The 72,089-nt window shown below is 44.7% G+C and overlaps 1 protein-coding gene across 1 annotated transcript; it reads left to right on the top strand.

Moving 5' to 3' along the window:
- Nucleotides 1-20,306: 20,306 nt before the first annotated feature.
- On the top strand, nt 20,307-59,713 carry LOC142311194 (uncharacterized). The gene is made up of 7 exons (XM_075349387.1): nt 20,307-20,389; nt 22,106-22,216; nt 22,299-22,737; nt 38,180-38,293; nt 51,593-51,766; nt 51,855-51,957; nt 57,831-59,713. The coding sequence occupies exons 2-7, from the start codon at nt 22,182-22,184 to the stop codon at nt 58,997-58,999; spliced, it is 2,034 nt and encodes a 677-aa protein (XP_075205502.1). The 5' UTR covers nt 20,307-20,389; nt 22,106-22,181; the 3' UTR covers nt 59,000-59,713.
- Nucleotides 59,714-72,089: the final 12,376 nt, after the last annotated feature.

The raw sequence follows: 72,089 nt of genomic DNA, 5'->3' as shown, positions 1-72,089 counted from the left end.
AAAAAAGCATTTATTACCTCCGTTTTTCATATACAAATTAGGACCCTGGCTAGTCAGCCCTCTTTTCATGTGATCACACCCCTGTAGGCGTGCTAACATGATTTTCATGAGCCGGCATCACCTCAACTCTTAGAAATCTTGTGCATGCGCGTGGCTCATTTTGGCTGTGTCAGTGTGCCTCAGAAGCCTGATATACGCTTCCAAGCTTTAGTGAGGCGCATTGCGTATGACTGAAAGTCCAGAAGACTTCTGTTCTTTGGTTCTTCTGTGTACGTTAGTTGTCTTTTGAACTTCTGATCATGCGCAGTGCACCTCTCTGAAACCGGGACGCATACACCAGGCTTCTGAGGCACACTAAAACTGCCAAAATGAGTTGTGTGCATGTGAAGGAAGGCATGGACACCGGGTTCCTTACTCCTTCGCCAAGGAGCCCCCGTGTGTATGACTTCGGGTGGGGGCTGCAACAGTTACTGATTTCTTCAGGCTGGTGTCCATTGACCCGCTGCAGGTCCCCGTCATAGCAGTAACACACGCAACACCTGAGTTCTCTTGGCTAACCAAACCTGTACAGTTTATTATTCACACCGCTATCACAGACATGGCCTCACTTCTTACAGTTCTGCTGTTTTTGTTATTGTGTGGTATTGTTCTGTCAACATATCCATGGTGTCTTGGAACTCATCCTCAAATTGCCTGGCCAGTGTTTCCGATCCCCCTCTTACTTACACCGTTGTCTACTTCTGGGCCCGGATGGCTGTCATACGACTTACCTGAGCCCGCTGGGGTGAGCCATAGGCTCTGGACCTCTCAAGGTTTCTTCAAGATTCCCTGACTGCCCCTGACTCCATAGCCACGTCTTCTCTAACTCAAACCCTATTCAGAACTGGCACCTACCCGCTAGATGGCACCGGCCACTACACGGTCCCGGCTCTGCTACATCGGCCTGCAGATCGCTAGCAGCAGTACATGTTATCATATACATTTTAATACTCAACAACACCTACAATATGCTTAGTATAAAACACATCTTTTACAGTCATGAAAATGGCATATACAGTATGGGGACTTGACCACCTTCTACAGATGCACGACATTTCCAGGGGCTGGCAGTGACGCAAGCTCGTGGAAATCATGTTATCATGCCCACAGGGGCGCAATAATATGGAAAGAGGACAGACTAGTCTGGGGAACTAACGCCTCATCGACTAGAGACAGGCCTAATTAGCACAGGGACAAGTCCTTTTTGTAAAAATTGATTTTAGTGAATAGCATTATATAGGGCTGGTTAAGTAGGGAATTTGGACATACAGGTACCAATGTTGATGGGACATACTAAAAAGAACGATGAAAAGGAATAAATAAAAAGAATGAGGATAATAACTTATTAGGTGTATATTATGTAGATGTATAAAAGGTTTCTTGGCAAATTAGACATGGAATGAACATTATATATGAGCATTATAGGTGTGGAATGATCATGAAATATATGTATATAATAGGAGAATGAACGCATATGCCATATAACCAGGTGTATATTATGTTACCTGAGCATTATAGGAGTGGAATGATCATGAACTATCTGTAGATAATAGGAGAATGAACACATAAGGCATATAACCAGGTGTATATTATGTTACCTGAGCATTATAGGTGTGGAATGATCATGAAATATCTGTAGATAATAGGAGAATGAACACACATCCCTTATAACCAGGTGTATATTATGTTACCTGAGCATTATAGGTGTGGAATGATCACGCAATTTCTGTAGATAATAGGAAAATGAACGCATATGCCATATAACCAGGTGTATATTATGTTACCTGAGCATTATAGGTGTGGAATGATCATGAACTATCTGTAGATAATAGGAAAATGAATGCATATGCCATATAACCAGGTGTATATTATGTTACCTGAGCATTATAGGTGTGGAATGATCAGGAAATATCTGTAGATAATAGGAAAATGAACGCATATGCCATATAACCAGGTGTATATTATGTTACCTGAGCATTATAGGTGTGGAATGATCAGGAAATATCTGTAGATAATAGGAAAATGAACACATATGCCATATAACCAGGTGTATATTATGTTACCTGAGCATTATAGGTGTGGAATGATCATGAAATGCGTTCATGTGACCGATCAGCTGATCGGGTAGTCCCGCCATGTCCTTAAGCTCGGAATAGATGTAGTGCATTGCGGGACACACAAACGCATTTCATGATCATTCCACACCTATAGTGCTCAGGTAACATAATATACACCTGGTTATATGGCATATGCGTTCATTTTCCTATTATCTACAGAAATTGCGTGATCATTCCACACCTATAATGCTCAGGTAACATAATATACACCTGGTTATATGGCATATGCGTTCATTTTCCTATTATCTACAGAAATTTCATGATCATTCCACACCTATAATGCTCAGGTAACATAATATACACCTGGTTATATGGCATATGCGTTCATTCTCCTATTATCTACAAATATTTCATGATCATTCCACACCTATAATGCTCAGGTAACATAATATACACCTGGTTATAAGGGATGTGTGTTCATTCTCCTATTATCTACAGATATTTCATGATCATTCCACTCCTATAATGCTCAGGTAACGTAATATACACCTGGTTATATGCCATAAGCATTCATTTTCCTATTATCTACATATATTTCATGATCATTCCACACCTATAATGCTCAGGTAACATAATATACACCTGGTTATATGCCATAAGCATTCATTTTCCTATTATCTACATATATTTCATGATCATTCCACACCTATAATGCTCAGGTAACATAATATACACCTGGTTATATGGCATATGCGTTCATTCTCCTATTATCTACATATATTTCATGATCATTCCACACCTATAATGCTCAGGTAACATAATATACACCTGGTTATATGCCATAAGCATTCATTTTCCTATTATCTACATATATTTCATGATCATTCCACACCTATAATGCTCAGGTAACATAATATACACCTGGTTATATGGCATATGCATTCATTCTCCTATTATCTACATATATTTCATGATCATTCCACACCTATAATGCTCAGGTAACATAATATACACCTGGTTATATGGCATATGCATTCATTCTCCTATTATCTACATATATTTCATGATCATTCCACACCTATAATGCTCAGGTAACATAATATACACCTGGTTATATGGCATATGCGTTCATTTTCCTGTAATCTACAGATATTTCATGATCATTCCACACCTATAATGCTCAGGTAACATAATATACACCTGGTTATATACCATATGTATTCATTCTCCTATTATCTACAGATATTTCCTGATCATTCCACACCTATAATGCTCAGGTAACATAATATACACCTGGTTATATGGAATATGCGTTCATTTTCCTATAATCTACAGATATTTCATGATCATTCCACACCTATAATGCCCAGGTAACATAATATACACCTGGTTATATGCCATATGCATTCATTCTCCTATTATCTACAGATATTTCATGATCATTCCACACCTATAATGCTCAGGTAACATAATATACACCTGGTTATATGCCATATGCATTCATTCTCCTATTATCTACAGATATTTCATGATCATTCCACACCTATAATGCTCAGGTAACATAATATACACCTGGTTATATGCCATATGCATTCATTCTCCTATTATCTACAGATATTTCATGATCATTCCACACCTATAATGCTCAGGTAACATAATATACACCTGGTTATATGGCATATGCATTCATTTTCCTATTATCTACATATATTTCCTGATCATTGCACACCTATAATGCCCAGGTAACATAATATACACCTGGTTATATGGAATATGGGTTCATTCTCCTATTATCTACAGATATTTCCTGATCATTCCACACCTATAATGCTCAGGTAACATAATATACACCTGGTTATATGCCATATGCATTTATTCTCCTATTATCTACAGATATTTCCTGATCATTCCATTCCTATAATACTCAGGTAACATAATATACACCTGGTTATATGGCATATGCGTTCATTTTCCTGTAATCTACAGATATTTCATGATCATTCCACTCCTATAATGCTCAGGTAACATAATATACACCTGGTTATATGCCATATGCGCTCATTTTCCTATTATCTACAGATATTTCATGATCATTCCACACCTATAATGCTCAGGTAACATAATATACACCTGGTTATATGGAATATGCGTTCATTTTCCTGTAATCTACATATATTTCATGATCATTCCACACCTATAATGCTCAGGTAACATAATATACACCTGGTTATATGGAATATGCGTTCATTCTCCTATTATCTACATATATTTCATGATCATTCCACACCTATAATGCTCAGGTAACATAATATACACCTGGTTATATGCCATATGCGCTCATTTTCCTATTATCTACAGATATTTCATGATCATTCCACACCTATAATGCTCAGGTAACATAATATACACCTGGTTATATGCCATATGCGTTCATTCTCCTATTATCTACAGATATTTCATGATCATTCCACACCTATAATGCTCAGGTAACATAATATACACCTGGTTATATGCCATATGCATTCATTCTCCTATTATCTACAGATATTTCATGATCATTCCACACCTATAATGCTCAGGTAACATAATATACACCTGGTTATATGCCATATGCATTCATTCTCCTATTATCTACAGATATTTCATGATCATTCCACACCTATAATGCTCAGGTAACATAATATACACCTGGTTATATGGCATATGCATTCATTTTCCTATTATCTACATATATTTCCTGATCATTGCACACCTATAATGCCCAGGTAACATAATATACACCTGGTTATATGGAATATGGGTTCATTCTCCTATTATCTACAGATATTTCCTGATCATTCCACACCTATAATGCTCAGGTAACATAATATACACCTGGTTATATGCCATATACATTTATTCTCCTATTATCTACAGATATTTCCTGATCATTCCACTCCTATAATACTCAGGTAACATAATATACACCTGGTTATATGGCATATGCGTTCATTTTCCTGTAATCTACAGATATTTCATGATCATTCCACTCCTATAATGCTCAGGTAACATAATATACACCTGGTTATATGCCATATGCGCTCATTTTCCTATTATCTACAGATATTTCATGATCATTCCACACCTATAATGCCCAGGTAACATAATATACACCTGGTTATATGCCATATGCGCTCATTTTCCTATAATCTACAGATATTTCATGATCATTCCACACCTATAATGCCCAGGTAACATAATATACACCTGGTTATATGGAATATGGGTTCATTTTCCTATAATCTACAGATATTTCATGATCATTCCACACCTATAATGCTCAGGTAACGTAATATACACCTGGTTATATGCCATATGCGTTCATTTTCCTATTATCTACAGATATTTCATGATCATTCCACACCTATAATGCTCAGGTAACGTAATATACACCTGGTTATATGGCATATGCATTCATTCTATTATTATCTACAGATATTTCATGATCATTCCACACCTATAATGCTCAGGTAACATAATATACACCTGGTTATATGGCATATGCGTTCATTTTCCTGTAATCTACAGATATTTCATGATCATTCCACACCTATAATGCTCAGGTAACATAATATACACCTGGTTATATGGCATATGCATTCATTCTCCTATTATCTACATATATTTCATGATCATTCCACACCTATAATGCCCAGGTAACATAATATACACCTAGTTATATGGCATATGCATTTATTCTCCTATTATCTACAGATATTTCATGATCATTCCACACCTATAATGCTCAGGTAACGTAATATACACCTGGTTATATGGCATATGCGTTCATTCTCCTATTATCTACAGATATTTCCTGATCATTCCACACCTATAATGCTCAGGTAACATAATATACACCTGGTTATATGGCATATGCATTCATTCTCCTATTATCTACAGATATTTCATGATCATTCCACACCTATAATGCTCAGGTAACGTAATATACACCTGGTTATATGGCATATGCATTCATTCTATTATTATCTACAGATATTTCATGATCATTCCACACCTATAATGCTCAGGTAACATAATATACACCTGGTTATATGCCATATGCATTCATTCTCCTATTATCTACAGATATTTCATGATCATTCCACACCTATAATGCTCAGGTAACGTAATATACACCTGGTTATATGGCATATGCATTCATTCTATTATTATCTACAGATATTTCATGATCATTCCACACCTATAATGCTCAGGTAACATAATATACACCTGGTTATATGGCATATGCGTTCATTCTCCTATTATCTACAGATATTTCATGATCATTCCACACCTATAATGCTCAGGTAACATAATATACACCTGGTTATATGGAATATGCGTTCATTCTCCTATTATCTACAGATATTTCATGATCATTCCACACCTATAATGCTCAGGTAACGTAATATACACCTGGTTATATGGCATATGCATTCATTCTATTATTATCTACAGATATTTCATGATCATTCCACACCTATAATGCTCAGGTAACATAATATACACCTGGTTATATGGCATATGCGTTCATTCTCCTATTATCTACAGATATTTCATGATCATTCCACACCTATAATGCTCAGGTAACGTAATATACACCTGGTTATATGGCATATGCATTCATTCTATTATTATCTACAGATATTTCATGATCATTCCACACCTATAATGCTCAGGTAACATAATATACACCTGGTTATATGGAATATGCGTTCATTCTCCTATTATCTACAGATATTTCATGATCATTCCACACCTATAATGCTCAGGTAACATAATATACACCTGGTTATATGGAATATGCGTTCATTCTCCTATTATCTACAGATATTTCATGATCATTCCACACCTATAATGCTCAGGTAACATAATATACACCTGGTTATATGGAATATGCGCTCATTTTCCTATTATCTACAGATAGTTCATGATCATTCCACTCCTATAATGCTCAGGTAACATAATATACACCTGGTTATATGGAATATGCGCTCATTTTCCTATTATCTACAGATAGTTCATGATCATTCCACTCCTATAATGCTCAGGTAACGTAATATACACCTGGTTATATGGAATATGCGTTCATTCTCCTATTATCTACAGATATTTCATGATCATTCCACACCTATAATGCTCAGGTAACATAATATACACCTGGTTATATGCCATATGCATTCATTCTCCTATTATCTACAGATATTTCATGATCATTCCACACCTATAATGCTCAGGTAACGTAATATACACCTGGTTATATGGCATATGCATTCATTCTATTATTATCTACAGATATTTCATGATCATTCCACACCTATAATGCTCAGGTAACATAATATACACCTGGTTATATGGCATATGCGTTCATTCTCCTATTATCTACAGATATTTCATGATCATTCCACACCTATAATGCTCAGGTAACATAATATACACCTGGTTATATGGAATATGCGCTCATTTTCCTATTATCTACAGATAGTTCATGATCATTCCACTCCTATAATGCTCAGGTAACGTAATATACACCTGGTTATATGGAATATGCGTTCATTCTCCTATTATCTACAGATATTTCATGATCATTCCACACCTATAATGCTCAGGTAACATAATATACACCTGGTTATATGGCATATTCATTCTCCTATTATCTACATATATTTCATGATCATTGCACACCTATAATGCTCAGGTAACATAATATACACCTGGTTATATGGCATATTCATTCATTCTCCTATTATCTACATATATTTCATGATCATTGCACACCTATAATGCTCAGGTAACATAATATACACCTGGTTATATGGCATATTCATTCATTCTCCTATTATCTACAGATATTTCATGATCATTCCACACCTATAATGCTCAGGTAACATAATATACACCTGGTTATATGGCATATGCGTTCATTCTCCTATTATCTACAGATATTTCATGATCATTCCACACCTATAATGCTCAGGTAACATAATATACACCTGGTTATATGCCATATGCATTCATTCTCCTATTATCTACAGATATTTCATGATCATTGCACACCTATAATGCTCAGGTAACATAATATACACCTGGTTATATGGCATATTCATTCATTCTCCTATTATCTACAGATATTTCATGATCATTCCACACCTATAATGCTCAGGTAACATAATATACACCTGGTTATATGGCATATGCGTTCATTCTCCTATTATCTACAGATATTTCATGATCATTCCACACCTATAATGCTCAGGTAACATAATATACACCTGGTTATATGCCATATGCATTCATTCTCCTATTATCTACAGATATTTCATGATCATTCCACACCTATAATGCTCAGGTAACATAATATACACCTGGTTATATGCCATATGCATTCATTCTCCTATTATCTACAGATATTTCATGATCATTCCACACCTATAATGCTCAGGTAACATAATATACACCTGGTTATATGGCATATGCATTCATTTTCCTATTATCTACATATATTTCCTGATCATTGCACACCTATAATGCCCAGGTAACATAATATACACCTGGTTATATGGAATATGGGTTCATTCTCCTATTATCTACAGATATTTCCTGATCATTCCACACCTATAATGCTCAGGTAACATAATATACACCTGGTTATATGCCATATGCATTTATTCTCCTATTATCTACAGATATTTCCTGATCATTCCACTCCTATAATACTCAGGTAACATAATATACACCTGGTTATATGGCATATGCGTTCATTTTCCTGTAATCTACAGATATTTCATGATCATTCCACTCCTATAATGCTCAGGTAACATAATATACACCTGGTTATATGCCATATGCGCTCATTTTCCTATTATCTACAGATATTTCATGATCATTCCACACCTATAATGCTCAGGTAACATAATATACACCTGGTTATATGGAATATGCGTTCATTTTCCTGTAATCTACATATATTTCATGATCATTCCACACCTATAATGCTCAGGTAACATAATATACACCTGGTTATATGGAATATGCGTTCATTCTCCTATTATCTACATATATTTCATGATCATTCCACACCTATAATGCTCAGGTAACATAATATACACCTGGTTATATGCCATATGCGCTCATTTTCCTATTATCTACAGATATTTCATGATCATTCCACACCTATAATGCTCAGGTAACATAATATACACCTGGTTATATGCCATATGCATTTATTCTCCTATTATCTACAGATATTTCCTGATCATTCCACTCCTATAATACTCAGGTAACATAATATACACCTGGTTATATGGCATATGCGTTCATTTTCCTGTAATCTACAGATATTTCATGATCATTCCACTCCTATAATGCTCAGGTAACATAATATACACCTGGTTATATGCCATATGCGCTCATTTTCCTATTATCTACAGATATTTCATGATCATTCCACACCTATAATGCTCAGGTAACATAATATACACCTGGTTATATGGAATATGCGTTCATTTTCCTGTAATCTACATATATTTCATGATCATTCCACACCTATAATGCTCAGGTAACATAATATACACCTGGTTATATGGAATATGCGTTCATTCTCCTATTATCTACATATATTTCATGATCATTCCACACCTATAATGCTCAGGTAACATAATATACACCTGGTTATATGCCATATGCGCTCATTTTCCTATTATCTACAGATATTTCATGATCATTCCACACCTATAATGCTCAGGTAACATAATATACACCTGGTTATATGCCATATGCGTTCATTCTCCTATTATCTACAGATATTTCATGATCATTCCACACCTATAATGCTCAGGTAACATAATATACACCTGGTTATATGCCATATGCATTCATTCTCCTATTATCTACAGATATTTCATGATCATTCCACACCTATAATGCTCAGGTAACATAATATACACCTGGTTATATGCCATATGCATTCATTCTCCTATTATCTACAGATATTTCATGATCATTCCACACCTATAATGCTCAGGTAACATAATATACACCTGGTTATATGGCATATGCATTCATTTTCCTATTATCTACATATATTTCCTGATCATTGCACACCTATAATGCCCAGGTAACATAATATACACCTGGTTATATGGAATATGGGTTCATTCTCCTATTATCTACAGATATTTCCTGATCATTCCACACCTATAATGCTCAGGTAACATAATATACACCTGGTTATATGCCATATGCATTTATTCTCCTATTATCTACAGATATTTCCTGATCATTCCACTCCTATAATACTCAGGTAACATAATATACACCTGGTTATATGGCATATGCGTTCATTTTCCTGTAATCTACAGATATTTCATGATCATTCCACTCCTATAATGCTCAGGTAACATAATATACACCTGGTTATATGGAATATGCGTTCATTCTCCTATTATCTACATATATTTCATGATCATTCCACACCTATAATGCTCAGGTAACATAATATACACCTGGTTATATGCCATATGCGCTCATTTTCCTATTATCTACAGATATTTCATGATCATTCCACACCTATAATGCTCAGGTAACATAATATACACCTGGTTATATGCCATATGCATTCATTCTCCTATTATCTACAGATATTTCATGATCATTCCACACCTATAATGCTCAGGTAACATAATATACACCTGGTTATATGCCATATGCATTCATTCTCCTATTATCTACAGATATTTCATGATCATTCCACACCTATAATGCTCAGGTAACATAATATACACCTGGTTATATGGCATATGCATTCATTTTCCTATTATCTACATATATTTCCTGATCATTGCACACCTATAATGCCCAGGTAACATAATATACACCTGGTTATATGGAATATGGGTTCATTCTCCTATTATCTACAGATATTTCCTGATCATTCCACACCTATAATGCTCAGGTAACATAATATACACCTGGTTATATGCCATATGCATTTATTCTCCTATTATCTACAGATATTTCCTGATCATTCCACTCCTATAATACTCAGGTAACATAATATACACCTGGTTATATGGCATATGCGTTCATTTTCCTGTAATCTACAGATATTTCATGATCATTCCACTCCTATAATGCTCAGGTAACATAATATACACCTGGTTATATGGAATATGCGTTCATTCTCCTATTATCTACATATATTTCATGATCATTCCACACCTATAATGCTCAGGTAACATAATATACACCTGGTTATATGCCATATGCGCTCATTTTCCTATTATCTACAGATATTTCATGATCATTCCACACCTATAATGCTCAGGTAACATAATATACACCTGGTTATATGCCATATGCATTCATTCTCCTATTATCTACAGATATTTCATGATCATTCCACACCTATAATGCTCAGGTAACATAATATACACCTGGTTATATGCCATATGCATTCATTCTCCTATTATCTACAGATATTTCATGATCATTCCACACCTATAATGCTCAGGTAACATAATATACACCTGGTTATATGGCATATGCATTCATTTTCCTATTATCTACATATATTTCCTGATCATTGCACACCTATAATGCCCAGGTAACATAATATACACCTGGTTATATGGAATATGGGTTCATTCTCCTATTATCTACAGATATTTCCTGATCATTCCACACCTATAATGCTCAGGTAACATAATATACACCTGGTTATATGCCATATGCATTTATTCTCCTATTATCTACAGATATTTCCTGATCATTCCACTCCTATAATACTCAGGTAACATAATATACACCTGGTTATATGGCATATGCGTTCATTTTCCTGTAATCTACAGATATTTCATGATCATTCCACTCCTATAATGCTCAGGTAACATAATATACACCTGGTTATATGCCATATGCGCTCATTTTCCTATTATCTACAGATATTTCATGATCATTCCACACCTATAATGCTCAGGTAACATAATATACACCTGGTTATATGCCATATGCATTCATTCTCCTATTATCTACAGATATTTCCTGATCATTCCACTCCTATAATACTCAGGTAACATAATATACACCTGGTTATATGGAATATGCGTTCATTCTCCTATTATCTACAGATATTTCATGATCATTCCACTCCTATAATGCTCAGGTAACATAATATACACCTGGTTATATGGCATATTCATTCTCCTATTATCTACAGATATTTCATGATCATTCCACACCTATAATGCTCAGGTAACATAATATACACCTGGTTATATGCCATATGCATTCATTCTCCTATTATCTACAGATATTTCATGATCATTCCACACCTATAATGCTCAGGTAACATAATATACACCTGGTTATATGCCATATGCATTCATTCTCCTATTATCTACAGATATTTCATGATCATTCCACACCTATAATGCTCAGGTAACATAATATACACCTGGTTATATGGCATATGCATTCATTTTCCTATTATCTACATATATTTCCTGATCATTCCACACCTATAATGCTCAGGTAACATAATATACACCTGGTTATATGCCATATGCATTTATTCTCCTATTATCTACAGATATTTCCTGATCATTCCACTCCTATAATACTCAGGTAACATAATATACACCTGGTTATATGGCATATGCGTTCATTTTCCTGTAATCTACAGATATTTCATGATCATTCCACTCCTATAATGCTCAGGTAACATAATATACACCTGGTTATATGGAATATGCGTTCATTCTCCTATTATCTACATATATTTCATGATCATTCCACACCTATAATGCTCAGGTAACATAATATACACCTGGTTATATGCCATATGCGCTCATTTTCCTATTATCTACAGATATTTCATGATCATTCCACACCTATAATGCTCAGGTAACATAATATACACCTGGTTATATGCCATATGCATTCATTCTCCTATTATCTACAGATATTTCATGATCATTCCACACCTATAATGCTCAGGTAACATAATATACACCTGGTTATATGCCATATGCATTCATTCTCCTATTATCTACAGATATTTCATGATCATTCCACACCTATAATGCTCAGGTAACATAATATACACCTGGTTATATGGCATATGCATTCATTTTCCTATTATCTACATATATTTCCTGATCATTGCACACCTATAATGCCCAGGTAACATAATATACACCTGGTTATATGGAATATGGGTTCATTCTCCTATTATCTACAGATATTTCCTGATCATTCCACACCTATAATGCTCAGGTAACATAATATACACCTGGTTATATGCCATATGCATTTATTCTCCTATTATCTACAGATATTTCCTGATCATTCCACTCCTATAATACTCAGGTAACATAATATACACCTGGTTATATGGCATATGCGTTCATTTTCCTGTAATCTACAGATATTTCATGATCATTCCACTCCTATAATGCTCAGGTAACATAATATACACCTGGTTATATGCCATATGCGCTCATTTTCCTATTATCTACAGATATTTCATGATCATTCCACACCTATAATGCTCAGGTAACATAATATACACCTGGTTATATGCCATATGCATTCATTCTCCTATTATCTACAGATATTTCCTGATCATTCCACTCCTATAATACTCAGGTAACATAATATACACCTGGTTATATGGAATATGCGTTCATTCTCCTATTATCTACAGATATTTCATGATCATTCCACTCCTATAATGCTCAGGTAACATAATATACACCTGGTTATATGGCATATTCATTCTCCTATTATCTACAGATATTTCATGATCATTCCACACCTATAATGCTCAGGTAACATAATATACACCTGGTTATATGCCATATGCATTCATTCTCCTATTATCTACAGATATTTCATGATCATTCCACACCTATAATGCTCAGGTAACATAATATACACCTGGTTATATGCCATATGCATTCATTCTCCTATTATCTACAGATATTTCATGATCATTCCACACCTATAATGCTCAGGTAACATAATATACACCTGGTTATATGGCATATGCATTCATTTTCCTATTATCTACATATATTTCCTGATCATTCCACACCTATAATGCTCAGGTAACATAATATACACCTGGTTATATGCCATATGCATTTATTCTCCTATTATCTACAGATATTTCCTGATCATTCCACTCCTATAATACTCAGGTAACATAATATACACCTGGTTATATGGCATATGCGTTCATTTTCCTGTAATCTACAGATATTTCATGATCATTCCACTCCTATAATGCTCAGGTAACATAATATACACCTGGTTATATGGAATATGCGTTCATTCTCCTATTATCTACATATATTTCATGATCATTCCACACCTATAATGCTCAGGTAACATAATATACACCTGGTTATATGCCATATGCGCTCATTTTCCTATTATCTACAGATATTTCATGATCATTCCACACCTATAATGCTCAGGTAACATAATATACACCTGGTTATATGCCATATGCATTCATTCTCCTATTATCTACAGATATTTCATGATCATTCCACACCTATAATGCTCAGGTAACATAATATACACCTGGTTATATGCCATATGCATTCATTCTCCTATTATCTACAGATATTTCATGATCATTCCACACCTATAATGCTCAGGTAACATAATATACACCTGGTTATATGGCATATGCATTCATTTTCCTATTATCTACATATATTTCCTGATCATTGCACACCTATAATGCCCAGGTAACATAATATACACCTGGTTATATGGAATATGGGTTCATTCTCCTATTATCTACAGATATTTCCTGATCATTCCACACCTATAATGCTCAGGTAACATAATATACACCTGGTTATATGCCATATGCATTTATTCTCCTATTATCTACAGATATTTCCTGATCATTCCACTCCTATAATACTCAGGTAACATAATATACACCTGGTTATATGGCATATGCGTTCATTTTCCTGTAATCTACAGATATTTCATGATCATTCCACTCCTATAATGCTCAGGTAACATAATATACACCTGGTTATATGGAATATGCGTTCATTCTCCTATTATCTACATATATTTCATGATCATTCCACACCTATAATGCTCAGGTAACATAATATACACCTGGTTATATGCCATATGCGCTCATTTTCCTATTATCTACAGATATTTCATGATCATTCCACACCTATAATGCTCAGGTAACATAATATACACCTGGTTATATGCCATATGCATTCATTCTCCTATTATCTACAGATATTTCATGATCATTCCACACCTATAATGCTCAGGTAACATAATATACACCTGGTTATATGCCATATGCATTCATTCTCCTATTATCTACAGATATTTCATGATCATTCCACACCTATAATGCTCAGGTAACATAATATACACCTGGTTATATGGCATATGCATTCATTTTCCTATTATCTACATATATTTCCTGATCATTGCACACCTATAATGCCCAGGTAACATAATATACACCTGGTTATATGGAATATGGGTTCATTCTCCTATTATCTACAGATATTTCCTGATCATTCCACACCTATAATGCTCAGGTAACATAATATACACCTGGTTATATGCCATATGCATTTATTCTCCTATTATCTACAGATATTTCCTGATCATTCCACTCCTATAATACTCAGGTAACATAATATACACCTGGTTATATGGCATATGCGTTCATTTTCCTGTAATCTACAGATATTTCATGATCATTCCACTCCTATAATGCTCAGGTAACATAATATACACCTGGTTATATGCCATATGCGCTCATTTTCCTATTATCTACAGATATTTCATGATCATTCCACACCTATAATGCTCAGGTAACATAATATACACCTGGTTATATGCCATATGCATTCATTCTCCTATTATCTACAGATATTTCCTGATCATTCCACTCCTATAATACTCAGGTAACATAATATACACCTGGTTATATGGAATATGCGTTCATTCTCCTATTATCTACAGATATTTCATGATCATTCCACTCCTATAATGCTCAGGTAACATAATATACACCTGGTTATATGGCATATTCATTCTCCTATTATCTACAGATATTTCATGATCATTCCACACCTATAATGCTCAGGTAACATAATATACACCTGGTTATATGCCATATGCATTCATTCTCCTATTATCTACAGATATTTCATGATCATTCCACACCTATAATGCTCAGGTAACATAATATACACCTGGTTATATGCCATATGCATTCATTCTCCTATTATCTACAGATATTTCATGATCATTCCACACCTATAATGCTCAGGTAACATAATATACACCTGGTTATATGGCATATGCATTCATTTTCCTATTATCTACATATATTTCCTGATCATTGCACACCTATAATGCCCAGGTAACATAATATACACCTGGTTATATGGAATATGGGTTCATTCTCCTATTATCTACAGATATTTCCTGATCATTCCACACCTATAATGCTCAGGTAACATAATATACACCTGGTTATATGCCATATGCATTTATTCTCCTATTATCTACAGATATTTCCTGATCATTCCACTCCTATAATACTCAGGTAACATAATATACACCTGGTTATATGGCATATGCGTTCATTTTCCTGTAATCTACAGATATTTCATGATCATTCCACTCCTATAATGCTCAGGTAACATAATATACACCTGGTTATATGCCATATGCGCTCATTTTCCTATTATCTACAGATATTTCATGATCATTCCACACCTATAATGCTCAGGTAACATAATATACACCTGGTTATATGCCATATGCATTCATTCTCCTATTATCTACAGATATTTCCTGATCATTCCACTCCTATAATACTCAGGTAACATAATATACACCTGGTTATATGCCATATGCGTTCATTTTCCTGTAATCTACAGATATTTCATGATCATTCCACTCCTATAATGCTCAGGTAACATAATATACACCTGGTTATATGCCATATGCGCTCATTTTCCTATTATCTACAGATATTTCATGATCATTCCACACCTATAATGCTCAGGTAACATAATATACACCTGGTTATATGCCATATGCATTCATTCTCCTATTATCTACAGATATTTCCTGATCATTCCACTCCTATAATACTCAGGTAACATAATATACACCTGGTTATATGCCATATGCGTTCATTTTCCTGTAATCTACAGATATTTCATGATCATTCCACACCTATAATGCTCAGGTAACATAATATACACCTGGTTATATGGAATATGTGTTCATTCTCCTATTATCTACAGATATTTCATGATCATTCCACACCTATAATGCTCAGGTAACATAATATACACCTGGTTATATGGCATATGCGTTCATTTTCCTATTATATACAGATATTTCATGATCATTCTACACCTATAATGCTCAGGTAACATAATATACACCTGGTTATATGGCATATGCGCTCATTTTCCTATTATCTACAGATATTTCATGATCATTCCACTCCTATAATGCTCAGGTAACATAATATACACCTGGTTATATGGCATATGCGCTCATTTTCCTATTATCTACATATATTTCATGATCATTCCACTCCTATAATGCTCAGGTAACATAATATACACCTGGTTATATGGCATATGCGTTCATTTTCCTGTAATCTACAGATATTTCATGATCATTCCACACCTATAATGCTCAGGTAAGATAATATACACCTGGTTATATGGAATATGCGCTCATTTTCCTGTAATCTACAGATATTTCATGATCATTCCACACCTTTAATGCTCAGGTAACATAATATACACCTGGTTATATGGAATATGTGTTCATTCTCCTATTATCTACAGATATTTCATGATCATTCCACACCTATAATGCTCAGGTAACATAATATACACCTGGTTATATGGCATATGCGTTCATTTTCCTATTATATACAGATATTTCATGATCATTCTACACCTATAATGCTCAGGTAACATAATATACACCTGGTTATATGGCATATGCGCTCATTTTCCTATTATCTACAGATATTTCATGATCATTCCACTCCTATAATGCTCAGGTAACATAATATACACCTGGTTATATGGCATATGCGCTCATTTTCCTATTATCTACATATATTTCATGATCATTCCACTCCTATAATGCTCAGGTAACATAATATACACCTGGTTATATGGCATATGCGTTCATTTTCCTGTAATCTACAGATATTTCATGATCATTCCACACCTATAATGCTCAGGTAACATAATATACACCTGGTTATATGGAATATGTGTTCATTCTCCTATTATCTACAGATATTTCCTGATCATTCCACTCCTATAATACTCAGGTAACATAATATACACCTGGTTATATGCCATATGCGTTCATTTTCCTGTAATCTACAGATATTTCATGATCATTCCACACCTATAATGCTCAGGTAACATAATATACACCTGGTTATATGGAATATGTGTTCATTCTCCTATTATCTACAGATATTTCATGATCATTCCACACCTATAATGCTCAGGTAACATAATATACACCTGGTTATATGGCATATGCGTTCATTTTCCTATTATATACAGATATTTCATGATCATTCTACACCTATAATGCTCAGGTAACATAATATACACCTGGTTATATGGCATATGCGCTCATTTTCCTATTATCTACAGATATTTCATGATCATTCCACTCCTATAATGCTCAGGTAACATAATATACACCTGGTTATATGGCATATGCGCTCATTTTCCTATTATCTACATATATTTCATGATCATTCCACTCCTATAATGCTCAGGTAACATAATATACACCTGGTTATATGGCATATGCGTTCATTTTCCTGTAATCTACAGATATTTCATGATCATTCCACACCTATAATGCTCAGGTAAGATAATATACACCTGGTTATATGGAATATGCGCTCATTTTCCTGTAATCTACAGATATTTCATGATCATTCCACACCTTTAATGCTCAGGTAACATAATATACACCTGGTTATATGGAATATGTGTTCATTCTCCTATTATCTACAGATATTTCATGATCATTCCACACCTATAATGCTCAGGTAACATAATATACACCTGGTTATATGGCATATGCGTTCATTTTCCTATTATATACAGATATTTCATGATCATTCTACACCTATAATGCTCAGGTAACATAATATACACCTGGTTATATGGCATATGCGCTCATTTTCCTATTATCTACAGATATTTCATGATCATTCCACTCCTATAATGCTCAGGTAACATAATATACACCTGGTTATATGGCATATGCGCTCATTTTCCTATTATCTACATATATTTCATGATCATTCCACTCCTATAATGCTCAGGTAACATAATATACACCTGGTTATATGGCATATGCGTTCATTTTCCTGTAATCTACAGATATTTCATGATCATTCCACACCTATAATGCTCAGGTAAGATAATATACACCTGGTTATATGGAATATGCGCTCATTTTCCTGTAATCTACAGATATTTCATGATCATTCCACACCTTTAATGCTCAGGTAACATAATATACACCTGGTTATATGGCATATGCGTTCATTCTCCTATTATCTACAGATATTTCATGATCATTCCACACCTATAATGCTCATATATAATGTTCATTCCATGCCTAACTTGCCAAGAAACCTTTTATACATCTACATAATATACACCTAATAAGTTATTATCCTCATTCTTTTTCTTTATTCCTTTTCCTCATTCTTTTTAGTATATCCCAATGTTGTTGGGTTGAGGGCACAGGGGATCTGACAGGTTTCCAAAACAGAAAACAAACTGTTGAATAAAAAAACTTCAGCATCATGGAATTCACACTGAAATCCAGGTGAAATGTGAACAGGCCAGTACTGACCGTCTGTGGCGTGACATGTCGGGTTATCGTGACTGAAATACCGAGAACTCTGTGCCACTGCCCCTCAGTACGTCGCTATTTGCTAAAGTCAGGACACAAAAGGCCACAGGCTCCGCCCATAATGACACGTGACCATTCACAGGGCAAGAATTCACGAGCAGCGGCTGACTGGCTGGATCCACACACGTGACTGACTGCGGCTACTGCATGCCCCGGAATTCCGGTGAACAGTGAAGGAGAAGGCGGAGTTACTGAGATCAACGTCGCCCGCGTCTTGAGCGTAACAGTCGGCCCTGAGAAGCACAGTGCAGGTACCTAGCATCGGGGCATAGGGTGTGGGAGTAATACTCTGCAGCTGAGGGCTAGGTAAGGCGTGGAGGACACAGGAAGGAAGTGTAACCCCTTACATAGGACGTGGAGTATGACAGGCGCAATGCTCTGCTGGGCTGACGGGCGGCGAGGCGCAATGCTCTGCAGGGCAGTGAGGGGGATACCGGGGCGCAATGCTCTGCAGGGCAGGGCAGGGGATACCGGGGCGGAATGCTCTGCAGGGCAGGGCGGGGGATACCGGGGCGCAATGCTCTGCAGGGCAGGGCGGGGGATACCGGGGCGCAATGCTCTGCAGGGCAGGACGGGGGATACCGGGGCGCAATGCTCTGCAGGGCAGGACGGGGGATACCGGGGCGCAATGCTCTGCAGGGCAGGGCGGGGGATACCGGGGCGCAATGCTCTGCAGGGCAGGACGGGGGATACCGGGGCGCAATGCTCTGCAGGGCAGGGCGGGGGATACCGGGGCGCAATGCTCTGCAGGGCAGGACGGGGGATACCGGGGCGCAATGCTCTGCAGGGCAGGGTGGGGGATACCGGGGCGCAATGCTCTGCAGGGCAGGGTGGGGGATACCGGGGCGCAATGCTCTGCAGGGCAGGGCGGGGGATACCGGGGCGCAATGCTCTGCAGGGAGGGGCTGACGGTGGGGTGCGATGCTCCGCACTCTCTCATCCACATATTGGGTGTGCCGCTATATAAAATGTATATTGGTTTTGTGTTTTAGGCTGGGGAAGGCCCTTCTCCTTTTGCTGCGTGGTTGCCCCCTTCTCCTTTTGCTGCGTGGTTGCCCCCTTCTCCTTTTGCTGCGTGGTTGCCCCCTTCTTCTCCTTTTGCGGCGTGGTTGCCCCCCTTCTCCACCTTTTGCGGCGTGGTTGCCCCCCTTCTCCACCTTTTGCGGCGTGGTTGCCCCCCTTCTCCACCTTTTGCGGCGTGGTTGCCCCCCTTCTCCACCTTTTGCGGCGTGGTTGCCCCCCTTCTCCACCTTTTGCGGCGTGGTTGCCCCCCTTCTCCACCTTTTGCGGCGTGGTTGCCCCCCTTCTCCACCTTTTGCGGCGTGGTTGCCCCCCTTCTCCACCTTTTGCGGCGTGGTTGCCCCCCTTCTCCACCTTTTGCGGCGTGGTTGCCCCCCTTCTCCACCTTTTGCGGCGTGGTTGCCCCCCTTCTCCACCTTTTGCGGCGTGGTTGCCCCCCTTCTCCACCTTTTGCGGCGTGGTTGCCCCCTTCTCCTCCTTTTGCTGCGTGGTTGCCCCCTTCTCCACCTTTTGCTGCGTGGTTGCCCCCTTCTCCACCTTTTGCTGCGTGGTTGCCCCCTTCTCCACCTTTTGCTGCGTGGTTGCCCCCTTCTCCACCTTTTGCTGCGTGGTTGCCCCCTTCTCCACCTTTTGCTGCGTGGTTGCCCCCTTCTCCACCTTTTGCTGCGTGGTTGCCCCCTTCTCCACCTTTTGCTGCGTGGTTGCCCCCTTCTCCACCTTTTGCTGCGTGGTTGCCCCCTTCTCCTCCTTTTGCTGCGTGGTTGCCCCCTTCTCCTCCTTTTGCTGCGTGGTTGCCCTCTGTGTACTCCGCATCCTTTGTGCTGCATTCTCTGTTTGGAGGTGCCGCCTTCTCCCATCATGGCCTGGTTGTTTCTATGGCCGGACCGTCCCTCTGTTACATGTCTTCCCGCTTCTACAGTGATAACTGTGCTGACTCCTTCCCGCAGGTGGTCACAGAGCCGCTCTTCCTCCTCCTGTAGAGAAGCTGACACTCCTCAGCCTCCACATCTTCACCCTCACCAGATGAAGAGGTCTTCCACAGAGCTGGCAGTCAGAGGGTCAGTGGTGTTGTGGGGTGGTGCCCATAGCCTGTTGTTTCTGCGCCAGCAGGCGTAACATTGTGCTGTCCTCTTCTTGCAGGAGTAAAATGCCACGATGCTTCATCCAGCAATGCTCCTCATCCGGCAGGAAGAAGTTGTCACCCAACGTCATCTTTCATGTATTTCCCAATCGCCTGGATAAGGTCAGAACGTGGCTGCACTGCATTCAGCAGAGCGGACAGGAGATTGGGAACATTGACAGCACCACTGAAAGGATCCTGGAGGCCAAAAGAGGCGACCGCTACCGAATCTGTTCCGAACATTTTACAGAAGACTGTTACGTGCCCGGTGGCCTGCGCAAGACACTGAAAAGAGATGCAGTTCCTTCAGTATTCCAAGGTGTATCTCCGCGAGGGGACTGTGACCAGTGGGTGAAGCCGCCAAGTAGGAGAGTTCATGTGGATCCCTTTATACGACATCAGCGCAAGCGTCCACATGTTGTAGACTTCAGCCCTCTGCTCCGTTGTCATGGTGACTCGGTGAGTGCCCTAAGTTAAAGTGGTGTTTCTTTGTCGCTCCTAATTGGGAGACCCAGACAATTGGGGTGTATAGCTACTGCCTCCGGAGGCCACACAAAGTATTACACTTAAAAGTGTAAAGCCCCTCCCCTTCTGCCTATACACCCCCCGTGGGATCACGGGCTCCTCAGTTTTCATGCTTTGTGCGAAGGAGGCACACATACATGCATAGCTCCACTGTTTAGTCAGCAGCAGCTGCTGACTATGTCGGATGGAAGAAAAGAGGACCCATACTAGGGTCCCCAGCATGCTCCCTTCTCACCCCACTTTTGTCGGCGGTGTTTGTTAAGGTTGAGGTGCCCATTGCGGGTACGGAGGCTGGAGCCCACATGCTGCATCCTTCCCCATCCCCCTTAGGGCTCTGGGTGAAGTGGGATTTTACCGGTCTCCAGGCACTGAGACCGCGCTCCATCCACAGCCCCTGGGGAATCTGCTGGATATGGAGCGGAGTATCGTCAGGGACAGGGCCCTGCTACGTCAAGGTACTCCATGTCCCCGTACAGACCGCGCGCAGACACACTGCAGCATGGCTGGGTGTGTTAGTGCGCCGGGGACAACAGCGCTGCGCGCTTGTGCCACACTAACTACAGCTTGCTGAGGGAGTTATTGTATTGGGAACTGCCGCGCCGGCCGCTGCTGGCAGTTTTACACTGCGGCGCGGCTGGGACTTGTGGTGCTCCGGGGACTTCCGCGCTGGCCGTGCATATTTGACGGCCGCGCTTATTACTAGAGTCCCCGGCTTTTGCGGCCTAGTTTCGTTTCGTTCCCGCCCCCAGGCCTGCCAGTCAGGGGAAGGGCGGGACGCTGTACAGAACGTCAGCGCCGAGGGCTGGAGTCTACTTTACATACTCCAGCCCTCACACTGGGCACAGTGGGACGCCAGTTTCCCGCACTTTGTCTGAGGCACGCCCACGGTCCGCCCCTCTTCACAGAACGCCGGCAGCCATTCCTGTGTGCAGTCTGAGCTGGAGAGGGGAGACAAGTTCTGGGAGACCCAGGCACGGGATTCTGGCGACCACACACCCGCTTTTGAGCGCGCGGTAAGCAGCCCTCCGGTGCTGACCCCACTAGTGCCGAAGTGTACAATTGTATTTTTATGCTTGCATGCTATACATTGCACTGTACGGTCGCTGGTGATTCTTGGCTATATACCCTCCTAGATTGCTCAGAGGAGACAACAGCATGTCGTCCGCAAAAAGCAAGGGTGCCAAGGCACAGGCTTTCTATGCTGCTTGTACCGCATGTGAGGCTACTCTACCGGCAGGTTCCACTGACCCCCATTGTGTGCAGTGCTCGGCCCCTGTGGCACTTGCTCGGCCGGGGCCTCTGCTAGAGGTGACCCAGGGAGAACCACCTGTGAATACTGTCCAGGTGACGGGGACAGAGTTTGCAGTTTTTGCTGATAGATTGTCTGTGACTATGACTAAAATTCTAGAAACTTTGCAGTCTAGACCAGTAACTCAGACCATGGGCACGGTTGAATCACTGCTCCCTGGTCCCCCTCAGTTGGAACAGCTCCGGGCTCCGGGGGTGTTCCATGCATCCCAGGGTGACGGCTCTGACACGGACGACAGTCCCAGACAGCCTAAGCGAGCTCGCTATGAGCGGCCCTCTACTTCATCACACTGGTCAGGGTCCCAGCAGGAGGACTCTCTGTGTGATGAGGCGGAGGTAGCTGATCAGGATTCTGATCCTGAGACCGCTCTCAATCTGGATACACCTGATGGTGACGCCATAGTGAATGATCTTATCGCGTCCATCAATAGAATGTTGGATATTTCTCCCCCAGCTCCTCCAGTGGAGGAGCCAGCTTCACAGCAGGAGAAATTCCATTTCAGGTATCCCAAGCGTAAATTAAGTACTTTTCTGGACCACTCTGACTTTAGAGAGTCAGTCCAGAAACACCACGCTTATCCAGATAAGCGTTTCTCCAAACGGCTTAAGGATACACGTTATCCCTTTCCCCCTGACGTGGTCAAAGGCTGGACCCAGTGTCCCAAGGTGGATCCTCCAATCTCCAGGCTTGCGGCTAGATCCATAGTTGCAGTGGAGGATGGGGCTGCACTTAAAGATGCCACTGACAGACAGATGGAGCTCTGGTTGAAATCCATCTATGAAGCTATCGGCGCGTCGTTTGCTCCTGCATTCGCAGCCGTATGGGCACTCCAAGCTATTTCAGCTGGTCTTACACAGATTGACACGGTCACACGTACATCTGTTCCGCAGGTGGCATCCTTAACCTCTCAAATGTCTGCATTTGCGTCTTACTCGATTAATGCGGTTCTGGACTCTACGAGCCGTACGGCAGTGGCGTCCGCCAACTCCGTGGTTTTACGCAGAGCCTTGTGGTTAAGGGAATGGAAGGCAGATTCTGCTTCCAAAAAGTGCTTAACCAGTTTGCCATTTTCTGGTGACCGTCTGTTTGGTGAGCGTTTGGATGAAATCATTAAACAGTCCAAGGGTAAGGATTCATCCTTACCTCAGCCCAGACAAAACAAACCCCAACAGAGGAGGGGACAGTCGGGGTTTCGGTCCTTTCGAGGCTCGGGCAGGTCCCAATTCTCCTCGTCCAAAAGGACTCAAAAGGATCAGACGAGCTCAGATTCTTGGCGGGCTCAGTCACGCCCAAAAAAGACAGCCGGAAGACCCGCTACCAAGGCGGCTTCCTCATGACTTTCGGCCTCCTCTCTCCGCATCCTCGGTCGGTGGCAGGCTCTCCCGCTTTGGCGACATTTGGCTGCCACAGGTCCAAGACCGTTGGGTGAGAGACATTCTGTCCCACGGGTACAGGATAGAGTTCAGTTCTCGTCCTCCAACTCGATTCTTCAGAGCGTCTCCGCCTCCCGACCGAGCCGATGCTCTTCTGCAGGCGGTGTGCACTCTAAAGGCAGAAGGAGTGGTGATCCCTGTTCCTCTTCAGGAGCAAGGTCACGGTTTTTACTCCAATTTGTTTGTGGTACCAAAAAAGGACGGGTCTTTCCGTCCCGTTCTGGACCTAAAACTTCTCAACAAGCACGTGAAAACCAGACGGTTCCGGATGGAATCCCTCCGCTCCGTCATCGCCGCAATGTCTCAAGGAGATTTCCTAGCATCAATAGACATCAAGGATGCTTATCTCCACGTACCGATTGCTCCAGAGCATCAGCGTTTTCTACGCTTCGTTATAGGAGACGAACACCTTCAGTTCGTAGCCCTGCCTTTTGGTCTGGCGACAGCCCCACGGGTCTTCACCAAGGTCATGGCAGCAGTAGTTGCAGTCCTGCACTCTCAGGGACACTCTGTGATCCCTTACTTAGACGATCTGCTTGTCAAGGCGCCCTCTCAAGAGGCATGCCAACACAGCCTGAACGTTGCGCTGGAGACTCTCCAGAGTTTCGGGTGGATCATCAACTTTTCCAAGTCAAATCTAACCCCGACCCAATCGCTAACATATCTTGGCATGGAGTTTCATACTCTCTCAGCGATAGTGAAGCTTCCGCTGGTCAAACAGCGTTCACTACAGACAGGGGTGCAATCTCTCCTTCAAGGCCAGTCACACCCCTTGAGACGCCTCATGCACTTCCTAGGGAAGATGGTAGCAGCAATGGAGGCAGTCCCTTTCGCGCAGTTTCATCTGCGTCCACTACAATGGGACATTCTCCGCCAATGGGACGGGAAGTCGAAGTCCCTCGACAGGAACGTCTCCCTTTCTCAGGCGGCCAAGGAATCCCTTCGGTGGTGGCTTCTTCCCACCTCATTGTCAAAAGGAAAGTCCTTCCTTCCCCCATCCTGGGCGGTGGTCACGACAGACGCGAGTCTATCAGGGTGGGGAGCAGTGTTTCTCCATCACAGGGCTCAAGGTACGTGGACTCAGCAAGAGTCCACCCTTCAGATCAATGTTCTGGAAATCCGAGCAGTGTATCTTGCCCTACAAGCCTTCCAGCAGTGGCTGGAAGGCAAGCAGATCCGAATTCAGTCGGACAACTCCACAGCAGTGGCATACATCAACCACCAAGGAGGAACACGCAGTCGGCAAGCCTTCCAGGAAGTCCGGCGGATTCTGACGTGGGTGGAAGACACGGCATCCACCATATCCGCAGTTCACATCCCAGGCGTGGACAACTGGGAAGCAGACTTCCTCAGTCGCCAGGGTATGGACGCAGGGGAATGGTCTCTTCACCCGGACGTGTTTCAGGAGATCTGTCGCCGCTGGGGGATGCCGGACGTCGACCTAATGGCGTCTCGGCACAACAACAAGGTCCCGGTTTTCATGGCACGGTCTCACGATCACCGAGCTCTGGCGGCAGACGCCTTAGTTCAAGATTGGTCGCAGTTCCGGCTTCCTTATGTGTTCCCACCTCTGGCACTGTTGCCCAGAGTGCTGCGCAAGATCAGGTCCGACTGCCGCCGCGCCATCCTCGTCGCTCCAGACTGGCCAAGGAGGTCGTGGTACCCGGATCTGTGGCACCTCGCGGTAGGCCAACCGTGGGCACTACCAGACCGACCAGACTTGCTGTCTCAAGGGCCGTTTTTCCATCAGAATTCTGCGGCCCTGAACCTGACTGTGTGGCCATTGAGTCCTGGATCCTAGCGTATTCAGGATTATCTCAAGAGGTCATTGCCACCATGAGACAGGCTAGAAAACCAACCTCCGCCAAGATATACCACAGGACGTGGAAGATATTCTTATCTTGGTGCTCTGCTCAGGGAGTTTCTCCCTGGCCATTTGCATTGCCTACTTTTCTTTCCTTCCTGCAATCCGGTTTGGAAAAAGGTTTGTCGCTCGGCTCCCTCAAGGGACAAGTCTCAGCGCTATCTGTATTTTTTCAGAAGCGCCTAGCACGACTTCCTCAGGTACGCACGTTCCTGCAAGGGGTTTGTCATATCGTCCCTCCTTACAAGCGGCCGTTAGAGCCCTGGGATCTGAACAGGGTTCTAATTGCTTTCCAGAAGCCGCCTTTCGAGCCTATGAGGGATGTTTCCCTTTCTCGCCTTTCACAGAAAGTGGCTTTTCTAGTAGCGGTCACGTCTCTTCGGAGAGTGTCCGAGCTAGCAGCGCTGTCATGCAAATCTCCCTTCCTGGTGATTCACCAGGACAAGGTGGTTCTGCGCCCGATTCCGGAGTTTCTCCCTAAGGTGGTATCCCCCTTTCATCTCAATCAGGATATCTCCTTGCCTTCTTTGTGTCCTCATCCAGTTCATCAATGTGAAAAGGATTTGCATTTGTTGGATCTGGTGAGAGCACTCAGAATCTTCATTTCCCGCACGGCGCCCCTGCGCCGCTCGGATGCACTCTTTGTCCTTGTCGCTGGTCAGCGTAAAGGGTCGCAAGCTTCCAAATCCACCCTGGCTCGGTGGATCAAGGAACCAATTCTTGAAGCCTACCGTTCTGCTGGGCTTCCGGTTCCCTCAGGGCTGAAGGCCCATTCTACCAGAGCCGTGGGTGCGTCCTGGGCATTACGGCACCAGGCTACGGCTCAGCAGGTGTGCCAGGCGGCTACCTGGTCGAGTCTGCACACTTTTACCAAGCATTATCAGGTGCATACCTACGCTTCGGCGGACGCCAGCCTAGGTAGACAAGTCCTTCAGGCGGCGGTTGCCCACCTGTAAGAAAGGGCTGTTTTACGGTCCTATCACGAGGGGTTATTTTACCCACCCAGGGACTGCTTTTGGACGTCCCAATTGTCTGGGTCTCCCAATTAGGAGCGACAAAGAAGAAGGGAATTTTGTTTACTTACCGTAAATTCCTTTTCTTCTAGCTCCAATTGGGAGACCCAGCACCCGCCCTGTTTTCTTAGGGATTTTTGTTTTTTCGGGTACACATGTTGTTCATGTTGAATGGTTTCGGTTCTCCGATGTTTCTTCGGATTGAATTTGTTCTTAAACCAGTTATTGGCTTTCCTCCTTCTTGCTTTTGCACTAAAACTGAGGAGCCCGTGATCCCACGGGGGGTGTATAGGCAGAAGGGGAGGGGTTACACTTTTGAGTGTAATACTTTGTGTGGCCTCCGGAGGCAGTAGCTATACACCCCAATTGTCTGGGTCTCCCAATTGGAGCTAGAAGAAAAGGAATTTACGGTAAGTAAACAAAATTCCCTTCTTTGTTTCTGAATGACAAGCACCCAAAAATGGAAGCATTTCCTATAGATATTAGTCATGGCGGTAAGTGTTGGCACACTTGAAAATGAAGAATTTCTCCCAGAAAAATATTCCATTTACTCATGTTTTGTTAATCACTTGTTTATTTAAAAAAAAAAAAGGCAGATTGGACATTTCACACACAACCTAAAAATAGGTCTGACAAAACCGTTGACACCCCAGTCCAAAATTGTTAGTACACAACTTTTGTCATGCATGTGATGGTCATTCAAACTCCCCTGTGGCAAGTAACAAATGTGGGCAATATGAATATCACACCCGAAACCAGGTAAAAAGTCGAGAAGTTGACTCAATCATTCCATTGTCTGTGTGTACCACATTAAGCACGGAGAACAGAAAGAGAAGTGAACTATCTGAAAACTTGAGAATCAAAATTCTTGAAAAATATCAATCTCACAGTTACAAGTCCATCTCCAGAGATCTTGATGTTCCCTTGTCCAAGGTGTGCAACATATTCAAGTAGTTTACAATCCATAGCACTGTAGCTAATCTCCCTAGATGTGGACGGCAGAGCAAAATTAATGAAAGATTGCATGGTTAGTGAATTAACAGCCCCAATCAAGTTCCCAAGGATTTTAAGCTTTCCTTCTGGCTCAGGTTGTATCAGTGTCAGTGCGAACTGTCTGTCAACCTTTGAATGAAATGCTATGGCAGGAGACCCAGGAGGACCCCACTGCTGACACAGAGATGTTGTGAATATCATCAGAGATGGTGCTGTTCCCGGGAGTGTTTCTGGGCAGCCTCTGGTGGCTAGTATTGGTAGTGAGTCTGATTCTGCATCTGCCGCTCAGATAGGTGTTGGAGATGATTGCTGTTTCAGGAAGCCTATGGAGTCCAGCCGGGGGGAATGTAGGAAGGCAGTCTCTGTCTAACCTTTGCCGGTGATAATTGTTTCTGCTCCATGTTAAGATGTCCTGAATTTGTCCTCCAGCCTTTAGGCTTTTGCCTTTCCCTGTAAGTTTTGTTTTGCCTTTTTTCAGCTCCTTTTTGGATATTCCAGGAATGATTTCCACAGCGGTTTCTTCGTTCCTTTGCATCGGTTTTGTTTCCATGTCATCCTGAGTCTGCAGCTATGCCTGATAAGTATTTTGTTCTTAGCCTGGCCTTGGTTAAAGGCTAAATTTGCACTGAAGGGCGTTTCTGCTTAATCTTTTTTTTTTTTTTCTTCTAAATCTGTGCTTGAGAATATTCCCATTTTTACTCCCTGTTGGATCAGGAGTCTTGTATTTTTGTATCTCCTGTGTTTTTATAGTTTGCATTTTCTATTTAAATGTATTTGCACAAGAGTTCCTGAAATAATGGGAGGAAGGATCGTGTGATCTTTAAGGGAATTTTTGATTATCAGGTGTTAGCATTATTTAGGGTTTCTTTTTCGCTCCTAATTGGGAGACCCAGACAGTGGGTGTATAGCTACTGCCTCTGGAGGCCGCACAAAGAACTACACTTAAAAGTGTAAGGCCCCTCCCCTTCTGGCTATACACCCTCCCGTAGGAGTACGGATTCCTCAGTTTTAGCTTTGTGCGCAGGAGGTCAGACACGCACGCATAGCTCCATTGTTTTTAGTCAGCAGCAGCTGCTGACTATGTCGGATGGAAGAAAAGAGGGCCCATACAGGGCTCCCAGCATGCTCCCTTCTCACCCCACTGTATGTCGGAGGTGTTTGTAAGGTTGAGGTACCCATTGCGGGTACGGCGGCAGGAGCCCACATGCTGATTCCTTCCCCATCCCTTTTTACAGGGCTCTGGGTGAAGTGGGATTTACTGGTCTCCAGGCACTGAGACCGTGCTCCATCTACAGCCCCTGGAGAAGATGCTGGATGGAGCGGAGTACATCAGGGACATGGCCCTTCAGCGCGGCCCGCGCTTTTACGGCGGCCGCGCTGATAACTCGAGTCCCCGGCTTTTGCGGCCTGCTTCCGTTCGTTCCCGCCCCCAGACCTGCCAGTCAGGAGAGGGGCGGGACGCTGGCCAGTGCATCAGCGCCGAGGGCTGGAGTCGTTTTTACATACTCCAGCCCTCACAATCGGCACAGAGGGGACACTGTTTCCCGCACTTCTGTTTGGGAACTCCCACGGACCGCCCCTCTCCACAGACGCCGGCAGCCATTCCTGCTGACGCGCTGAGCTGCAGAGGGGAGCCGGGGAGACCCAGACAAGGAATTCTGCGCCTCTTACCCGCTATTCAGCGGGCGGTAAGCAGCCCTCAGGGCTCACCCCCTCTTGTGCCAGTAGTATTCTTAGTATTTTGTTTCTACAAATACTTGGTATTACATAGCGCTGGTCGCCCTTTGGCTATAGACTCTCTCACATTGCAGAGAGCCAGCAGCATGTCGGCCGTAAAACGCAAGGGTGCCAAGGCACAGACATTATATGCTTCCTGCACCGCATGTGGGACTTTTCTACCAGCAGGCTCCACGGACCCCCATTGTGTGCAGTGCTCGGCCCCTGCGGCGCTTGCACAGTCGGGACCTCTGCTGGACGTGACCCAGGGTGTACCACCTGTGAATGCTGTCCAGGTGACAGGAACTGAGTTTGCAGCTTTTGCTGACAGAATGTCTCTCACTATGTCACAAATTCTTGACACATTGCGAGCTAGGCCTGTACTTCAGGCCACGGACACTGTGCAATCATTGCCCCCTGGTCCCCCTCAGCTCCAAGCTCCGGGACGGGCATATACACCTCAGGGTGAAGACTCTGACTCGGACGATGGCCCCGGGCAGCCTAAGAGGGCTCGCTATGACGGGCCTTCACATTCATCTCAATGGTCAGGATCCCAGCGAGATGAATCTATGGGTGATGAGGCGGACGTAACTGATCAGGATTCTGATCCTGGGACCGCTCTCAATCTAGATACACCAGATGGTGACGCCATAGTTAATGATCTTATATTTAACATCAATAAGATGTTAAATATTTCCCCACCAGCTCCTCTTGTAGAGGAGTCAGCTTCGCAGCACGAGAGAATCCATTTCAGATACCCTAAGCGTACATTAAGCACTTTTCTGGACCACGCTGACTTTAGAGACGCAATCCAGAAACCCCACGCTTATCCTGAAAGGCGTTTTCCTAAACGGCTTAAAGATACACGCTACCCTTTTCCCCCTGAGGTGGTCAAGGGTTGGACCCAGTGTCCAAAAGTGGATCCTCCAATTTCCAGGCTTGCAGCTAGATCCTTGGTTGCAGTTGAAGATGGAGCGGCACTTAAAGATGCCACTGACAGGCAGATGGAGCTCTGGCTGAAATCCATCTATGAAGCGATTGGAGCGTCATTAGCGCCTTCTTTTGCGGCCGTATGGGCACTCCAAGCTATCTCAGCCGGGCTTGCGCGAGTCGACTCAGTCACACGTGCATTTGCCCCGCAGGTAGCACCATTGACCTCGCAAATGGCGGCATTCGCGTCGTACGCGATTAATGCTGTTCTTGACGCTACAAGCCGCACGGCAGTGGCGTCAGCCAACTCCGTTGTTTTGCGTAGGGCCCTGTGGTTGAGACATTGGAAAGCAGATTCTCATTCCAAGAAGTGCTTAACCAATTTGCCTTTTTCTCGTGACCGATTGTTTGGAGAGCGTTTGGATGAAATCATCAAACACTCCAAGGGTAAGGACTCATCCTTACCGCAACACAGACAAAACAAACCCCAACAGAGGAAGGGTCAGTCTGGTTATCGGTCCTTTCGAGGACCGGGCAGGTCCCAATTCGCCTCGTCAAAAAAGACTCAAAAAGACCAGAGACGCTCAGATTCTTGGAGGTCTCAGTCACGCCCAAAGAGGACAGCCGGAGGAACCGTTGCCAAGACGGCGTCCTCCTGACTTGCGGTCTCCGATTCCCACACCCGCGGTCGGTGGGAGGCTTTCCCACTTTGGCGACATTTGGCTGTCACGCGTCAAAGACCGTTGGGTGAGGGATATTCTGTCTCACGGGTACAGGATAGAGTTCAGTTCTCGTCCGCCAACTCGTTTCTTCAGAACTTCTCCACCACCAGACCGAGCCGATGCTCTGTTGCAGGCGGTGGCCGCTCTAAAGGCGGAAGGAGTGGTGACCTCCGTCCCTCTTCAGGAACAAGGTCACGGTTTTTACTCCAATCTGTTTGTGGTCCCAAAAAAGGACGGATCGTATCGACCCGTCCTGGATCTAAAGTTGCTCAACAGACACGTAAAAGTCAGGAGGTTCCGGATGGAATCCCTACGCTCCGTCATAGCCTCAATGTCTCAAGGAGATTTTCTAGCATCAATAGACATCAAAGATGCGTATCTCCACGTGCCGATTGCACCAGAGCATCAGCGTTTCCTACGCTTCGTCATACACGACGAACACCTACAGTTCGTAGCGTTACCTTTCGGTCTGGCAACAGCCCCCCGGGTCTTCACCAAAGTCATGGCAGCAGTAGTAGCTGTTCTGCACTCGCAGGGTCACTCGGTCATCCCGTATCTAGACGACCTGCTTATAAAGGCACCCTCTCAAGAGGCATGCCAACACAGTCTGAAGGTGGCACTAGACACTCTCCAGAGTTTCGGGTGGATTATCAACTTTCCAAAGTCTCATCTAACCCCGACCCAATCTCTGACTTATCTTGGCATGGAGTTTCATACTCTCTCAGCGATAGTGAGGCTTCCACTGGACAAGCAGTGCTCGCTACGGACTGGAGTGCAATCTCTCCTTCAGAGCCAGTCGCACTCACTGAGGCGCCTCATGCATTTCCTAGGAAAGATGGTAGCAGCAATGGAGGCAGTCCCGTTCGCGCAGTTTCATCTGCGCCCTCTACAATGGGACATTCTACGCCAATGGGATGGGAAATCGACGTCCCTCGACAGGACTGTCTCCCTCTCTCAAACTGCCAAGGACTCTCTGCGTTGGTGGCTTCTCCCCACCTCATTGTCACAGGGAAAGTCGTTCCTTCCCCCGTCCTGGGCAGTGGTCACGACGGATGCGAGCCTATCAGGGTGGGGAGCGGTGTTTCTCCACCACAGGGCTCAGGGGACGTGGACTCAGGAAGAGTCCACCCTGCAGATCAATGTTCTGGAAATCAGAGCAATCTATCTTGCCCTGCGAGCCTTCCAACAATGGCTGGAAGGCAAGCAGATTCGGATTCAGTCGGACAATTCCACGGCGGTGGCGTACATCAACCACCAAGGGGGAACACGCAGTCGCCAAGCTTTTCAAGAAGTCCAGCGGATTTTGACGTGGGTGGAAAGCAGAGCATCCACCATATCCGCAGTTCACATCCCAGGCGTGGAAAACTGGGAAGCAGACTTTCTCAGTCGCCAGGGCATGGACGCAGGAGAATGGTCCCTTCACCCGGACGTGTTTCAACAGATCTGTTGCCGCTGGGGGACGCCGGACGTCGATCTGATGGCGTCACGGCACAACAACAAGGTCCCAGTTTTCATGGCACGGTCTCACGATCACCGAGCGCTGGCGGCAGACGCCTTGGTTCAGGATTGGTCGCAATTCCGACTCCCCTATGTGTTCCCACCTCTAGCATTGTTACCCAGAGTTCTCCGGAAAATCAAGTCCGACTGCCATCGAGCCATACTCGTCGCTCCAGATTGGCCAAGAAGGTCGTGGTACCCGGATCTGTGGCATCTCACGGTAGGCCAACCGTGGACACTACCAAACCGTCCAGATTTGCTGTCTCAAGGGCCGTTTTTCCATCTGAATTCTGCGGCCCTGAACCTGACTGTGTGGCCATTGAGTCCTGGATCCTAGCGGCCTCAGGTTTATCTCATGAAGTTGTTGCCACAATGAGACAGGCTAGAAAACCATCCTCAGCTAAGATCTATCACAGGACGTGGAAGATATTCTTAGCGTGGTGCTTGGCTCAAGGGTTTTCTCCCTGGCCATTTGCATTGCCAATTTTTCTTTCCTTCCTGCAGTCTGGGTTGGAAAAAGGTTTGTCGCTTAGCTCGCTTAAGGGTCAAGTCTCCGCGCTATCCGTATTCTTTCAGAAGCGCTTGGCACGGCTTTCTAAAGTACGCACTTTTCTCCAAGGAGTTTGTCATATCGTTCCTCCTTACAAACGGCCATTGGAACCCTGGGATCTGAACAAGGTTCTCATTGCTCTCCAGAAGCCGCCTTTCGAGCCGTTGAAAGAGGTTTCCCTTTCTCGGCTTTCACAAAAAGTAGTTTTTCTTGTGGCGGTCACATCTCTTCGAAGAGTGTCCGAGCTAGCGGCGTTATCTTGCAAATCTCCCTTCCTGGTGTTTCACCAAGACAAGGTAGTACTGCGTCCAATTCCGGAGTTTTCTCCCAAGGTGGTTTCTTCCTTTCATCTCAATCAGGATATCACTTTGCCATCTTTGTGTCCGCATCCAGTTCACCAATTTGAAAAGGGTTTACATCTGTTGGACCTGGTGAGAGCACTCAGGATTTACATTTCTCGCACGGCGCCTCTACGCCGTTCTGATGCGCTCTTTGTCCTAGTCGCTGGTCAGCATAAGGGATCGCAAGCTTCCAAATCCACCCTTGCGCGGTGGATCAAGGAACCAATTCTTCACACATACCGTTCTGCTGGGCTTCCGATTCCATCTGGACTGAAGGCCCATTCTACCAGAGCCGTGGGTGCGTCCTGGGCATTGCGGCATCAGGCTACGGCTCAGCAAGTGTGCCAGGCTACCTGGTCGAGTCTGCACACGTTTACCAAACACTATCAAGTGCATACCTACGCTTCGGCAGATGCCAGCCTAGGTAGACAGGTCCTTCAGGCGGCGGTGGCCCACCTGTAGGAAGAGGCTGTCTGACAGCCCGTTCATGTGGTATCTTTTTACCCACCCAGGGACTGCTTTTGGACGTCCCACTGTCTGGGTCTCCCAATTAGGAGCGAAAAAGAAGAAGGGAATTTTGTTTACTTACCGTAAATTCCTTTTCTTCTAGCTCCAATTGGGAGACCCAGCACCCGCCCTATTTGTTCTTAGGGTTTCGTTTTTCGGGTGCACATGTTGTTCATGTTGTTTCTTAAGTTCTCCGATCTTGTTATCGGATTGAATTTGTTTTTGAAACTGTTATTGGCTTTCCTCCTCCTTGCTTTGGTACTAAAACTGAGGAATCCGTACTCCTACGGGAGGGTGTATAGCCAGAAGGGGAGGGGCCTTACACTTTTAAGTGTAGTTCTTTGTGCGGCCTCCAGAGGCAGTAGCTATACACCCACTGTCTGGGTCTCCCAATTGGAGCTAGAAGAAAAGGAATTTACGGTAAGTAAACAAAATTCCCTTCTTTTACTGGCTGCAACTAGCAATCTATCCTATACTTTTGTATCTAGCTAGCAGGGCCTCACGTTGCTTAATTCTATATCTACCATCTATGTGTTGTTTCTTTCTTACATCACCGTCATTATTTATTGGGGGCTTTGACCTTCCTTTGGGGCTGCTCTGAGGCAAGTCAGGAATCCTCATTCCATCTTTGAGGTTCTCCAGTGGTGACGAGGCGTCTAATGCTCCACTGCTACTTCTAGTTGTGTTTGTGTAAGTGGATTGCAGCCAGCCAAGTTTCCAAATGCTCTTGTGTATTATCTTCTACCATTTTTTTTTTTTTTTTTTTTTTTTTTATGGGTTTTTTGCAAGATCTTTTGCAGTCTCCTGACCATAACACAGAGACATACAAAAGCTACTATGCTGTTTGTCAAAACTTATGTGAACTAGCCAAAATCATTCTGGGAAATTGTCCTGTAGACAGGTCAGAGCTTTTTGGTAAAGCTCATCACTATACAGTTTCTGAAAAAGGAATGATGCCTACAAAGAAAAAAACATAGGACCTACAGTCAGAGATGGTTCAAAGATGCTTTGGCATTGTTTTGCTGCCTCTCTCACTGGAAGCCTTGACTGTGTACAAGGCATCATGAAATCTGAAGGTTGCTAAAGGATTTTGGATTACAATGTAGTGCAAGTGTCAGATTTCTGTTTGTGTAGTAGGTCGTGGGTCTTCCAGCGGGACAATGGCCCAAAACGTACTTCCAAGAAGAACCCAAAAATGGATGGAAACATAGCGCTGGAGCATTCTAAAGTGTCAGCATTGAGTCCGGATCTAAATCCCATTGACCAGTGGAGAGATCTTAAAATTCCTGATGGGAGAAGGCATTGTTCAAATATGAGAGACCTGGAGCAGTTTGCAAAAGAGTGGTCCAAAGTTCCAGCTGAGAGGTGTAAGAAGCTTGTTGATGGTTATAGGAAGCATTGATTGCAGTTATTTATTCCAAAGGGTGAGCAACCAAATATGAGGGTGCCAACAACTTTGTACTTACCATTTTTGGTGTCTTGTGTGAAATTATGATCAATTTACCTTTTCTTCTGTGTTGTTGTGTTTAGTTTTGTTATTTTGTTTTGTGTTACTATACACACAAAACGTGTAATTGCAATAATTTTCTGGGAGAAGTACTTCATTTTTTGCAGCAATTTCAAGAGTTTCAGCCATGACGGTATATGTCTGACAGCTGCCCATACTTCTGCCTACACTCCTATACCTGGCGGTGTAAATTAATTTTCCCCCTAATAGTCCACATATCCATATTAATTTTCTGGGCTGTAAGTGACTTTAATCTGCCCCTCTCAGGGGATACTGTTAGCGATGTCTGTTTCATGTACGTATTTTATCATTTTTTATTTTTTTCACGGATATGTGTGACCGTTATAATCTATGGGGCTGTTCATATGTCTGTTTTTTGGGGAATCTTATGACCATGCAAAACTCATGGAGACATGTAAGAGTATTACTGGCATCATGGATGAAAAGTGCCTATACAAGTGTATGGGCCTGTGAAATTAAGACAGCAAACTGATGTCATCAGTCTACAACTTGTGCTGTGTCCATGATTAACATGTAATGTATAGGGAAAAACTTAAAAAAAAAAATTGATCCATTTATGAAAATCACTGAAGTGTACCATTTTTGTAAACCTTAAAAAAACAAAAAAAATCCCCAAAACTTTGAGGTTGTACAGCGCTGCATTGCAATGTGCACCGATTAGTCTGATGGGCATCTCCAGACTGTGCTCAGCGCCTTGTAATGTCACTCCTCCACCTGTGAATTACGTGGATCACTAAATCCACACAGCCGGCAGACAGCCTTTATGGTGAAAACATGAGGTACTACCATGACAAGGCAGCGTAGCATCATTGTGGAGCACCATTACTGTCACTATTGCTTTGCTGTGGATGCGAGGTGATCTGCGCCTGTGTGGTGTACGATCTGTGCTTCTATATCTATAGACATGTATGTAGGTGTCTAAGCCACTGCATTGTCTGTAATAACGGTGATTCTTTCTTTATTTCACCTCTAGGCAAATCTAGATTCTGAAGAGCGACGACCAGTGGAAGAAAACGCAGACAGGAGCAAGATTTCCGAGAATATATTCAATCTCACCCTTGAGATCATGTGCCTGTTGACTGGAGAGGTGAGACGTTATGGAAAGTATGGTACATGTCACTCTTCTCAAGCACAGTGTGTGTGTGTGTGTGTGTGTGTGTGTATAATAAATATATATATATATATATATATAAGTAATGCGTGCGTGTGTATATATACAGTGCCTTGCGAAAGTCTTCGGCTCGCTTGAATTTTTCAACCTTTTCCCACATTTCAGGCTTCAAACATAAAGATAAAAATGTTGATGTTATGATGAAAAATCAACAGCAAGTGGGACACAATTGTGAAGTTGAACAAAATTTATTGCTTATTTTAAACTTTTTAAAAAAAACTGAAAATTGGGACGTGCAATATTATTCATCCCTTTTACTTTCAGTGCAGAAAACTCACTCCAGAAGTTCATTGAGGATGTCTGAATGATCCAATGTTGTCCTTAAATGACTGATGATGTGTAATCAAGTCTCCGTATAAATGCACCTGTTCTGTGATAGTCAGTGTTCTGTTTAAAGCGCAGATAGCATCATGAACACAACAGGCAGGTCCGTGATACTGTTGTAGAGAAGCTTATAGCTGGATTTGGTTACAAAAAGATTTCCAAAACTTTAAACATCCCAAGAAGCACTGTGCAAGCGATCATATTGAAATGGAAGGAGTATCATATCACTGCAAATCTACCAAGACCCAGCTGTCCATTCAAACTTTCATCTCAAACAAGGAGAAGACTGATCAGAGATGCAGCCAAGAGGCCAATGATCACTCTGGATGAACTGCAGAGATCTACAGCTGAGGAGGGAGAGTCTGTCCATAGGACAACAATCAGTCGTACACTGCACAAATCTGGCCTTTATGGAAGAGTGCAAAGGAGAAAGCCATTTCTCAAAGATATCCATAGAAAGTGTTTACAGTTTACCGCAAGCCACCTGGGAGACACCAAACATGTGGAAGAAGACGCTCTGGTCAGATGAAACCAAAATCGAACTATTTGGGCACAATGTCAAACAATGTGTTTGGCGTAAAAGCAACACAGCTCATCATCCTGAACACACCATCCCCACTGTTAAACATTGTGGTGGCAGTATCATGGTTTGGCCCTGCTTTTCTTCAGCAGGGACAGAGAAGATGGTTAAAACTGATGGGAAGGTGGATGGAGCCAAATGCAGGGCCATTCTTAAAGAAAGCCTATTGGAGTCTGGAAAAGACCTGAGACTGGGACAGAGATTTGTCTTCCAACAAGACAATGATCCCAAACATAAAGCAAAATCTACAATGGAATGGTTCACAAACGTATCCAGGTGTTAGAATGGCCAAGTCACAGTCCAGACCTGAATCCAATCAAGAATCTGTGGAAAGAGCAGAAAACTGCTTTTCACAAGCGCTCTCCATCCAACCTCACTCAGATCGAGCTGTTTGTAAAGGAAGAATGGGCAAGAATTTCAGTCTCTCGATGTGCAAAACTGATAGAGACATACCCCAAGCGACTTGCAGCTGTAATCACAGCAAAAGGTGGCGCTACAAAGTATTATCTTAAAGGGGACGAATAATATTGCACACCCCACTTTTCAGGTTTTTTTTTTTGTTAAAAAGTTTAAAATAAGCAAATTTCGTTCAACTTCACAATTGTGTCCCACTTGTTGTTAATTCTTCACCATAACATTTAAATTTTTTATCTCTGTTTAAAGCCTGAAATGTGGGAAAAGGTTGAAAAATTCAAGGGAGCCGAATACTTTTGCAAGGCACTGTGTATATATGTATGTGTGTGTGTGTGTGTATATATATATGTAAGTAATTTCAAATTACAACTTTCTGGCTTTAAGAAACGCTAAAAAAATCATGAAAATTGGAAGCCCTGCCTGGCGGGAAGTCACCGGGCCCGGACGGCTTTACTTATTTTTATTACAAGGTGTTTGCGGCGGAGCTCCTCCCACACATGGCCGCCTTGTTTAACTCTTTCCTTCAGGGTGACCCTATCCCTCCATCCATGCTACACTCCCATTTAATCCTCCTGCCCAAGCCACCCAGGGACCCATTGGACTGTGCTAATTATAGACCAATAGCCCTTTTGAACTCCGATTTGAAGATGTTCACCAAGCTCTTGGCGGCCAGGCTTAATCGATGGTTGCCCCAACTCGTGTATAAAGACCAGGTGGGTTTTGTCCCTTGCCGTCAGGGGGGGGACAACACCAGGAAGGTCATAGACCTGGTGGATGTGGCAAATCGGACGAAGCAACAGGCGTTGGTGTTGAGTCTAGATGCAGAGAAGGCTTTTGACCGCCTTGCGTGGCCTTTTCTCTTCAAGACAATGGAGGTCTTTGGGATCTCGGGTGGCTTTATGCGGGCCTTGAAGTCCCTGTATAGCGCTCCTACGGCCTCTATCAAACTCCCCCTCCACATCTCTAAGCCTTTTCTCATCTCCAATGGCACCAGGCAGGGGTGCCCCCTGTCCCCCCTCCTTTTTGCACTATGCATAGAGCCCCTCGCGGCCTCGGTCAGGAGCAACCCAGACATCTCGGGGGTCCTGGTCAGGAATAAACCATTTAAAATCTCACTTTTTGCCGACGATGTGCTCATTACACTTACTAACATCCATGTGTCCCTTCCAATTTTAATGTGCACCTTGGGTAGGTACGGGAGCCTTTCGGGGTATAAGATCAACTCTAGCAAAACGGAGGCAATGCCCTTGAATCTCGACCCGGTGGCCCTGGATTACCTGCGTTTGAATTTTAAGTTTCGTTGGAAGACAGATGCGGTCAAGTACCTGGGGGTTAACCTCACATCTACTTATGATTCCCTCTATAACCTTAACTTCCCCCCCCTTTTCCGAGAGCTGAGAACTCTTTTGAGCAAGTGGTTGCCCCTCCCTCTTTCGTGGATGGGGCGCATTGCGGCGGTTAAAATGAGCTTGCTCCCAAAATTATTATATTTCTTTGAAACCCTCCCAGTTAAGGTACCAATAAAGGAGCTGAAGTCCCTTCAGGCGGCTATCCTTAGATTTATTTGGTGTAACAAACGTCATAGGGTGGCCAGGGAGGTGTTGATGGCTCGGAGAAACAGGGGGGGGCTTTCTGTCCCGGACATCCTAAAATACTATTGGGCGGCCCATCTTAGGAGGATCCCCTGTTGGGTGTCCCTTTGGGCATACAACAGGTGGACTGAGATTGAAAAACTTTGGCTGGCGCCTATACATCCAAACGCGCTCCTGTGGCCCCCGGCCCAGTGTGATTCGCCCCCCCCTCTTCTTGGACCGATGCAGTTCACTAGGGACCTCTGGGCATTTTGCATTAGAAGATTTCCTTTGGCATCCCCCTGCTCCCCTCTGGTGTCCTTCATATACCAACCCTTGCTCCCAAGCAGTCTGGAGTCGGACATGGTGCACCCCTGGCTCAAGGCAGGTCTATTCAGATTTGCAGACATTATAGATGGAAGTACAATGCAGATCCATTCCTTTGAGTACCTTAGAGATAAATTCTCTCTCTCTAATCGAGAGTTTTTCCAATATCTGCAGATCAGAGACTTGGCTGGCTCCTTGTTTGGCAGGGCAGGGGCCTCGATTCCCACAGATTTTGAGAAAATTTGCAGAAGGGGCACTGATACTAAGGGGCTGATTTCGGAAATTTACATTTTGCTTTCTGATTCACGGGAGGGGCCCGAGGGGTCTTTTCCATACATGCGGAAATGGGAGTCTCTATTGGGAAGGCGGATACTTCCTCAGGAATGGGCAGCAATCTGGGGAAACGCCGCCAAGACGTCAATATGCACACTATATAAGGAAAATATCTATAAAATTTTGCTATTTTGGTACCACACTCCAGATTTCCTTCATGGCATAGACCCCTCCATACCGGCTTGTTGCTGGAGATGCGGGGGAGGCAGGGGCACCATTCTGCACATATTCTGGTCCTGTCCAGGGATAGTCCCCTTCTGGGAGCGGGTTAGAGGGTTGATCCATAAAGTACTATATATAGAGGTTGATCTTGATCCCCTGATCTATGTTCTGGGTCTTGGGAATGGGGGATTGGGAAAAACGGCCTCTAAGCTTTTGTCCCACATCCTTACGGCGGCCAGATGCTTAATTGCAAAGAATTGGAGGCAGCCAGGGACACCCTCACTCCAGAGCCTCAAGTATAGATTACTGGACGTTAGACGCATGGAACATCTCACGGCACTATTGCATGACACAGTTGACCGCTTCCAGGCCGTGTGGGCACCATGGGACTACTTTGCGGGACAGGAGGATCTGTGAGACTGAGGCCTATGGGTCCTATGGAAGGAGCATGGACTCTTGAAACCCTTCCCTCTTCCCTCCTATTTCTCCTCTCCCCTCCTAACCCTCCTCACCTGTCCTGTCATTGTTTGTCTAGGTTCGATAAGAATTGTGAATTTTATGTTTTATTTTATGTATGAAAAACGTAAATTGAAAATCTCAATAAAAATTCAAAGTTTAAAAAAAAAAAAAAAAAATCATGAAAACATAATGTGCTAGCCAGTAACTGTTATTTTTCAAGACCAAACAGGTGGGAAAATAATGGCATCACTCAATTGTGAGGTAAAAATTATGGAATCATGAAAAACAAACAAAAACTCCAATACATCACTACTATTTTGTTGCACCACCTCCTGGCTTTTATAACAGTATGCAGTCTCTTAGGCGCAGACTTAATGAGTGACAAACAGTACTCTTCATCAGTCTGGCTCCAACTTTCTCTGATTTGCTGTTGCCAGATCAGCTTTGCAGGTTGGAGCCTTGTCATGGACCATTTTCTTCAACTTCCACCAAAGATTATCAATTGGATTGAGATCCGGACTATTTGTAGGCCATGACATTGACCTTATGTGTTTTCTTTCAAGGAATGTTTTCATAGTTTTTGCTCTATGGCAGGATGCATTATCTCCCCCGTGCCTTTACCTGACATGCAGCCTCATTTTATCAATGACTGTGGAAATTTACATCTTCTCTTCAAGCAGTCATCTTTATAAATCTCATTGGAACGACACCAAACAAAGGTTCAAGCATCATCACCTTACCCAATGCAGATTCGCGATTCATCACTGAATATGACTTTCATCTAGTCATCGACAGTCCACAATTGCTTTTCCTTAGCCCATTGTAACCTTGTTTTTTTCTGTATAGTTGTTAATGATGGCTTTTGTTTTGCTTTTCTGTATGTAAATCCCATTTCTCTATCGTTTCATTGGGGGACACAGGACCATGGGTTATGCTGCTGTCACTAGGAGGCTGACACTAAGTAAACATAAAAAAGTTAGCTCCTCCCTAGCAGCATACACCCCGAGCCGGAGGCGGGCTCAGATCAGTTTTTAGCTTAGTGTCGTAGGAGGCTGATGTGGGCCGTCTCGGCCCCCCTCAGCCATGTATGTTTTTGCGCTTTTTTATTTTTTTTTTTTCGGCGCCGCTCATCGCTCTCATACCTGTCGTCTTCTTCTCTGCAGGTATTCGCTTCACTCATTCTCCGCAGCCCCGTGGGTACCGCTCCCCAGGGTCGCAGGGGCTTGAGACTTCGGGGCCCTCTCCCCCGCCCGTCCCCGTGGTACCACTCCCGGGGGTGCGCGTGTGGGCAGGTTGTTTTGTGGGCACCCCTGATTCGCCCTGAGGTATCACCCCAAAGGGCGTACAGGGGAATACAGCAGGGATGGAACCTCAGCAGCGTTTGTGATAGATGGGGCCCTGTCACGCTGCCTTCTCCTGATAGGGGGCTGTCTACCCCCATCATGATGCCTACTACCCTGCCTTCAGCACGCTCTCCCCCGGAGCCTTCCTGGACGAGCAGCGCTGTTCACAGGCAGGGCCAGGGAGCTCTGCCTGCACCGCATCCATCGCTGAGCCGGCGCCGCCGATTGCAGGTAGGATCCGACTTCCCTGCTCTTTCCCCCGGCCCCCTCCATAAATTTAGTCCCCGGCTTCGGCCTAGTCGCTCCTGCGTCCTAGCCACGCCCCCGCTGCATGCTATTGGCCGCCGGTCGTCTCCCTCTGTACCTCCCACTGCTCTGCCTCCTGGCAGATGGTGGGGGCTGTGAATCCTCCAGACTTTTCGCGCCGGAATCCTGCTCCTCCCCCAGCCTCCTCCAGCGTCCCCTCTCCATTTTAGCCTGCCTCTGGTCCCCTGAGGCTGCAGCACGCCGGCGTTCTGAGTTTTCTGGCCAGCTCATTCCTGGACTCCACTTCTGGACTGGTGGGCAGCACGCAGGACCTGGGTAAGCTCTGCTCCTAAGGAGTAGCCCTCACTAGGTAGCATTCTCTGAGTTTAGGGACGAGTTAACCCTCTCCTGTCTCCTTCCTAGCAGCCACCAGGGAGAGTACCTGTGTGCACCATGCCTAAGGCTAAGCCCACCCAATCCAAGCAGGCCCCCTTTGCACTATTTTTTGCATGCTCCTCCTGCAGCTCCAAATTTTCCCAGGGTCAGGACGCCCCACTATGCTCCGTCTGTTCTACAGACGCGCAGCCTCCGCAGGACTCCGCGGCCGACGCTTCTGATACCGCAGACGCCACAGCGCCATATGCTGCAGGGCCCTGCGTCCCGCCCCCCCCCGACTGGCTAGCGTCCCTGTCCCAGTCCGTAGATTCCCTCTCTGAGGCTTCTCGGACCATCGCGCAAGCTCTACGCCTGCTGCCGACGCTCGCCCAGATTCCCGCAGACCCGGCGCAATTGCCCCCGGAGCAGGTGAGCCCCGTTGCAGGGTCCTCCTCTGCTGCTCAGAAACGGACCCGCCGGGTCTCGTCCTCAGACTCTTCCCAGGTTTCACCTTCATCCCCAGGTCCAGACCGTCAGTCCTCCAGGGAGGCTTCTGACTGCTCCGAGGATGATTCCGATGCGGTACCCCTACAGGACTCAGAGCAGGCGGCCGATATTCGGCACATGGTAAATAGTCTGATAGAAGCAGTAAACCAGACCTTGAAGGTACAGGTGGACCCAGTCTCCTCCCAGAGCACCCAGGTCTCCTTTAAGCGGGTGAAGCGGGCCCAGAACACATTCAGCGGACATCCAGAATTCGCTGAGTTACTGCGCAGCCACAGGCAACAGCCGGACAGGGTATTTACCAGCGGTAAGTCCATCGATTTGCATTATCCCTTTCCTGAGGGTCTTCGAAAGGATTGGGCAGGTTCCCCTGTGGTTGACCCCCCCAGTCTCCCGCCTGTCTTCTCACACAGTCCTTCCACTCACTAACGGTACGTCTCTCAAAGATCCTACGGACCGTACTATTGACAGGTTGGCCCGTTCCGCCTTCGAGGCAGCGGGCTCATCCCTCTCTCCGGCCTTCGCCTCGGTTTGGGTGGCGAAGGCCCTGATGTCCTGGGCGGACACGCTACGCGGCGGTCTCCGCGCCATTCCTACCAATCCGGACCTGGTTCCCATCGCCTCGCAGATTTCCCTCGCCGGTGAGTACTTGCTCAATGCAGCCCTGGCGTCTGCAAGTTGCGCGACCCAGGCCGCCAGCAACAATGTGGCCATCCGTCGAGCCCTTTGGCTCCGCTCCTGGAACGCGGATGCGGCCTCTAAGAAGTCACTAACTTCCCTGCCCTTCCTAGGGGAGCGTCTCTTCGGAGATAGGCTGGACCAGCTGATCTCCGATGCAACGGGAGGAAAGAGTACATCTCTCCCCCAATTGCGCCCCAAGCGCTTCCAGAATCGGCGCTCCACCGCTCGTTTCCGGTCCTTTCGCAGCTTCAGCTCCAATCCCCAGCCGCGGAAAAGCCGCTCCCCTCCGAGAGACAGGAAGACCCCGTCATTCAAGACCAATCCCGCCTGGCGTTCACGCCCCCGCCAGTCCACGAGATCCTCTTCTGGTTACCGCCGTCGTTCCTCCAAGTGACTCGCGGTCGGCGCGCAACAGCGCCAGACTTGTGGGAGGGCGCCTGTCTCGTTTTCAGCATGTGTGGATCCCCCTGACCGCCGATGCCTGGGTCAGAGAGATCATCACATCAGGCTACAAAATAGAATTCGAGGCAAAGCCACCGAGACGTTTTTCCTATCTCGCCCTCCCGAGTCTACCGCGCGGGCTCGCGCGTTCTTTCACTCCATAGACTCCCTCCTCCGAACCGGAGTCGTGGTACCAGTCCCTCCCGCAGAGCGTTTCAAGGGGTTCTATTCCAACCTTTTCGTGGTCCCCAAAAAGGACGGCTCTGTCCGTCCCGTCCTCGACCTAAAGCTTCTGAACAGGTCGGTGAGACCTCGGCCGTTTCGAATGGAGTCACTCCGGTCCGTCATCGCGTCCATGGAGGTAGGCGAATTCCTGGCATCGCTGGATATTCAAGACGCCTATCTTCACGTCCCGATAGCCTCCTCTCACCAACAGTTCCTCCGTTTTGCGATAGCGGAAGATCACTTCCAGTTCACAGCTCTTCCCTTCGGCCTCGCATCCGCACCCAGGGTCTTTACGAAGATCATGGCTGCTGCCATGTCCGTCCTGCATGCCAGGGGTGTCATGGTCATCCCGTACTTGGACGATATGTTGATAAAGGGCTCTTCTTTCGAGGACTGTCGTCTCGGGGTTCAGGTCACGATCGACACCCTTTCACGGTTAGGGTGGCTGATAAATCGGAAGAAGTCCTCTCTGATCCCGGCCCGTCGGATCACCTTTTTAGGCATGGTATTCGATACCATCCAAGGGCGAGTTTTCCTCACACAGGAGATCTCCTCCCTACAACGAGGACTCCGCGCTCTTCAGCGTCAGCGCCAAGTGTCCATCAGGTTCGGCATGCGAGTCCTCGGTCGTATGGTGGCGGCGATGGAAGCGGTACCCTTTGCACAGTTCCATCTCCGGCCACTCCAGCTGGCCTTGCTGAAGAAGTGGGACAGATCTCCCTTTTCTCTGGACCGCAGGTTTCATCTTTCGCCGGAGACCCGCAACTCCCTCAGTTGGTGGCTCAATCAGCGCAACCTCGCATCAGGGAGGTCTTTCCTCCCGCTCCACTGGAAGATAGTGACCACCGACGCCAGTCTCCAGGGCTGGGGAGCAGTGTTTCGACATCACACAGCGCAGGGCCGATGGTCACCGAGAGAGAGTTGTCTCCAGATCAACATTTTGGAGATAAGAGCCATCCGGCTAGCCTTGCAGCAGTTTCGGCACCTAGTACAGGGTTGCCCGGTCAGGATCCAGTCGGACAATGCGACGGCGGTGGCGTACATCAATCACCAAGGCGGCACAAGAAGTGTCGGGGCGATGCGAGAAGTCAAGAAGATATTGCACTGGGCCGAGTGTCATCACTCCCTGATCTCAGCGGTACACATCCCAGGCGTGGACAATTGGGCGGCGGACTTCCTCAGCAGGGAAGGCCTCGCCTCCGGAGAATGGTCCCTCAACCGGGAAGTCTTCAACCAGATCTGCGACAGATGGGGAGTTCCGGACGTGGACCTAATGGCCTCCCGGTTCAACCGTCAAGTTCCGCACTTTGTAGCGCGGTGCCGCGACCGCTTGGCTTTAGGAGTCGACGCCCTCACCCTGTCATGGAGCCAGTTCAGTCTCCCGTACATCTTCCCTCCGCTCCCTCTAATTCCGAGGGTCCTCAAGAAGATCAAGGCGGAAGGGATACCGGTCATCCTAGTGGCTCCGGACTGGCCCAGGCGAGCATGGTTCGCGGAACTAACTCAGCTCCTCGCAGACGCTCCGTGGCGCCTTCCAGACCGTCCAGATCTCCTGCAGCAGGGGCCTCTCTTCCATCAGAACTCACAGGTCCTAAATTTGACGGCCTGGCCATTGAATCCTGGGTTCTAGCTAAGGCTGGTTTTTCCTCAAGAGTGATTCAGACAATGATTAGGGCCAGGAAGCCATCTTCATCAAAGATTTACCACCGCACGTGGAAAGTTTTCTTCAGGTGGTGTGAAGAGCAGAATATTTCTTCTCCTCTCGCCTTCTCCCTTCCTTCCCTGTTGGCATTCTTGCAGTCAGGCCTAGATGCGGGTCTCTCGCTCGCAACACTAAAGGGCCAGATATCGGCGTTATCAATCCTGTTTCAGAAGCCACTGGCCGCTCGTTCACAGGTTAAGACCTTCATCCAGGGAGTAGCCCACCTGGCACCGCCGTACCGTCGGCCTCTAGAACCGTGGGACCTTAATCTAGTCCTAGGGTCACTTCAGGGCTCCCCATTCGAGCCCTTGCGAGAATCTTCCCTGTCTCACCTGTCTTGGAAGGTGGTGTTTCTTGTTGCCATCACTTCTATTCGCAGGACGTCAGAGCTGGCAGCTCTCTCTTGTCGTTCCCCCTTTTTGATTTTTCACCAGGACAAAGCGGTTCTCCGGCCAGATCCCGCTTTTCTCCCAAAGGTGGTCTCCCCGTTCCATCTTAACGAGGAAATCATCCTTCCATCCTTCTGTCCTGGCCCCTCTCGCAGCTTGGAGAGGTCCTTGCACACCCTGGACCTAGTGCGTGCACTTAGAATTTATGTCTCCAGGACCGCGCCGTTCCGTAAGTCAGATGGTCTGTTTGTTCTCCCTTCTGGTCCCAAGAAGGGTGAATCGGCATCCAAGGCCACAATTGCCAGATGGATCCGTTCCGCCATATCAGAGGCCTACCGGATTCGGGACAAGTCTCCGCCGCGGGGGGTAAAGGCGCACTCTACCCGCGCAGTGGGCGCCTCTTGGGCGATTAGGCATCAGGCGTCGGCCGACCAGGTCTGCAAGGCCGCCACCTGGTCTAGCCTGCACACCTTTACTAGGTTCTACCACGTTCACACCCAAGCATCGGCAGATGCTATTTTTGGGAGAAAGGTCTTGCAGGCAGCAGTTGCGCACCTGTAATAGGGTGGCAGCATTCAATTATAGTGCAAGCCCGCCGAGGGAGGTTGTTGTTGTCGGCCTCTGCGGGTTTTTCGGTATTCCCACCCAGGGACTGCTTTTGGACGTCCCATGGTCCTGTGTCCCCCAATGAAACGATAGAGAAAGTAGGATTTTTGTGTACTCACCGTAAAATCTCTTTCTCTGAGTCTTCATTGGGGGACACAGCACCCACCCTGCTTGGTTTTTTGGTTGATTCAATTGCATTTGCCTGCTATTTTTTCAGTGGTCTTATGTTCATAGACCTCTTGTTTGCACGGCTGCATTGTTTTAGTTACAACTTGTGTTTATGTATGGTGATTCTGGTACTCCTCCTACTGCTTGTGCACCAACTGATCTGAGCCCGCCTCCGGCTCGGGGTGTATGCTGCTAGGGAGGAGCTAACTTTTTTATGTTTACTTAGTGTCAGCCTCCTAGTGACAGCAGCATAACCCATGGTCCTGTGTCCCCCAATGAAGACTCAGAGAAAGAGATTTTACGGTGAGTACACAAAAATCCTACTTTCCTTTAGGCAGTTTCTTACAGTTCGGTCACAGACATTGATTCCAGTTTCCTCCCATTCATTCCTCATTTGTTTTGTTGTGCATTTCCTGTTTTGGAGACATATTGCTTTAAGTTTACTGTCTTGATGCTTTGATGTCTTCCTTGGACTACCAGTATGTTTACCTTTAACAACCTTCCCATGTTGTTTGTATTTGGTTCAGATTTTAAACACAGCTGACTGAACAACCGGCTTCTGGTATTCCTCCTGAAGTCATCTCCACTATGACTCGGGCCCGTAAGTCTTCCTCCGTCAAGATCTATCACAGGACTTGGAAAATTTTCCTGTCCTGGTGTCGCTCTTCCGGCCATTCTCCTTGGCCATTCTCGTTGCCGACCTTTCTGTCTTTTTTACAGTCCGGTCTGCAGCTAGGACTGTCCCTCAACTCTCTCAATGGACAAGTCTCAGCTCTATCAGTGCTGTTCCAGCGGCGTCTCGCCCGGCTGGCTCAGATCCGCACTTTCATGCAAGGTACGTCTCACATCATTCCACCTTATCGGCGGCCCTTGGATCCCTGGGACCTTAACTTGGTCCTCACGGTATTGCAGAAACCCCCCTTTGAGCCTCTTAGACGATACAAAAGAAACCTCCCTTTCTCAAAAGGTGGCCTTTCTAGTTGCCATAACTTCTCTCAGGAGAGTCTCTGATTTGGCTGCGCTCTCCTCGGAGTCACCTTTTTTGGTTTTTCATCAAGACAAGGTAGTTCTCCGTCCGACCCCGGACTTTCTTCCTAAGGTGGTCTCTCCCTTCCACCTTAACCAGGATATTTCCTTGCCTTCCTTCTGTCCGGCCCCTGTTCATCGCTTTGAGAAAGCGCTGCATACTCTAGATCTGGTGCGTGCTCTCCGGATTTATGTGGCTCGCACCGCTGCGCTTAGGCGGTGCACCTCTCTTTTTGTGCTAACCACAGGGCGGCGCAAGGGTCTCTCTGCTTCTAAGCCGACCTTGTCCCGTTGGATTAGATCGACCATTTCGGTCGCCTACCAGAGTACTCAGGTGCCTCCCCCGCCGGGGATCAAAGCACACTCGACCAGAGCTGTCGGTGCCTCTTGGGCTTTTAGGCACCAGGCTACGGCTCAACAAGTCTGTCAGGCTGCCACTTGGACTAGCCTGCATACCTTTTCGAAGCACTACCAAGTGCATGCTCATACTTCGGCAGATGCGAGCTTAGGCAGACGCATCCTTCAGGCGGCTGTCGCCCACTTGTGAAGTTAGGCTCCGCCTACTTCTTAGTTTTTTCTGTTTATTCCCACCCAGGGACAGCTTTGGAACGTCCCATGGTCTGGGTCTCCCAAAGGAACGATAAAGAAAAAGAGAATTTTGTTACTTACCGTAAATTCTTTTTCTTATAGTTCCATATTGGGAGACCCAGCTCCCTCCCTGTTGCCTGTTGGCAATTTTCTTGTTCCGTGTGTTATCACCGGCTGTTGTCGTGGACAGAGTCTCCGGTTGTTCCGGTTCTTACTCGGTTCTACTTGTGGGTGGCTATTCTCCTTCAGCTTTTGCACTAAACTGGCTAGGACTGGCTACCAGGGGGTGTATAAGCTCAGAGGGAGGAGCTACACTTTTAAGTGTAGTACTTTGTGTGTCCTCCGGAGGCAGAAGCTAAACACCCATGGTCTGGGTCTCCCAATACGAAACTATAAGAAAAAGAATTTACGGTAACAAAATTCTCTTTTTTAAGTGCTTCTTGAAGCCACAAAGTTGACATTTGAAATTACTTTAGTTTTGCGTCATGTCTGTGTTCTGTTTTTCTGTTTTTTTTTTAAAAAAAAAGGTAAACAACCCAATGAACTTCCTCAGCGAGGTGAGTCTGTAAATTTTTGCCAGGGTTGCATATGTATGTGTGTGTATATAGATGTGTGTGTATGTGTGTGTATATATGTGTGTATATATATATATATATATATATATATATGTTACACATGGAGACATTTTATAAAAAAAAATATTTTCCCTCATCGATCTGTTTTTTGTTTTGTTTTTTCCCTTGCTTTATAGGATTGTGTTGTTGTGAAGAAAACATCAGGTGAGAGAGTAACCCCCCTCGAAAGTCCACACGTTTTAGCAGGAGGCTGGAGCAGGACCCAGAGCCATGTCAATGGGTCTTCACCTTGTAATGAGCAGAAGATATTGGAATTAACCTTCCGGATTATTCATCAGCTTAGCGGAGAGGTGAGCACTGCCGGGAATTAAGTGAAGTGCTTGAACATTAATGGATAGTGTATCAGAATGACTGGATGCCTATACTGTTTTGTGTTAGGAACCAAAAAAACATAAGGATGCTTCTATCTATTTCGATGTGGGGATTGCTGAAAGGTGCAAGCAAGGCATGGTGGCAAGTCACCAAAGGGTTTCATCTTCAGGTAAGGGTTTTAGCATATGAGACTGGCTTATAAATGTAGAACAATATGCAATTAAAGGGGTTGTCGTAAAGTTATCGCCTATCTGCAGAACAGGTGATAACTTACTGATTGGGGGTGCAAATACTGATATCTGCACTTATCAGCACGTTGGTGAATCTTTATCCTCGATGGGGAATTCATCATGCTTTTCCTGATATCACAAGTCTGCTGCCTTGGAGTTAAGCTGGGTTTACACACTGCAACATCTCAAACGACATCGCTGTAACGTCACCGGTTTTGTGACGCAATAGCGATGTTGTTTGCGATGTTGCAGTGTGTGAAACCTATCAGCGACCTGGCCCCTGCTGTGAAGTTGCTGGAAGTTGCTGATCACTACAAGTCGTTCAGGACCATTCCTAGGTCCTTTGTTTCCCGCTGTGCAGCATGAAGTTTCAGTGTGTGACTCCTTTTCAGCGACTTTGTTAGCAACTTCCCTTTCAAAAGGCTGCTTATCAACGTCCCCAACAACCAGCTAGGTCGCTCTGCAGGTCCGGATCGCTGGTAAGTTGTTGGCCAGGTTTGCCGGGTTGAACGCTCACCAGAGACTTAGCAGAGACTTATGGAGATCGCTATTGCGTCACCAAACCGGTGACGTTACAGCGATGTCCTTTGCGATGTTGCAGCGTGTAAACCCAGCTTAACCCTGCTCCTACCTTCAAACCTCATTTCTAAGCTCTTACTACCTCCACCTCCAAAAAAATATTTCAAGAACTCATCCTTCCCACAACCCCAAATCTACGAAAATGTTAGTGCATGCACTTATCATCTCCTGGTTTCGACTACTTCCCTCTAGACATCTATGGCCTCCTGCCTAAGGCTATGTGCGCACGCTGCGTATTTACATGCAGTTACGCTGCGATCTGTACCGCAGCATAACTGCATGCATCCTGCGTCCCCAGCATAATCTATGAAGATTATGCAGGAGCTGTGCGCACGTGGCGTATTAGAGCGCAGCGCTTCGGCTGCTGCCCGAAGCGCGCGTTCTAAGAAGTGACATGTCACTTCTTTTGTGCGTATTGGTTGTAATGTCGGTCTCTCTGTCTGTCTGTCTGTCGGTCTCTGTGTCTCCCTGTCGGTCTGTCTCTCTCTCTCTCTCTCTCTCTCTCTCTCTCTCTCTCTCTGTCGGTCTATCCCTCTCCCCCCTCTCTCATACTCACCAATCAGCTGCACAGCTGTCACACTCCTCTGGCGGCTTCTCCTGCTTTTGAAAATGCCGGCCGCCCATTATTCAATCTCTCGTATTCCCTGCTTCCCCCGCCCACCGGCGCCTATGATTGGTTGCAGTCAGACACGCCCCCATGCTGAGTGACAGGTGTCTCACTGCAACCAATCACAGCCGCCGGTGGGCTGGTCTATGTAGTGCAGTAAAATAAATAATAAAAAAAAACGACGTGCGGTCGCCCCCCCCAATTCTGATACCAGCCAGGGTAAAGCCACACGGCTGAAGGCTGGTATTCTCAGGATGGGGAGTCCCACGTTATGGGGCGCCCCCCAGCCTAAAAATATCAGCCAGCAGCCGCCCGGAATCGCCACATGGATTAGATGCGACAGTCCCGGGACTGTACCCGGCTCATCCAGAACTGCCCTGGTGCGGTGGCAATCTGGGTAATAAGGAGTTAATGGCAGCCCATAGCTGCCACTAAGTCCTAGTTAATCGTTGCAGGCATCTATGAGACACCCCCAATGATTGACCTGGTGAAAGTAAATAAACACACACACCCGAAAAATCCTTTATTTGAAATAAAAGACAAAAAACGCCCTCTTTCACCACTTTATTAAAATCCCCAAACACACCTCCAGGTCCGGCGTAATCCACGAAGTCCCACGACACATCCAGCTCTGCTACATGAAGCTGACCGGAGCAGCAGTACAACACCGCCGCTCCTGTCCGCTCCATGCAGAAACTGAAGTGAGTCGCGCTGTCAGCGGGAACGTCACTGAGGTAATGCCTGTGTGTGCGGTGATGAATGAGGGCTGTAGTGTCAGGTTGTGTGCGGGATGTAGGCAGTAATGTCAGGATGCGTGCGGGGATGTAGGCGGTAATGTCGGGATGTGTGTGGGGGATGTAGGCGGTAATGTCGGGATGTGTGCGGGAATGCAGGCGGTAATGTCGGGATGTGTGCGGGGATGTAGGCGGTAATGTCGGGATGTGTGCGGGGATGCAGGCGGTAATGTCGGGATGTGTGCGGGGATGCAGGCGGTAATGTCGGGATGTGTGCGGGGATGCAGGCGGTAATGTCGGGATGTGTGCGGGGATGCAGGCGGTAATGTCGGGATGTGTGCGGGGATGCAGGCGGTAATGTCGGGATGTGTGCGGGGATGCAGGCGGTAATGTCGGGATGTGTGCGGGGATGCAGGCGGTAATGTCGGGATGTGTGCGGGGATGCAGGCGGTAATGTCGGGATGTGTGCGGGGATGCAGGCGGTAATGTCGGGATGTGTGCGGGGATGCAGGCGGTAATGTCGGGATGTGTGCGGGGATGCAGGCGGTAATGTCGGGATGTGTGCGGGGATGCAGGCGGTAATGTCGGGATGTGTGCGGGGATGCAGGCGGTAATGTCGGGATGTGTGCGGGGATGCGTGCGGGGACGTCGGGATGCGTGCGGGGACGTCGGGATGCGTGCGGGGACGTCGGGATGCGTGCGGGGACGTCGGGATGCGTGCGGGGACGTCGGGATGCGTGCGGGGACGTCGGGATGCGTGCGGGGACGTCGGCGGGGACGTCGGGATGCGTGCGGGGTCGTCGGCGGTAATGTCGAGATGTGTGCGGGGACGTCTCTCAGGTTAACCTGAGTGACGGCACCGGTTATCGTGTGGCTCACTGCAGTCACTCAGATTTGCGGTCACAGGTGAGTCCTTCACCTGTGACCGCAAATCAAGCCGCGGCACACGGACAGAGCCGCGATCACAATGAAGTTGGGTGAAGTTCACCCAAGTTCATTCTGATCGCGCGGCTGTCTCCCGCCGCCAGCCATGTGCTCGTTTTGACATTACGATCCCACTCGGCTCCGCTGAAAGTCTATAGGGATGCAGCAGAGACGAGTGGGACCGCACTGTCAAAAATGTGCACTCTGGATGCTTTTCCCACTCTGTCTATGGCAGAGCAAGCATCCAGAATGAATTCTGCAGGAATGTGCGCACGTTGCGTTCTGCCGAATGCGTCTCAGAACGCAGCTTTTCGGCTGCGTTCTGAGACGCACATGCAGTGACTATTTTACGCTGCTTAATAGAACGCAACGTGCGCACATAGCCTAACGCTTACATGCCTCTCCGGTCCATCCTTAAAGGGAACCTGTCAGGTCCCCAGTGCACCCAGGACAGCAGTTCTGCGCACATATCTTTATTCTCTGCCTAAGGGGTGCTTCACACATAGCGAGATCGCTGCTGAGATCGCTGCTACGGCACGGTTTTGGTGACGCAACAGTGACCTCATTAGCGATCTCGCTGTGTGTGACACTGAGCAGCGATCTGGCCCCTGCTGCGAGATCGCTGCTTGTTACATACAGCCCTGGTTCGTTTTCTTCAAAGGCGCTCTCCCGCTGTGACAGTCAATATTAATACACTGCACTCTCAAATATATTAGAACTTTGTTCAAGTTTTTCTTCTACTTCTAATATATTTGAGAGTGCAGTGTATTAATATTGACTGATAACCAGGACCACGGTCCTCTCACTTGCACCTCATGAACTTTGATTTTGGTTGGAGCACACCATATTTTTTTGACTCCCGCTGTGACACACAGATCGCTGTGTGTGACAGTGAGAGAGCGACGAAATGAAGCGAGCAGGGAGCAGGAGCCGGCATCTGGCAGCTGTGGTAAGCTGTAAACATCGGGTAACCAAGGTGGTTACCCGATATTTACCTTAGTTACCAGCCTCCGCAGCTCTCACGCTGCCTGTGCTGCCGGCTCCGGCTCTCTGCACATGTAGCTGCAGTACACATAGGGTTAATTAACCCGATGTGTACTGTAGCTAGGAGAGCAAGGAGCCAGCGCTAAGCAGTGTGCGCGGCTCCCTGCTCTCTGCACATGTAGCTGCAGTACACATCGGGTTAATTAACCCGATGTGTACTGTAGCTAGGAGAGCAAGGAGCCAGCGCTAAGCAGTGTGCGCGGCTCCCTGCTCTCGTGGTTATGATCGCTGCTGCTTCTGCTGTGTTTGACAGCTAAGCAGCGATCATAACAGCGACTTACAAGGTCGCTGTTACGTCACAGAAAATGGTGACGTAACAGCGACCTCGTTGTCGCTGTCGCTTAGTGTGAACCAGCCCTAAGAGTCCCTGCATCTAGTAGCGCACACAAACAGATGTTTAGAAAAAGTATTTCTAAACATCGTCTATGAGATGCTAATGAGGGCTGGCACTAGTCCCAGGGGCATTTGTTCAATCCCTTGATTGGCTTACAATTCCCCAACAAATCCAGTGTAAACAACTCACAATGGCTTACAAGGCTGTCCATAGTCTGTCTCCTCTATATATAACTCCGAACTAATCTCCCGATATCTTCCCACACAATCTCCTTTTCCCCACCACACTTAAGCCTAGGTCACACGTAGCAACGCAGCAGCGATCACGACGACGATCTGACCTTATCAGGATCGCTGCTGCGTCGTTACATGGTCGCTGGTGAGCTCTCAAACAGGCAGATCTCACCAGTGACCAGCCCCCAGCAAGCAGCGACGCGTGGAAGCGATGCTGCGCTTGGTAACTAAGGTAAATATCGGGTAACCAAGCAAAGTGCTTCGCTTGGTTACTTGATATTTACCTTGGTTACCAGCGCACACCGCTTAGCGCTGGCTCCCTGCACTCGTAGCCAGAGTACACATCGGGTAATTAAGCAAACCGCTTTGCTTATCGTTACCCGATGTGTACCTTGGCTACGTGTGCAGGGAGCGGGCAGCCGGCTTCAAGAAGCTGCGGACGCTGGTAACGAAAGTAAATATCGGGTAAGCAAGCCTTTGCTTGGTTACCTGATATTTACCGTGGTTACCAGCGTCCGCAGAAGCCTGCTCCCTGCACATTCAGTTGTTGCTCTCTCGCTGTCACACACAGTGATGTGTGCTTCACAGCAGGAGAACAACAACTAAAAAAATGGTCCAGGACATTCAGCAACGACCGGTGACCTCACAGCAGGGGCCAGGTTGTTGATGGATGTCACACACAGCGACATCACTAGCAAGGTCGCTGCTACGTCACAGAAAATGGGGACTTAGCAGCGACGTCATCGTCGCTGTCGTTGTGTGTGACATGACCATAACACATTCCTCGCCCAATCGCCTCCAAAATGGAATTCAAGGATTTAACACATCCAATTATCTTACAAATTTAGAACCTTCAGACCCAATATAAAAACCATCTCTACAGGAAATACAGCTGCATTAGTCCCACTGTCGCTTCACTACCTGCTGCAACGTACTGTTTTCTTATTCATCACCCTGTAGATTAAGCCCAGGAGGCCAAGGTCTCTCTCCTCTGCACGAGTCTTTTACAGTTACTCCTTTTAATTGTAATTATATCTGTATTTTGGATGTAAATCCTTTTAACATGTACAGCACTATGGAATCAATGGTGCTGTAAAAAGAATTCATATCTCCGTTACAAAATGTTAGCGCAGGTCAGATAATTGACCAGTGCTTTTTTCATGCTCTACAGGGCTGCTGGAAATAGCCAAGCGCAATGCTTAAAAGCCTCATGGGGAGTGAGTGGAGCAGAACTCCAGCATATGCACTGCTATTCCTTTGTATCTGGGATAAAAAAGTTCCATTCTGCTGATTCTATATATAGGTGATTACCTGTGTTCACATTAGATCTAATTGTGCTGCTTTTAATTTCTTCCAGGTCCAGTTGTAAAGAAAGTGCCACACTATAATGCAACTATTGTTAAGGATGAAATGTCTTCACAAGAAGAAAGTGGAGCTTCTTCTGTCCTTTCAGATGATACAAAGGGTACATCTATCTGTATTAAAGAGGAGCCAGACTCAAGTGAAGATGGAAACCTCACAGATTCTGACTTTTATACCTCTGGTGACCCAACAGAGCCACAGCTATCCACTCCCTTTAAAATTGAGTCAGTTACAGTTGATGGTGGTCGTGACAATGATAAAGCCTCAAGCACTGGTCCTATACAGTATATGTCTGTGCGGATCAAGGACGAACCTGTCTCTTATGAGGAAGGGAACATCACAGACACAGATTACACATCCACTGATGAGATCCCGCACACAAGCTTTCAGATCAAAAATGAGAATGTGTCAGATGAAGAAGGGAGCTTTGCAGACATGGATGACTACAAGCCCACAGCCTGTAGACGGTTTACAGCCTACGGCACTGATGAGGAAACTGATTCATGTGAAGAAGCAACCGCATCTGAAACTGACGTTTTTACACCTGTAGATCATGCAAAGCAGTATCCACCAACCCATTCAGAACCAGCTTCCACGATGTTTGGGGGTAACCACCTGCAGAACGACTTTCTAATATTTGATGAAGGCAGTAGCTTTGACACGGACGTCTCTGCTCTCATTAAACACGCACAGACAAAATACAGTTTTGCGCCGATTGAGGAGGGTTCAGGTTCAGATGAAGGGGAAGTTGTAGCCAGCACTAAGGCTCATATCTCCAAAGATCGTCCACAAGCGAAGTCGTCTTCAGGGACAGATGAAGCAGCAGCTGGTGATGAAGGCTCTGCCTCACAAGTGAAGAAGGATTACAAGTGCTCGGAGTGTTCGGAAGTATTTGTCCGCAGGTCTGATTTTGCCAATCATCGGAGAAATCACCGAAGAGAGAGGTTGACATGTTCAGAGTGTGGGAAGGTCTTTTCTAACAAACCTAGCCTTATAAATCATTTGACAGGCCATACAGGAGAGAAACCGTACTCTTGCCCTATCTGTGGTAAATGTTTCACTCGAAACAGTAACCTAATTGTTCACCAGGCCATTCACATGGAGAGAAGTCCTTTAGGTGCTCGAAATGTGGGTGATTTTATATATATAAAACCAGTCTTGTGAGACATCTGAAGATGAGCACTTTTACCAAGTGATGACACTTTGTAGATTCTTCCATGGAGGAAGCCATTTTATTAAAATGTGCGCAGAAGGCAAGATCTTGCTTTTCTTTATCTTTCGGTTGTTCAGTGGAGTCTTTATGTAACTTTATGAACCTTAGTGTGTGTATTACCTGTGAGACAATGTCCCTGCTGACCAGTGATGGTCTTGACCAAACCCTCCTTTTTGTGTTGGTCTTTCTTGGTAACTTAGTTGTTTCTGCGCCAAAGTCTTGAGTATTAGCCTTAGTCCTTCCAACCAAGATGTATTTTGCCAATATTTTATTTATCTGATAGAGACAAATTGCCGAAAAATAGGCTAATTTCCTTGCCAAAAATGGTGGGATTTTTTTTTTTCCTTTTACATAAGCTTGGAAAATTACATATAATGAATGCAAAAAAGTTATTTTTTTATTTGCACGAACTACAATTTGTGATGGCAGTTGTACCTAAGTTACACATTTCAAGTTTTTACTTTACTTTTTGCACGACTTCAGGTTAATTTTTTTCATATTGAAAATAACAATGTCTTTATTAAAAGACTGTTTTTTTTAACCGTATTATTATTTTATTTTTTATTTTTTTTTTGTTGCCGTGTTCCAGTGCTTGTACTGTAATTAATAACTCCTGGTAATTAAAAATGTATTAACATATCCAGAGTGCGCTGCTATCAGAACAAGTGTGGTGTCTTAATTTAAAGATCAAAGGACCTGAAAATACTATCATTTTGCTTCTTTATTTTTTGTGGGGTAGAAGGTAGCCGGGAGGGGGAGGGAGGGGGGGGGTGGTAAAAGAAGTTATATTAACCTCTCCACGACCGAGGACGTACTGTTTTGTACTAAATCATGAAGGGGTGATCGCCGCCGGCTGCAGCAGTGAGCCAGTGGAGATCCCCTGCACATGTTTACTGCTTTGTACAGCAGACATCCACGATATATCCACGCCTGTTAACCCCTTAAATCGTGCTGTCAAAATGTAACGGCGCAATTTGACCCCTTCACGACTGCAGGCAGTAAAATTACATCCTATTTTTATGTGACTTAATGACCAGGGACTTCATTTTACTACTTAAACAGCCAATCGCACTGTTTGGGGCATTTTTTTAGCCAAATACAATGCAAACAGTGCGATACGGTGACATCCAGCTATGAGGTGCTACAGCAACACCATATCATAGGCTGTAGGCCAGCAAAGATGGCGCCCCCACCCCCTGCAGCACTGATTGGAGCGATCGTGCTGTGACGCACAATCTCTCCAATCAGCGTGCAGGGGAGCGATCTGACCTGACGGTGACTGCCCTCCGCAGGCTTCTTTTGGCCTGAGGAGCCCTCCCGAAGCATGTCAATGCCATGCACCCGCTGGTACTTGTAGTACCATGCCGCCGTCTGATTGCTGCCCCTACTGTGATTTCTATCTGCGCCACCCCCCTCCGATATTTCTACTCTGCCTCCACGCAATCTCTATTCTGCCCCCATTCTTCTGCCTCTGCAGTCGGTGCGATCCCTCGGGTTCTCTGGTCTACCCCTCGGCATCTGTTGTCCCTCTCAGACGTCCCCTACCTGCTGCCACCGGGTTGTCTGAGGTCTTCATTGGTCCGATCACATCTGCCTCAATCGTTGGGTCCTCGCACGTGAGCTGTCCAACTTGCTGTCTGCTGCCCCTGTAAGGCTATGTGCCCACGGGACAACGTATCTGCGGACTCTGCCGCAGGTTCATCTGCAGCTGCTTCCCAGAATCCGCAGCTATCCATTGCTGCAGAATTCGAGCATTTTTATTGCGGTAAACCTGCAGGACAAGTGCGGAAACACCTGCGGAAGTCCCAACCTCTATCTCCATAGTGGAAAGGCTGGACATCCGCAGATATTTCCGCATGAATAATTGACATGCAGTTACATGCGACTGGGAAATCCACAGCATTTTCCGCAGTCGCACATAACGCAGCATTGATACAGCACTTCCCAAATCCCATAGGATAACATGGGGAGTGTCTGTACTTGCGTAAACCTGTGGATTTATCTGGAAAATAAGCTGTCTATCTTGCTGCCTTCTATTCCTCCTGCATTTCCTCTGTTCAGTGATCCTCTGGCTATGTACGGTATGTATGTATATCCATCCAAAAAATTGGAGCAGCACTTCACCAGTTTTGGTGCAAGATCCTTCTAATCAGTCTCACCCGATTCTAATATGTAGAAGAAAAATGAAGGCAGCACTCGGCATAGACTGGAAAAAAAAACGCCTTTTATTGGCCAATAGCTTACAGCAACGTTTTAGTCACAAGTGACTTTGGTCAAGCAGTACAACAAAATGCACTTCAGAAAGGGTTTTTATACCCTTAGCAATTATTTAAAAAAATTCCTATGAGCATTTACAGAAAGTATACAATATCTAAGTTACATAAGCTTTGTTATCACACATCATAGAGAACCAAAATCTTTTAAACATTATGCATATGCACTGCTACTGTAAGTAAATCAACCAATATTTGACCAAAAAAACAGAATGAATGGCTCCACTCAATTAGTAACAAAACCTATGGAGAACTATGAATGGACGAGCCAGGTGAATAAAATGGTAAACTTTATTGAAAAAGTATTTTAAAAAACGCACACATATAAAAGACTAAGAATGAGGTCACAGTCAGATACCATCAGGTGATCACAGAAAATAGATCAATACATATACGGCAGTATGTGTCTAAAAAACCTATACCTCAAATTGGATTAATGATGTGAACAATAAACAGAAGTAAGAATGGACACCATTAAAAATGGAAAATCCACAATAACACCAAGAAAGAGGCACTATGAAGTAGATACCTCATGGGGCTACCCCATTAAAGATTAACACCTTTGCCTGCAGCTTAAAGAGATGCAAAAGGGAGAAAAAAAAAAGTGGTTTAAAAGTCAAAGAAACAATGCCCTTTATAGCCACTAGATGGTGTTAAAGCAAAGAGGATATAGGAAGGCTGGAAAAAATAGAGTCCTTATCACAGGATACTACAGATAATGGCGGAGGAAAAAATAAGCAGAAAACGGCTCCATAAAAACTAATAATTAATATTTCCAAAAGCCAATCCTGCAATAAAATAATGCAGAGAAAGAAACAAGTTTAAATAGAAATCAAGGGCCAATGCCTATTATACCCATAGGAAAGCGATCCTGCAAGGTATTACAAAGCCATAAGAACCAGCCATAAAGATAGAAGACACTAAAAATGCCAAAAGATAAACAACCTGAGGGTGAGAGATTGCCCCTAACACGTGTTTCGCATTAGTTTCTTCCAAAGGGTTTTTTTTTCTCCCTTTTGCATCTCTTTAAGCTGCAGTCAAAGGTGTTTATCTTTAATGGGGTAGCCCCATGAGGTATCTACTTCGCAGCAGGGTGGATTTGATTTAAATCTAACTGATTTAAATCACGATTTAAATCACTAGTCAGTAAGACTTGATTTAAATCAGTGATTTAAATCAAAGTTTCTACCTAAACTAGTTCTTGCTACTTTAACATGCAAGTAGATGAAGATTTTTAGAATCACTTTTTATATTACTTTTTTCTCCCCAGTTTAATGGGTTAATCATTCATATTTGGACACCACTGTTCTGTTGTACTTAGGAAGGAGAAAAATAATCCTGACCTTAACAATTTAAATAGATTTATTCAACTGAAACAATAACATTACAGCATAAGTTATTTGCTTAAACAAACATCCATGTTTAACTAATTTGGCTAAACAAAATCTATATATATTTTAAGAAACTTAGACTGTCAGCCCAGCCGACACATGAAAAACTTAAATAATACTGTCCCTGCTGTCCGCTGTAGCTCATTTGTCGTCATCTTCATCATCTTCTTTGTTCCTATTCATAATCTGGAAAAGAAAAACAAGCTTTCCTGCTTTATTGGGTCCCAACCGATTTCTCAATTTAGAATGAATGAGTCCAAAGGAAGAGAATATTCTTTCAACGCCTGCAGAAGAAGCTACTGCTGTTAAAAGTGAAATCATTACTTGAACAGTCTCTAAATCCAAGCGCTTAAGTGACTTCCACCAGTTTACTGGTGTGACCTTCCTTAAAATATCTTCAGCAAACATATATTTCTTGAATGGTTCCCCCTTAGCTCTGAAGTTCATTATAGTTGGCATTAAAGATGGATGATTGCTGGATACCCATGTCATAGCTAACTCCTCTTCCTCAGCACTTAGGTTTTGACCCTGATATTGGATATTGACAATATTTGCCAAAAAATTAGCTGGAGTCAGTGCTTGTCCCATTCGTTTGTTTACTGCTTGTAATTTAATTCTGTCCATGTGTAGTTCTGTTTTTAAGTGTTCACTCAGTTCCTTCCAAATTTCAACAGCATCCGCAATAAAACAGCTATTTTTCTGTATTTTGTTTAAAGCTTGAGAGATGGGTTTCAGGAAGCTCAGCATATGTTCAATATTTCTCTTAAGCCCAATGTTGAGGATTTTGACCGTGACAGTGCCATCTATTTTATCTCGATTTTCTTCACAAAGTGTCATCAGAATAGGCCAGTTTTTTATATACTGCTCAAAACAGTCCACCACAGAGTTCCATCTAACATCTTGTGGGAGCGTTAGCTTGGTTCCACCCATCCTTTTCAGAGCTGATGCAGCAAAATGATTATTACGGAAGTATTTAGCAATTTCAACAACATTAGCCTTTATTTCTGGAACACTTAAGTCTTTGGCTAAGAGGTGCAGCAAATGAGCACTGCAACCATATGTTATTAGCAGCTTTGTATTCCCTACCTGCTCTTCTAAATCTCTTCTCATCTTGGATACGTTTGCAGCATTGTCAGTGACCAAACTGCGTACTAGACATTTGAATTTTTGTTCACATGTCGTTATAGCTTTTACTGCCACTTCTTGTAAGTATTCTGCTGTGTGTGCATTTCCTGACGTATCAGTTGTTTGTGCAAGGAAGACTTTACCTTCTTCTGTTGTTATACAAGCACATACAATAGGATCATTGTGGACATTACTCCACCCATCAATACTTAGGTTAACAATTTTACCCTCCAGAGCTGTTGCACATTGCTCCATTTCTCTGTCATACACTTGATCCAGCAGTTTCCCTGCAACATCAGCTCTGCTGGGTGGACTGTATCCTGGTCTCAGTGACTGAACCATATTAATGAAATGTGGGTTCTCAGTCAGACGGAAAGAAGAGTTCGTTGCATAAATAAACTGGGCAATTTTTTCATCAATCAACTCCTTTTCTAATCTGCTAGTTCTTATCACAAACCTATCTATGGTGGTTCCAGGAGGTAAAGGTTTTTTCTTCCTTTTGGGTGATGGTGATATGTGGCTGTGGGTGTCTGATGATGATGCTGCTGCTAATGAAGCACTATCCTGGATGGATAACTCTGAAACTGTAGAACAGGATGATGGTGATCTTGGAGGTGGATAGTTTCCAGAATCCATGAATTCCCCTAAACAAAAAAAGTCAATGCTGTTATTTTATTGTTTATTATACAATTTCTGCTTATTGTACACAACACATCACTGCCCCTGCCCCAAAAGGAATATTTGTTTTTCTTCATAACTGTACCAAATGACAGTAACATGCAGTAATAATAAGAAATATAATTTTTCTCACACATGACAGTTCAGTCTTTAGAAATAGGATTCAATAAAAATGTTTACCAACCTGAAGATCCTGCCTGTTCAGAAGTGTTTCTTTGGTCATCTTCATCACCGCACTTCTCATGATGTTGCCTCATTCGCGCCACCAGGCCTTGCATCTCTTTGTTGCATCGTTTGCATTTAGCACGCATGCCTGCCTTACCGATAGGCGAAGGAGCTTCATTAAAATATTCCCAAACTGGGTCTCTCTTACGGCCTGCTGCCATTATAAGCAAAGAATGTAATAAACCTCAGATCGTACACACAAACAGATCCAGACTTGTCTGTCTGTGGCTATGCTGCAGTATTGTGCTCAAAGTTTCACTTTCATTTTCTTGTCTGCTTGCCCTTCCTTCTCCTCACACTTAGATTCACATTCTTCTTGTGTTGTACAGATCTATTCCACTCCAAACAATCAGAAACATATTGTCTAACTTCTTGGACTTGGCACTGAAGGGGTTGATTCTGTATTCATAGGTTTGTAGAACAATAGGATTAAGGTCTTTTTCTCAACTCTGTTCATGTTGTAATATTTTTGCCGTGAAGAAGAGGCTGGGACCTCTGCGGAGTCAAATTCAGTTTTGAGAACTGCATAAGTAAAGCGAGAGTCTGTGATAATATAGGAAACTGCCCACTAATCCTACAGAAACCTCTGGAAGAGCATGGCATTGTGAAGGTTACACATATACAGCCTTTATTCTACTGAGTTAAACAACTCAGCTTTATCTCATGATGGAAGAACCTTTGGATGGTAAAATATTTTCCTCAAAAAGCAGTTTATTGAAAAAAAATCCGATTTAAATCAAAAAATCCGATTTTTTTTTTTTTGATTTTTTTTTAAAAAAAACATTGATTTTTATCCACCCTGCTTCGTAGTGCCTCTTTCTTGGTGTTATTGTAGATTTTCCATTTTTAATGGTGTCCATTCTTACTTCTGTTTATATCATTAATCCAATTTGAGGTATAGGTTTTTTCGACACATACTGCAGTATATGTATTGATCTATTTTCTGTGATCACCTGATGGTATCTGACTGTGACCTCATTCTTTGTCTTTTATATGTGTGCGTTTTTTAAAATACTTTTTCAATAAAGTTTACCATTTTATTCACCTGGCTTGTCCATTCATAGTTCTCTATAGGTTTTGCTACTGTAAGTAGTTGATTAACTCACACCTGCTTGTCCTTTAATACTCTTTACTCACCCCCTTCATCTTGTAAATCACAGCATCTGCATATTGCAGTGTAATTGTCAGGCACATTTGTCGGTAGCTACTACGGCCGCCATATTGGGACTCCAAATACACCCATTACACATGCCCACTGCGAATTAACCATAACCGCAACTTAAGTGCTGCCTTAATTTTTCATATATATATATATATTTTATACACAGTGCCTTGCGGAAGTATTCGGCTCCCTTGAATTTTTCACCCTTTTCCCACATTTCAAGCTTCAAACATATAAAGAAAAATTTTAATGTTCTGGTGAGGAATCAACAACAAGTGGGACACAATTGTGAAGTTGAATGAAATTTATTGCTTATGTTAAACTTTTGTAAAAAATAAACTAAAAATTGATGCGTGCAATATTATTCGGCCTCTTTACTTTCAGTGCAGCAAACTCACTCCAGAAGTTCGAGGATCTCTGAATAATGCAATGTTGTCCTAAATGAGTGATGATAAATATAATCCACCCGTGTGTAATCAAGTCTCCGTATAAATTCACCTGCTCTGTGGTAGTCTCAGTGTTCTGTTTAAAGCGCAGAAAGCATCATGAAGACCAAAGAACACAACAGGCAGGTCTGTGATACTATTGTGGAGAAGTTTAAAGCCGGATTTGGTTAGAAAAAGATCTTCAAAACTTTAAACATCCCAAGAAGCACTGTGCAAGCGATCATATTGAAATTGAAGGAGTATCATACCACTGCAAACCTTAAAAATTTCATCTCAAACAAGAAGACTGATCTGAGATGCAGCCAAGAGGCCCATGATCATTCTGAATGAACTGCGGAAATCTACAGCTGAGGTGGGAGAGTCTGTCCATAGGACAACAATCAGTCGTACACTGCACAAATCTGGCCTTTATGGAAGAGTGGCAAGAAGAAAGCCATTTCTTAAAGATATCCATAAAAAGTTTTGTTTAAATTTTGCCACAAGCCACCTGGGAGACACCAAACATTTGGAAGAAGGTGTTCTGGTCAGATGAAACCAAAATCGGAGTTTGTGGGCACAATGCCAAACGATATGGCGTAAAAGCAACACAGCTCATCACCCTGAACACACCATCCCCACTGTCAAACATTGGTGGTGGCAGCATCATGGTTTGGACCTACTTTTCTTCAGGGACAGGGAAGATGGTTAAAACTGATGGGAAGATGGATGGAGCCAAATACAGGACCATTCTTGAAGAAAACTTGTTGGAGTTCGCAAAAGACCTGAGAGTGGGACGGAGACTTGTCTTCCAACAAGACAATGATCCAAAACATAAAGCAAAATTACAATGGACTGGTTCACAAATAAACGTATTCAGGTGTTAGAATGGCCAAGTCACAGTCCAGACCTGAATCCAATCGAGAATCTGTGGAACGAGCTAAAAACTGCTGTTCACAAATGCTCTCCATCCAACCCCACTCAGCTCGAGCTGTTTGCAAAAGAAGAATGGGCAAGAATTTCAATCTCTCGATGTGCAAAACGGATAGACACATACCCCAAGCGACTTGCAATTACAGCAAAAGGTGGCGCTACAAAGTATTAATCTTAAAGGGGCCGAATAATATTGCACGCCCCACTTTTCAGTTTATTTTTTATAAAAGTTTAAAATAAGCAATACATTTTGTTTAACTTCACAATTGTGTCCCACTTGTTGATTCTTCACCATAAAATTTACTTTTTTTTATATTTGTTTGATGCGTGAAATGTGGGAAAAGGTTGAAAAATTCAAAGGGGCCGAATACTTTCGCAAGGCACTGTGTGTGTGTGTGTGTGTGTAATATATAGATGCACATACATAAATGCACTACAGCTCAAACGTTTGTGGTCAACCAGACAATTTTGTCTTTTCCATGAAAAATCATACTTTTATTTATCAAATGAGTTGCATAATAGAAAATATAGTCCAGACATTGACTAGGTTAGAAATAATGATTTTTACTTGAAATAATAATTTTCTCCTTCAAACTTTGCTTTCGTTAAAAAATGCTCCCTTTGCAGCAATTGCAGACCTTTGGCATTCTAGCTGTTAATTTGCTGAGGTAATCTGGAGATATTTCACCCCATGCTTCCAGAAGCCCCTCCCACAAGTTGGATTGGCTTGATGGGCACTTTTTGTGTACCATACGGTCAAGCTTCTCCCACAGGGTTGAGATTTGGTGACTGGGCTGGCCACTCTATTACAGATAGAATACCAGCTGCATGCTTCTTCCCTAAATAGTTCATGCATAATTTGGAGGTGTGCTTTGGGTCATTGTCCTGTTGTAGGATAACATTGGCTCCAATCAAGTGCTGTCCACAGGTATGGCATAGTGTTTCTAAATGGAGTGATAGCCTTCCTTATTCAAAATCTTTTTTAGCTTGTACAAATCTCCCACTTTACCAGCACCAAAGTAACCACAAAACATCACATTACCTCCACCATGCTTGACAGATGGTGTCAGGCACTCTTCCAGCATCTTTTCAGTTGTTCTGCGTCTCACAAATGTTCTGTGTGATCCAAACACCTCAAACCTCGATTCGTCTGGCCATAACATTTTTTTTCCAATCTTCCTCTGTCCAATGTCTGTGTTCTCGTGCCCATATTAATCTTTTCCTTTTATTAGCCAGTCTCATGGCTTTTTCTTTGCCAATCTGCCCTGAAGGCCAGCCAGGAGTCGTCTCTTCACTGTAGACATTGACACTGGCATTTTGTGGTACTATTTAATGAAGCTGCCAGTTGAGGACCTGTGAGGTGTCGATTTCTCAAACTAGAGACTAAAATGTACTTTTGTTCAGTTTGGCAGCGCGGCCTCCCACGTCTCTTTCTACTCTGGTTAGAGCCTGTTTGTGCTGTCCTCTGAAGGGAGTAGCACACACTGTTGTAGGACATCTTCAGTTTATTGGCAGTTTCTCGCATGGAATAGCCTTAATTTCTAAGAACAAGAATAGATTGTCGAGTTTCACATAAAAGTTCTCTTTTTCTGGCCATTTTGAGAGTTGAATGGAACTAACAAATGTAATGCTCTAGATTCTCAACTAGTTCAAAGGAAGGTCAGTTTTATAGCTTCTTTAATCAGCAAAACGGTTTTCATTTGTACTAACATACTTCCACAAGGGTTTTTAAGGGATTGCTAAACATCCATTAGTCTTCTAACACAGCAAACACAATGTACTATTAGAACACTGGAGTGGTGGTTGTTGGAAATGTGCCTCTATACACCTATGTAGATATTGTATTTAAAACCAAACGTTTGAAGCTAGAAAAGTCATTTACCACATTAAAAGTGTATAGAGTGTATGTCTGTTTAATTTAATGTTAGCGTCATTGAAAAAAAATGTGCTTTTCTTTCAACAATAAGGAAATATCTAAGTGACCCCAAACTTATGAACTATAGTATTTATATAGTGTGTATGTGTGATTTATTTATTTATTTTTTTTGTCCATATCCCCAGTCTCTCTTTGCACCTTATCCGTGTGTGCGTCCTGCAGCGGCCGATCAGTGATGCACATAACTGCTCGGCGTCCAAGCGTTTGAAAAGTGAAATGGCGCTCCTTGCCTTCCGAGCCCTGCTGTACGCCCAAACAATTGATTTCCACAGAATATGCAGTATCAGGGTACTAAGGAGAAGTTGCACAATAAATTTAATGGTGCATTTTTTCCTAATGCCCTTGTGAAAATGCAAAATTTTATGGCTAAAGTAACATTTGTGTGTGTTTTGATTTTTTCTTTTGTTTTATTTTTTTAAAGAATTGAAATTTTCATTTTTTCCTTCTAATTGCTTTGGTTTCCGTGAAGCACCTAAAGGGTTAATAAACTTCTTGGATGAGGCTTTGAACAGTTTGAGGGGGTGCAGATTTTAGCATTGTGTCACTTTTGGGTATTTTCTGTAAACTTTGAACACTTCTAACTTTCTAATAAAAAACATTTTGTTTCGAAAATTACACTGGTGTAAAGTAGACATGTGGGAAATGTTATTTAGTAACTATTTTGTGTGATAGGTCTCTGAGTTATGGGCATAAAATTTCAAAGTTTGAAAATTGTGAAATTTTCTAAATGGTCACCAAACTTCTGAAATTTTTACAAATTAATGCAAAAAATATCGGCCTAAATTTACCACTTTCATTGAACTACACAATGTCATGAATAAATAATGTGAGAATCACCAGGAACCGTTGAAGCGTTCCAGAGTTATAACTTATTAAAGTGACACTGTTCAGAATTGCAAACAATGGCCCAGTCATAAGGGTGGTTTATTGGCCGGGGGTGAAGGTGGTTAAATAGCCTCAGCGGGTAACGCGCACTTACTCGTCGCCATCGGAGGCCCCATGATGTGATTGTCGCGGGCGGAGGAGGTGCGCAGCGCTCACTCACTGCTCGGGTCCGGCACTGCTACTGCTTCGCTTGCTGCTCGGTGGCTTGAGCGGCGGGCCGGATCCCGGGGCCTGGAGCGGCGCTCCCCGCCCGTGAGTGAAAAGGGGAGGATTGATTTTGGGGATTTGATATTGTCCGTGACGCCACCCACGGTTGTGGTGAGATTGGTGACACCACCGCTGCTCTGGACGGGGATCCCGGGAGCGATGACAGGGAGCAGCCTGGATGTTAGTTCTCCCCTCTGTGGGTAGGGGGGTTGGTTGTCCCGGGGCCCGGTGAGGGTAGGTGGGATGACAGGCGGGTTGCGGGGCCTGGTGAGGTGCAGGGTCGCGGGGGCAGCGCTGTGCCGCACGGCACGGTGGTACTCAGCCAGTAATTCACACAGAGTCTCTGGTCAAACAAACAGCTGGATGGACGGGTCCCACAGGCGGCTGCGGTGTTTTTCCCCTGACCCCAGGTTGGTAGTGTAAGTCCTTCCCTGCACCTTCGTGTACGCTCCTCCTGCGCTCCGGTTTCCAGCTGGCTCCCCGATTCAGTACCGGTGGGCCACCGCACAGCCCCGGCTACCTACGGTTCCACCAACTGTCTTCCCGGCTCCCTGCAGACGGCCACTACCGTCTGCCTCACTCTCTACTCGAGGGTCCTAGGCTCCAACCTAGGCCCCTGTCTGCTTCTGTCTCCTTGCAGACCTCCTCTCTCCTCCTCTGCCTGGACTTGACTGGGCTTGTTTCCTGCCTCAGGCCAGCTAAACTCCTGGGTGGGCGTCTCCATCTCCTGACTCCGCCCACCTGGTGTGTCTGTCTGAGCCCGAGGAAGGTCTCACTGGAGATGTCTGCTGTGAACTGCTGGGGGTGGGTGTGTGTGTGTGTGTGTGTTGTTACCTGTGGCCCCTGGCTTGTCCAGGGCGCCACATGATCACGGGGTGCCAGTGCTTGCCATGGTAGCACAGGGTCATGTGATGATTCCTGTCGCTATCATAACTCACTACCTATTATGTCCGGCAAAGCGCTGTCTGTAACAGAAGACGAGCATTTCTGCTGATCTGAGCTCTGCAAAATCCTTATATTCCCCTAAGGCAGTCATGGCGAACCTTTCACAAGCAGAGTGCCCAAACTGTAGCACTAACCGCAATTTTTTTTCCGAAGTGCCAACCAATCCTATTATGTAAATAAATTGATTTTAATCTTACCTTTGCAGTCTTCTCTTCTCCTCAGCAGGGGGCATCACGCTCATGCATGATTACCTCACATTGAAGCTAAGCTTCTCCCACTGCCCTTTCCAGACACAGCAGTTGCATTGATCTTTCTGGAAAAAATTGCAGCATATTAGAGACAGACAGAGATTTTAGCATGGAATGTAATCAGATTTCACCCTGTAATCCACATCTACATTTCAAAGTCTGAACATCTTGAAATCCCATAAAGACATACGAGTTGCTCCTCTACCCTTTCATTGTGTAGTTATGTCCCCCTTCCTGGGCCACTTTCTGGTAAAGATGTCCCCCATCCTGATATATATTTCCTACATTCTGGTATATTTGTCCCCATCCTGGTAAATGTACCCCATCCTAGTAAATGTTCCCTCATCCCAGCGTGTACCCCATTCCTGGTAAATGTACCCCATCCTGGCAAATGTACCCCATCCTGGCATGTTCCTTTTTCCTGGTAAATGTACCCCATCCTGGTAAATGTACATCATCCTGGCATGTTCCCCTTCCTGCTAAATGTTACCCATCCTGGCATGATTCCTCATCCTGGCATGTTTCCCCCTATCCTTGTATGTTTCCCCCCATCCTTGCATGTTTCCCCCCACCCTTGCATGTTTCTCCCACGCTGTCTGTTTCCCTGTCCA

This window comes from Anomaloglossus baeobatrachus, chromosome 5 (assembly GCF_048569485.1).
Source record: "Anomaloglossus baeobatrachus isolate aAnoBae1 chromosome 5, aAnoBae1.hap1, whole genome shotgun sequence".
NCBI classification, from domain to species: domain Eukaryota; kingdom Metazoa; phylum Chordata; class Amphibia; order Anura; family Aromobatidae; genus Anomaloglossus; species Anomaloglossus baeobatrachus.
The sequence above is the reverse complement of the archived record's forward strand: the minus strand, read 5'-3'. Positions and strand labels throughout refer to the sequence as shown.

Coding starts and splice junctions, on each gene's coding strand:
- LOC142311194 (XM_075349387.1), top strand. CDS start 22,182: ATGAAGAGGTCTTCCACAGAGCTGGCAGTCAGAGG. Junction 22,217..22,298: donor ACAGAGCTGGCAGTCAGAGG/GTCAGTGGTGTT, acceptor CTCTTCTTGCAG/GAGTAAAATGCCACGATGCT. Junction 38,294..51,592: donor TGTGCCTGTTGACTGGAGAG/GTGAGACGTTAT, acceptor CTTGCTTTATAG/GATTGTGTTGTTGTGAAGAA.